Source organism: Ascaphus truei, chromosome 2 (genome assembly GCF_040206685.1).
Source record: "Ascaphus truei isolate aAscTru1 chromosome 2, aAscTru1.hap1, whole genome shotgun sequence".
NCBI lineage: Eukaryota > Metazoa > Chordata > Amphibia > Anura > Ascaphidae > Ascaphus > Ascaphus truei.
The window spans coordinates 356,055,559-356,127,647 of NC_134484.1; the positions used below are offsets into that span (position 1 = coordinate 356,055,559).

Here is a 72,089-nt window from a genome sequence, read left to right on the forward strand (position 1 = left end):
GAGACAAACCGCTTGCTGAGAGAGGAGCAACAATGGTTCGCCCAGGGCTTACAGCAGGATTTCGAGATCCTGAGGGGGACTATCAGTAACCTTCCACTGGCAGAGGCAGCCCCAGTCCCGAAAATGACCAGGGCAAGCCACTACCTCCAGAAGATGGGGCCCTCGGATGATGTGGAAACCTATCTTCTTACGTTTGAACGCACGGCACAGAGAGAGGGATGGCCAGAAGCTGAGTGGGCCAGTCTAATCGCACCCTTCCTTAGCAGCGAATCCCAGAAGGCTTACTTTGATCCAGAGCCAGCCGAAGCTAACGTCTATGCAAAATTGAAGCTCGAGATCCTCGCCCGCCTCGGCGTAACCACAGCTCTTCGTGCCCAAAGATTCCACGCATGGTCCTTCACGTCGGATAAAGACACCCGAAGCCAGATGTATGACCTCATCCACCTCGCTCGGAAGTGGCTACAACCCGAGATCAACTCAGAAAGCCACATCGTGGAACGGTTGGTCATGGACCAGTTCTTGAGGAAACTTCCCTCTGCCCTACGCCGTTGGGTCAGTCAGAGTGACCCCCACAATGCAGAAAAGCTGGTGGCCCTCGTAGAAAGGTACAATGCAGCAGAAGAGCACCCGCAACCCATAGTCGTGGAGCAACCCCACTGCCCAAGGTTCCAGGACTCTTCCAGAGATGGTAAAAGGGTACCAGGGTTAAGGGGGGCTGAAGAGCGACGACCGCCTTCACACAGCACCAGTAACAATGGCTCGCACACTAAGGGCAACAGCCAACATGGTGAGCCGAAAAAGGGCTCTAAATGGGACACAGACTATGTACCTAAATGTGTAAATTGTTATGAGAGGGGCCACACCGCGAAAGTCTGCCCACTAAATGCTGAACCCATGCAATGCAACAGCGTTGAACCTTATTCGCTGTAGTCCCAATGTATGGGCCCTAGCCCAGAGGACACCTTGAATAACCATCTGTGGGCATTTGTAAAGGTTAATGGTAAGAGGGTTCGGGCACTTCTTGACTCTGGGAGCATGGTCACACTAGTGTCCGAATACCTGTTGTCCATTAAGAAGAAACATGTAAACAGTTCACAAAGAGTGGCAATTTGTTGTATACATGGGGATAATCACGAATATTCCACTGTTGATGTTTTTTTTTAAACAGACTTTGGTTCTTTAGATTTCAAAGTGGGTATAGTACCCAAACTGGCACATGATGTGTTAATAGGGACCGACTTTCCCCATTTTCTAAAAATGTGGTCCTCCTCTCAGAATAGCACCCAGAGTTCGATAGCGGACTATAACGAAGTAACAGAAGAAACAAATACTTCCCTTTTTCAGAAATAGAGGTTGACGAGTGCCCAAATAAGAAGGGGAAAAAGGAGGAGTGCTGTAAAATTCCCTTCCCCATGGCTACCTTGGTAGGGAATATCCCAAATCAAGATGTTGAACAGGCACTTACCACCCCAGAACAGGATAAGACCCTGGGAGTTTTAAGAAGGCCCAGTGGGAAGACCCCACATTAGCAGCAGCAAGCGGGAATATACGGGACCAGAATAGTACTCCTGGCCAACCAGATAGGTCACTTGCCTACCCCTACTTCGAGGTAGAGAATGACCTAGTATATCGGGTTGATAAAAGGAAATCAGTTACAACTAAACAATTGTTGGTACCACGGACATTCCGTAATCTAGTATTACACCTCGCACATAGTCACCCATTGGGGGGACACCTAGGGGTGGAAAAGACAAAAGAAAAGGTTCTCCGAAGCTTCTATTGGCCTGGGGTTCTGGCAGAAATTACAAATGATTGCTCCTCATGCCCAGAATGTCAGATCACCGCCCCGTTCAAAGCGTACCGTAGCCCATTGGTACCCCTTCCCATAATAGAGGTGCCATTTGACCGGATTACCATGGATCTAGTAGGACCCCTAATAAATTCCGCTAGGGGACATCAGCATATATTGGTAATATTAGATTATGCCACCCGATATCCGGAGGCAGTTTCCCTACGTAGCACCTCTGCTAAAAACATAGCAAAAGAGTTAATAGTTCTGTTTTCCCGGGTCGGAATTCCTAAAGAGATCTTATCTGACCAAGGAACACCATTTATGTCCCAAGTAACAAAAGAGTTATGTAAACTCCTAAAAATCAAGCATCTCAGAACCTCAGTCTATCATCCACAAACAGATGGTTTAGTGGAACGGTTCAATAAAACCTTAAAGAGCATGTTACGGCGGGCGGTTGATAAGGATGGGAAAAACTGGGATTGTTTGTTACCATACCTGTTATTTGCCATTAGGGAAGATCCCCAATCATCCACAGGCTTCTCCCCGTTTCAACTATTGTATGGCCGACACCCAATGGGCTTACTGGATATAGCCAAAGAGACTTGGGAACATGAGGTTACCCCTTACAGAAGTGTAATAGAGCATGTTGCCCAGATGCAGGACTGCATAGCTGCAGTCCTACCTATAGTGAGGGAACACATAAAAAAAAGCTCAAGAAGCACAGAGGAATATGTATAATAAGGGTGCTAGGGTCAGAATTTTTTTTCCAGGCGATAGGGTGTTAGTTCTGGTTCCCACCGTAGAGAGTAAATTCCTTGCTAAGTGGCATGGGCCATATGAGGTCTTGGAAAGAGTGGGAGAAGTAAATTATAAGGTGAGACAGCCAGGTAGGAGGAAACCTGAGCAAATTTAATATATAAACCTACTTAAGCCCTGGAAAGATAGAGAGGTCTTGTTAACCCTAGTACCCCCAGGTCAGTCAGAGAATCGAGAAACTGACCCAGAGGTTAGCATAGCTGAAACCCTGTCCGTTCATCAGAAACGAGAGGTTCAGAATTTAGTGAGAAGAAACAAAGAAGTCCGAGTTAACCTTAAACCGTACCGAATCCCAGAGGCCAAAAGAGAGGCTATAAGTTTAGAGGTTAAAAAAATGCTAACACTAGGCGTAATGGAGGAATCCCAAAGTGGGTGTAACAGCCCTATAGTCTTAGTCCCAAAGCCAGATGGTACAACAAGGTATTGTAATGACTTCCGGAAACTAAACGCGGTGTCAAAATTTGATACTTATCCTATGCCCAGGGTAGATGAACTTGTAGAGAGACTGGGCAAAGCCCGATATCTCACAACCCTAGACCTAACAAAAGGGTACTGGCAGGTCCCCCTCACAGAAAGGGCAAAAGAAAAGACAGCCTTCTCAACTCCAGACGGCCTCTTTCAGTATAAGGTGCTGCCTTTTGGCTTACATGGAGCTCCCGCCACATTCCAAAGAATGATGGATAAAATTTTAAAACCACATGCTCGGTATGCTGCCGCCTACCTGGATGATGTGGTAATCCATAGTGAAGATTGGCAATCCCACCTTCAAAAAGTCCAAGCTGTGCTCGACGCAGTTCGGTCTGCTGGACTAACTGCTAACCCCGCTAAATGCACTATTGGTCTGGAGGAGGCCAAGTATCTGGGGTATTCTATTGGCAGAGGTTTACTCAAACCCCAAACACTCAGAGTAGAGGTGATACAAAATTGGCCAAGGCCAGTTACATAAAAACAAGTAAGGACCTTTTTGGGGTTAATTGGGTAATATAGAAGGTTTATTCCCAATTTTGCAACTAAGGCAACCCCACTAACCGACCTCACAAAAGCAAGAGGACCGCTAATGGTAAAGTGGTCCCCCGAAACCGAACAGGCCTTTAGAAGCCTGAAAGAAGCTCTCTGTGCCCAACCAGTGTTGGTCACACCTGACTTCTCTAAAGAGTTCGTAGTCCAAACCGACGCATCTGAGGTAGGGTTGGGGGCGGTACTCTCCCAGGAGTCTCAAGGTGAGGAGCACCCCATTCTTTATTTAAGTAGGAAAAAAAATCCCCAGGAGAAAAATTACTCCATAGTCGAGAAAGAGTGTCTCGCAAAAAAGTGGACTGTAGAGACGCTCAAATACTACCTGTTGAGGAGAAAATTCCGGTTGGTCACAGATCATGCACCCCTTACCTGGATGTGTCAAAACAGAGAAAAGAATGCTAGAGTGACCAGGTGGTTCCTAAGCCTACAACCCTTTAAATTTTATGTGGAACACAGGTCAGGGCACAAACATGGCAATGCTGACGGGTTGTCAAGGATGCACTCCCTAATATCCATGGTCGCTCATCCCTCGAGGTCTGAGCTGGGGGGGAGGATATGTGACAGAAACGAGGGGATGGTAATAAATTCCATATATAGGGCTCCCAGGATACTGAACAGTTTCTAACCTGTTTGGCCTGGGAGTGCAGCCTTATAATACATGCACTCCATCCCACAGTTTGGCAAGCGCTAGAACTGAGGGATGAGAGATCCAGACCAGAGTTTGTCTGCTGCCTGATTTCTGTCACCTGTCATGCTAATTAGAAATCAGGTATGTAAGACTGATTTCCTGTTTGCTCTCCCCTCTCCACAAGAGCCTGGAGACAGGAAGGCTGCTGGAAGCAGACAGGGGAAAAGCCTCTCCCCAAACAGGTTAAATGTTTCTGTTCCTTTTTGTCTAAAACTGAAAAGTACCTTGTTTTGTTGTTGGAAGTGGAAAAGCCACTTCCACCCTGAGTTAGGGAAATCTAAGTTAAGTTATCGCTCAGGTGAGCAGCGTTTTGTTTTGATGTGTTTCTGTTGTATGCACTGTGGCAGTCTCAGTGCCTGGGACTGAATAAACCAGGCATAGCTGTTTAAAGGAACAGTACGTGACGCCTCATCATTTAACCTACCCTAAAAGACCGTGTTCTAACAGTCCCGGACAAACGGCGGAGCCCCGAAGTAAGCTGTTTGTCACAGTATATAGTGTAAGGTGATTTGTCTAAAACATGGAATGATGAATAGCTTATTGATTCCATGCACTAATATATTCCCCAGTATTTGAACTGGATTTTAACAATCTTAAAAATAATATGAGCAAGTTGTTTTAACTCTCGGGCACAGATAAAAGACAAGGACGTATTTTATAGCCGCATAATTTGTCCCTATACGATCACCATATAGGCGTGGAGCTGGAGTTGATGTGAAATGCTGTTACCAATGACTAGACGTGTGCCTCAGTATCAAAGCCAATAAAAGGAAAGAGGCATATAATCCAACAGATATCTCTCCCTATAAATCTAATGACACATGAAAAACGTCAAATAGCCAGATGAATATGCCACTCTCTGAGAGACTTCTACTGGTTTTGAGGTGCCTGGAATCGGGCTGTTGTTTGTCGGTGGCTCCCGCTATGGCTCCTGGGTCGCGCTGATACAAATGAGCACGAGTATTGACTTATGTGAGAGACGCCATCTACCTATGTGGTCACAGTGAGTCTTGGTGTGCCCCCACGTTCCATCTTACCAGCTGATATCTCTGGCTCCCAAAGACACCTCTATGTGAATGTTATATATGTTAATCTTGTAAGTGTGCATTGCCTTCCACTTCATTATCAAATATACATTTATCTTCTTTACTGTGAAGATAATGCACTAGGGGGTGCACTTTTTCTTGTCTTTTTTATTTCAGTATCTGTGGAAGTGATTCTTCCTTTGGATTCGTCTGCCCCCCGTCATTTGACTTTGGTTCTAAGGTTCTCCCCCGTTTGAAGACTGGATTAAGTACTTTCTGGACTATTTTATTTTGCATATTTGTTTTATTTTGCATTTTGGTGGTACATATTTTTTATGGTTGAGGACGTATGTTTATGTGACTGCGCTGTTGTGTTGTTTTATATATATATATATATTTTGAGGATTAGATGCTTGAGCCTATACAATCCCATAATAACAATTTGCCATAGCTCCTGATATGTGGTAACTATTTGGTAATATATAGGGATACATGCAGGTGTGCCCTAGATTAATTACCAACATATACTTGATAGAATGGGTTGATATAAGTTATAACAATAACAATATATATATGGTATATGGATTCTAACTAGCTATATATATCAATGCTAGATCAATTTGCCAATAGCATTGATTTGTTACATCTTTGCATCCTTTGTTTTAGCTACTATATTTTCCAGTGTATTATTAACTAATAAATAAAGAAATATTTTGCTATACCAATAAAGATACCTATCACCCATACTTGACCTATACTACTAATACTATTTGGACTAACAGATATGGTCAGTATTTTTTATTTGTCATCTGGGATTTTAATTACCACTGTATATAAATCACGAGCATCGTTGTTGATGACAAATAAAACTTTATTATTTTCATATTTTTCTTTTAAGTCAGTGGTACATATAAGGTGTATTTAATGCCTTGTTCTATAGGAATAATGAGATTCCTGATGATTCCATCATATTAATGATACTAATATGTACTTTGAGTGCAATACACAGGGACCTGATGTGGGAGCTGTTCAAGTTATCGATTATCTCTCTCTTTTTGCCTGACTATGAAGATTTCTTGTAAGTGTTGACCATCAAAGTGGGAATTGCCCCTTTCCATTACATATTACACTATGTTTTTTGTTTTTCCCCTTGCGCTATAGGTTTGTTTTTCTGGACGTCTGCCAAATTACAGTTGAGTACAATGGAGTATAATAAAGAAAAACCTGGCGCCCAATAGTCAGTGGAATGTCCTGTACTCCTCAAGGGATCCGCACACTTGTTCGACAGACCATGCAAAGAAAAGAACACAAACAAACAAAAATCATAGCGCAACACTGTAGGGTAAGCAGTACTGCACTAATACACACAAACAGTTAAGAATCCTAGCGATTATTAAAATATTATTTATTAAAAAGAACTATGCCAAGACCGACAATGGCAAATACAAGGAACCGCAGGTCATCCGGAGCACAAAAATTGGAGCCCTACTTACATACAGCAAGGTTTAAGCTCGCATGGTAGGAACAAGTCCTAGGTAGAGATGATCTCCCTGGCGGGTGATGCCTCTGCTCCACTGCGGCTCAGACACCAGTCAGTCCTTACGATGGTAACCGGAACAGCTCCGGCCGTGGGGGCTGGTGTGCGGGGTCCACAGCTCTGCACCGCGTGTAGACACACGCCTCACTTCCTCCTACGGAGCAACAGGAAGTCTCTGCGCGCCCGCGCGCGATAGTGCCCGTTGCCTTAAAGGAACAGCTGGCAGGCTGAAGGGAAAGTTGGGCTCCAAGGCCAAATGTCCTTAAACGTCCAAAGTCAGTCAAATAGTGACTGACTTTGGACGTTTAAGGACATTTGGCTTTGGAGCCCAACTTTCCCTTCAGCCTGCCAGCTGTTCCTTTAAGGCAACGGGCACTATCGCGCGCGGGCGCGCAGAGACTTCCTGTTGCTCCGTAGGAGGAAGTGAGGCGTGTGTCTACACGCGGTGCAGAGCTGTGGACCCCGCACACCAGCCCCCACGGCCGGAGCTGTTCCGGTTACCATCGTAAGGACTGACTGGTGTCTGAGCCGCAGTGGAGCAGAGGCATCACCCGCCAGGGAGATCATCTCTACCTAGGACTTGTTCCTACCATGCGAGCTTAAACCTTGCTGTATGTAAGTAGGGCTCCAATTTTTGTGCTCCGGATGACCTGCGGTTCCTTGTATTTGCCATTGTCGGTCTTGGCATAGTTCTTTTTAATAAATAATATTTTAATAATCGCTAGGATTCTTAACTGTTTGTGTGTATTAGTGCAGTACTGCTTACCCTACAGTGTTGCGCTATGATTTTTGTTTGTTTGTGTTCTTTTCTTTGCATGGTCTGTCGAACAAGTGTGCGGATCCCTTGAGGAGTACAGGACATTCCACTGACTATTTGGCGCCAGGTTTTTCTTTATTTTGGTTTATTCTGTTAGTACTGGCAGTATCACCGGGCAGCCATCCTTTATTATAAGTTTTTTAATATCACACTGTGTATTACACTTTAGCGCTAGTTCACATTTTTTTCTTCACAATGGAGTATAAGCTACATATACAGATGCAGAGGCCGTTATTTGAACAAATCACGGAGCCGTTTTTGTGTGCTCTGCTGTATTCCATGCGGCATTAACGCTTCCAATCGCCCCAGGCACACATGTTTATCGCGGTTGATTTTTTTGAATTTCATGGATTTTGTTTCTTTGTGTGCAATGAAATTAATGAATTGTAATGTGTACAGAAGTACTGTGCTACTGTGCTACAGTGTCAATTTCATGTGTTTAAAAACCAGAACACTAAAATGCCATTTTCTGCACTCGTGTCTTAAGGCGGTACGGTTGGAGGAAATCACGTTCTATGACATGGGTATTCCGAGGTATACAACGCGTGATGTGTTCGAATAACATCCGCTGCATCTGTATTGAGACGAGACTAGCAGATATTTGATTTGAAAGAGGCTCTTTAGATATTCACAAATGTTTTTTCTAGAAGCAAATGGGATTGTCCTTTCAGACAAAGCTCTGTCAAACTATCACAAGTCTGTTCCTATTAAAATCTGTTTGGACTTGACATTTGTCACAGTTGTTCAGAGTGTAGAGGAGGTCAGGGAAGAACAGATTATTCAATGATCTGAGCTTGCACTAAACTGCTTAAACACGATGCTTAATGAATATGATTTGCATCCTTAGTAACAAAACGTAAACGCTGGCACTGCTAAAGGTTTGAAGTTGGTAAATATATTATTACTTTTTTCATTTCTCTATGACAATATGTTTTATGTAAATTTCAAACATTTTAATAATTGTGGAACAAAAGGTAGTTTAGACAACTGTGATCTAACATTTAGTCACAGGTGGTACATATTGTACGTTTTGCTCTTTTTTGCAAGGAAAGAATTAAAGCACTGAAACATTAATTCCCTTTTCATGCTCATTTAATCTTTGCCCTCTTTGAAACTGCCAACAAGGTTGCCAATTGTGACTGTTGTTTTATGATGTAAGCACCTGTTCACTGAGTTAGGTTGAGGCCGCAGACTAATTTAACCTAGACAACTATGCAGCTGTTACACTATAATTTAATTATAGCCAGTTCCTTAAAACAATTAATGGTAAGTATTTTTTTTGTATAACACAATATATCACTTATTTGGCCTCCTGTGCTATTTAGTTACTGCCCCGCCCTCAGGAAGTTGCTGGACATAGACTTTGCAATCCAAGTAACTGTGCTTGTCACAGACTCTGTTTGGCCTGCTAGGCCTCCTTGTGCCTTGTATCCTGCGCCTAGTCCCCTGCTGATTAGGGCTTCTTGCATAGTAGCCTCGGCGCTGCTTCCTTGTTCCTGGCAGACTTCGCCTTTGCCACGTTGAAGCGGCTACGCTGGTTTCCCCAGCGTTTCCTGTGGCGTGTCTGCACCTCTGGTTCATGCTTCCTTCAAATGGAGTTTACTCCTGGCCTTTACCTGACGCACTGCAGCACCTTCGCTGAAGCATCTTTGTTGCAGTGGCTTCTCTCAAGGTTCTAGCCTCCTATGCTGAAGTACCTTCACCCAAGATTTCCTGTTGATGACCTCGGCTTGTTTCCTCAACCACCGGTCCTGTGCCGCCTGCCTTGACCCCTGCCTGGATAACTTAAACCTACTTTCTCCAATCCTGACCTGGCTATGTCTGACTCTGGAATCCGCACTCCGGACCTGACTTCGTGGCCTAAGGTCGGTGCTTATACATCCCCACCTCAGTCCCGCGGTCCGGTACCAGTTTGTGGCAAGCACGTACGCGACAGTATGTCCAGCCCCACAAACTCGGACCCCGCTGAGGTGGGTTTAAGCCAGTCCCGGTCTAAAAACCTGTCCCTGTCTGAAATATTGGCCCAGTCTAAAAGATTCTGCCTCACCTTGGACCGGCTCAGGAAAAAGAATGACCAGTCCCTGGACTCCCTCTCTTCTACGAGGCAGTCCCTCTGTGCTTCACGTCCTGCTACAAGACCCCTTGGGGTACCCCGATTTTCTTGGGATCCCCAAACTGATGTTGCATGTCAGATGTCAAAGGAGGAATTTTTCAAGTCCCCTGTTTCAAACTCAAGTTTCCCTTCCTCTGACTCTAAAGCTATGCCTGCTTTAACCTCTGCTAATGAAACCTGTGAGCCTCCCTCTGTGTATCTTTGTAATTCCCAAGCCAAAGTTGCATCCCCAGAGCCAAAAGATGAACTTACTATGCCTCCAGTTTCAAAGTCAAACTCTCCTTTTCTGACTCTCATGCAGGGTCTGCTTTTACCCATGCTACTTCTCAACCTCTGTGTTTAAAGACAGACCTTGCATATTATGCTCCTCCTAAAGCTCAAGCTACCGAGCCTGTTGGGATTTACTGCTTTCACCGACCGCTCTGCCCCAACTAAAGTTCCCACTCCAGAGACCAGCGTCCCTGTCTCTAAAACCTTTGCAGCACCTAGTGTTACCCTCCAGTTTCTCAGAAAGTTGAAATCCCTGTCTGTGTCTCTAAATATCTTTCCTGCATTGACAGTTCAGGTTTCCAACTCAAAGTTTTCTTTCACTTCTACCACTGCAAGGTTTCAGCCCCCTGTTACTGTATCTCAGAATCAAGTTTCTAAGCCAAAGTTTCCTTTTACTCCTTTCCCTGCAAAGTGCCAAATTTCTGTTATTGCATCTAAGGATTATCCAGCACTTCCTGTGTTAACCTATGTTAAAACTCATGCTTTAAACAGTACCCTCTCTGATATGTCTGAGTTTTCTGCCATTGCATCTAAAGCTCCAGTTTCTGAGTCAATGTTAACTTTGTCAAAATTTCATGATCATGTTGTAGTACCTAGCAGTAACTTTCACACGCTCATTTCAGAGACCAGTGCACGTTTCTCTAAACCCTTTATAGGAGCAAGTGTAATCACTGCTGCCCCTCAGACATTTGAGATTTCTGCCTTTGACTCCAAGCCTGTTTCTTTAGATCTCCCCACAGCATTTTGCTCTCCTTTTGCTGTTTCTCAATCTACCACTTCAGAGATCAGCCTTTCTGTCTCTGATTCCTTTGCAAATTCCCAGTTCCCTGCTACTGCATCCCAGGATTTTCCAGCAGTTCCTAATTTAATTTGTGAAAGTTCCAAAGCTCCTGATGAAAAAACATGTTTTCCTCCCTCTGCCTCTCCTGTAGTAAGTGATTTGTCTGTCACTAAAACTCCTGCTGTAAGAGGTGTTTTTCCTGATGTACCCGCATGGTTAAATGCACCTAGCCCTGTTTCTAAGGTTCCTGCCATGAAGATACCCCCAGGTTCTGTTATGCCTATTGTTGTTCCTCAATTATTCCTTTCAGAGACTAGCGCAACTTCCTCTGATTCTACTGACGCATCTACTCTGGCCCTTGCTGTTTCACAGATATCCACTTCAGAGGCTAGCGCAATGCCTTCTGACTCAATCAAAATACCTAGTTTGGCTCTTGCTGCTTCTCAAATACTCAGTGACTGTTCTGCACGTCCTGTTATAACCATGGATGAGCCTAAAATCCTCACAGTAAAGCATCACCTTTCCCTCCCTATCTCCCCCACAGTACCTCATGTTACCTCTGAATCTGGGATTCCCACTCCTCAGGCAATACTGTTTCCCAGTGACTCCTCCACAGTATTTGAGGTACCCGCTACTGACTGCATGACTGCTACTGCGAATTTAGGATTATCCCTCATGGAACTTTCTGTACTACCTCATGTGTTCTCTCTGGATTTCACGTTGTCATCGTCAAAGACTGCAACGCTCCTATTGGACTTCCTTGGCTTGACTGAGGTGCCCGTCCCTACTTCTTGTGCTCTCACTCTGGGCACGGGCATGCTTCTCTGCTTTTTCCTTCGTGTCTACTGCGTTCTATGTGGATGTCCAGACTTCGGACCTGATGTTCTCTAAACCTCACCTACCTAGGTGTGCTGAGCCCCTATTGATTACAGTACCACTGCTTTTCCGTTTGAAAAAGCATTAATTGACAAACGCCCTCGGCGCAAATCTACAACTATACCCAGAGGGTTCAGAAATAAATCCATGTCGCCCAGACCTCTGTGGGATCCTATCTCTGCTCGTCGGAGGTCTTGCGTGAAGGGGGGGGTAATGTCAGGAATCTGCCCCTGTGTGTGCCTGGAGCCCATCCATCTGGAGTTTTGCAGGTCCCAGACAAACTATTCCCTGCTTCTGCAATCACCTGCCTCTTGCTGCCTCCTGTGCAGCTCTGGCCTGATTGGCCTCCTGTGCTCTTTAGTTACTGCCCCGCCCTCAGGAAGTTGCTGGAGATAGACTTTGCAATCCACGTTGCATGTAACTGTGCTTTGCACAGACTCTCTGTTTGGCCTGCAAGGCCTCATTGTATCTTGTATCCTGCGCCAAGTCCCCTGCTGCCTAGGGCTTCTTGCATAGTAGCCTCGGCGCTGCTTCCTTGTTCCTGCCAGACTTCGCCTTTGCTGCGCTGAAGCGGCTACGCTGGTTTCCCCAGCGTTTCCTGTGGCGTGTCTGGTTCCTGCTTCCTCCAAGTTGAGTTTACTCCTGGCCTTTACCTGACGCACTGCAGCACCTTCGCTGAAGCATCTCCGCTGCAGTGGCTTCTCTCAAGGTTCTAGCCTCCTATGCTGAAGTACCTTCACCCAAGATTTCCTGTTGATGACCTCGGCTTGTTTCCTCAACCACCGGTCCTGTGCCGCCTGCCTTGACCCCTGCCTGGATAATGCTAACCCTACTTTCTCCAATCCTGACCTGGCTATTTCTGACTATGGAATCCGCACTCCGGACCTGACTCCGGTGCCTAAGGTCGGTGCTTATACATCCCCACCTCAGCTCCGCGGTCCGGTACCAGTTTGTGGCAAGCACGTACGTTACAATTGTGAAGCGCATTGAGTCCCATTGGAAGAAAAGTGCTATATGAAATAAAAGGTATAAAGTTATTAGCCAAAATAACTAGTGCTCAATCAACTGTGCAACGGTATCGTTGAAAAAGGAAAGCGGAGAACAAATAAAGGATTAGAACTGCCACACTTGTGCTCTGGCAGTGCTAACTCCACTATTAGTGAGATATCTCATTTTAAATACTGTATGTTCTGGTCTCTGTCTCTAAACGTGTAACAAATGGGGTATCTCTATACTTGGCTGAAATTTTTTAGTGGGTTTTCCAGGAGTTGCCTAGGATTGGATTCAGGTACCTGACAATCAAACAATGCAGATTCTTCCTTTATCTTCATAACACAATGGCAAGTACACATTGGCAGTGTAAATGTAACCTACTACTCGAGTTACTTTTTATAAATTTTTCATTGAACATATAATAATAACATTCCAGTTTTCGGTACACATGAAAGTTTTGATCGATAAATTATATACTGTAATTACTCTTGTAAAGATTATTTTTTAAATACACTTTTGAGCACATTCACATACAGTATCTCAGACAGGTCCACAAACCTTTCCCCGTGATCACTCAGTATACTGTATAATACAATGCTTCAACTGCAGCTATGGATTCTGGGTATTGACATGTGAATGAGAACACAGTGGCACACTTTGCTGTACGGTGGAGGCGTTTTGTCACTTTTTTTACTAACGATAAATTACTTTGTGTTATTACTCTTGTTCAAATGTTGTAATTTTTTTTGGAATATTTTAGGTTTAATTTTAATATAACGTTATGTATGAGTTATTTTCCTAGTTGTTAATAATTGAAATATTAACAATGAAGCACTATGACAAAATTGGTAAAGCAAAGTGCTACATTTATATGACATGTCTAACATGTAAATATGAAAACAGTTTCTCAGAAATCTTAAAATGCTGCTGAGACTACTGCTGCGGCAGCTCTTATTTTAAAACTTCTCAGGGGCGTAGCGGTTGCATTTTCTAAATTCCACGCGCTTCACCGCATTGATGCTGCTTTCATGCCGCAGTCGGCTGATCCGCTGATCCGCGGTTGATCTGTTTAATTATAATGGTTTGGATTTAATTGGGGGAAATTCTTCGCGTATCCGCCAGGTGGCAGATATTCATGAATTGTAATGAATTCTAATGTGCTACAGTAATGTATCTACTTGCAGGTGTTTTAAAAAACCACAGTGGTCCATTGTGAATTGACGTTGGTACTGAAGAAGTTACAATACTGTATCAATTAAGGCGTTTCATAATAAAAACTCAATGCAGTTTCTATTTTACATAACTGTACTGGATTTCTCCTGTCCTGCAATGAGTAAACCGCCGCAGTCCGTGTGCAAAAAGCCCGACATAACGTACGCTTATTTAATATGGTCCGCAATTAATGCAGCAGATGATAATATGGCCACAGTTGGTCAAATGTATCAATATTTTATCAAAAATTATGACTTTTACAAATTTTCACCAGATGCTCGTGTGTGGAAGCGTGCAATATGGAAAAAATTATGTATCGATCTGTTGTTTTTTTTCGTATTGCTCCTGCACCCGGAGTTAGAGGAGGGTATTTTTCTGTTGCGTCAGATTTTTCCAGTATCTTTGATCATGGAGACTTCAAAAGGCGAAAGGTCATGGCAAAACCAACTAAGATTCGTCAGTCCCAGGCCAACATAGGAACAGCGCCGGGGCCGGCGCCAGCACCAGCTTACAATAACGGTCCGACCGTCAGTGAAAACCTGGTGACCGGCAACCCTTGCTATCTGTCCCCGCCTGGATACCTGCAGCCTAAGCAAGATTTCAGGTACAGATACCAGCAAGCTTGCATGTAGCAAAAATATTTCCAGCTTCATCAGCTCTCAACTAGGTGTAGCAGGCCCGCTGTCATACAGTATGTCAACTACATGTATAATCAAGAATATGGGACTGGTGGCAGTGGCTGCGCGCCAACCGATTGGCAAAGCCTATGGTGAGGGTACAGTACAGCTGCCGTATTTTATTCTTTTTTTTAAATATCAATACATTATGCACACAGTCAAGAGATTGTTACTGCAGATCGGTCCTGTTCATGTTTGCTCTGTGATTTGATTACATTGATTTGATTACATAGCAACATCGAATTGTTTTGGTTTCATTTCTTTATTTAGTGCGTCAAAGAAAGAAAGGGAATAGCATACATACAGATGCAGCGACCGTTATTCGAACATTTCTCGGAGCCGTTTTCGTAAAGTCTGCTGTATTCCACGCGTAATTCACTCGTTATTCTTGGCGAAAGCTAGCGTTAATGCGGCCAATCACACCAATCACACCTGTGTTTAGCGTTGTTGATTTCTTTGAATTACCTGGATTCTGATTTGTTTTGGTGCAGTTCTTCGCGTATTCACCAGGTGGCAAAATAAATCCCCTATCCAGTACATGGCACAGTTACTGTACTGTATGTGTCAATTTGCAGGTGTTTAAAAATCAGATAAAAAGTTCACCACAGTGATTCATTGTAAAATGACCTTGGTCGCTGAAGATGTTATCAAATTTAGGCGTTTTCATAATTTCAGTATCTAAATTCAATGTGGGATACATTATTGTCAATTGCTATACCCGCACAATTGTGGAATAGACCAAACCTATTCACTCAACATCATGCCAAGTCTTTATTCAAAAACGAACGTCAGTTACGCATATCTAATATTTTCTGCAATTAATGCTGGAACAGATAAGAAGGCAACTTTAGCAGAGATATATCATCATACAATTGAGAACAGCAATTATTTCAAATTTTCACCTAACATCGTGGGTGGAAGCATTCGATAAAGCAAATTTGAACTAATGAGGATTGTTTTTTTCACACTGCCCCTCCTGAGGGAGATAGCAGGGGTTATTGGTCTGTGGGCCCAGGTTTTGCCGGCATGTTTGCTGATGGCAACTTTAAAAGGAGAAAGGTTGGGTTTAATCCATTTAAGATTCATATTTCCTGTCCCTGCAATGTACCAACCCCGGCTTGCCAATACGATTGCAATAACATTCCGATTGTCACTGACGTCACTGAAAACCTAGTAAACCCGCCTGATTACAATCCTTGCTACCTGACCATATCTGTCAACAATGATTGCTACCTGGTCACGGCTGACTACCAGCTTCAGCAGTCAACTGTCAACTATAATTCAGACGACATGAGTGACCCCAGCTTCTACGCACAATACACCCGGCTTGCAATAGCAATAGCTGGCTGACCGTCACTGAAAACCTATTGAACCCGCCTGATTACAATCATTTCTACCTGACCCTGCCTGATTAGTACCATTGCTACCTGGCCATGTCTGATTACAATCATTGCTACCTTGCCCCATCTTACTACCAGCAGTCACCTGTCAACTATAATACAGACAACATGAGTGACCCCAGCTTCTACGCACAATACACCTCTGACATTGGCTCATCTCCACCCGGTTGGCAAAGTTTATAATGAAGGTAAATATAATGTAATGTACACTATACACTATTAGCTTTAATTCCCAATGACACTACTGCAGTAGTGTACAGTATGCTTGTAGGCATGCACCATATAGTGTCAGTTGACGCATGCGCAGTACCGGAAATAATAGCATTATTTTTTTTTCCAGAAAAGAAACTTTGAAATCAAGCAGCAAAAGATAAGGCTGAAGTTCGATGGAACTCTAATTTCACTTTTTTAAAACGTTGACTCTTTTACTTTGAAACAGTCCGTCAGTAATACCAGCTTCATGCTTTTAAAACTTTGCCACGCTAATATTTTTGATAACAAACTACAGTTTGCACTGTAGTACTGTACAGTATGTTATCGATTCAATTACTGCACATGTCATAGCCTGTACTAAAATTTCACAACAAGATGTTTTTTGCTTTTACAGTATTCCACTTCGGGGTTAATGGAAAACACTACTGTTATTATTATTATTATATGTTATTGTTTTCTTTTATCAGTGATGTTGCATTTTGCAGTATACAGTAATTAGACTTTGCATGTGTAATTAATTCTGATAAGAAACCCCAAAAATAAATATTAACAACTAATAAATAAATAAAGTCCTGCATTGTGATTTCTCAAGAATGACTTCACAGCCAATGTTAATTGCAAGTCAGAAAAAAAGAAAAGAAAAAAAAGGCATACTTTTTTTCATTTCTTGACATAGCTTAACAAATGAGTGATTTTAAGAAAACATAATGTGATGCATTTTTTAAATATTTTATCAATTTTTAAATTCATAAAATCATTTCCTTTTTATTTCTTTAGGAGGTGGCATACACTTTTTTTTAAGGAGGTGGAATACACTTCAAAACCTTCAAATTTGAGTAGGTTTGGTCTGATTTTCATACTGCTTTTGGAAATATAACACACAGAAAAATGTTCTCAAGGGAGTTTTAACTTTTATTACATTTTAAAACAGTTCAAATGATTTTCATTCTACTGTTATTACAGCTTTAGCCAAAGATGACTTAACTTCATTGCACCTTTCCCCACCCACTCACCCACCATAAGCCAAGGAAAAGGGCATTCAACAGAACAAAACTTGATCTCCACACCTCCCCTGGTCATAGTGTTTAGCTGAGTCACATCACTTGGCATAAATGAGCCTAGATTTCTTTTGTCATTGATAGATGGGGGATTAGGACAAACTATTGACTGTTATTATGCACACAGTATAATACAATTGGACTCCCCCCCCAACCCTTCCTGTAGCGCTTCATCGACTGTGAAAGAAAAAAATTGGCTGCAGGATTAGGGAATTGATGGCCTTGACTGTGTAACACCATTGACATGCACACAAGACGAATAAACTATACCTAACCATACCTGTAAACTATAATTAATTATTAGAAATAATAGGTCAAACACACATCTAATACAAATAATACACGTACTGTATAAAATATATTCTGTAGAATGTGGAGAGATTAAGCGCAGATATAAAATGGTTAAAGTTCAATTACAGTACCTTTAATATAAGGCTAACATTGAAACAGGTTATTGTAAATGCCATATTTACATGTACTATACTTACTGTACCTGTACTTACCTTGCTACAGTACAGTACCTTACTACATGCTGGTGGCCTGCCCATTATGCTCTAAAAGTACGGGCAAAATGCTGCCAATATGGTCAATACAATTGTTGCATTTTGTACGGTGAGTATGTCGTTCCAGAAACTCAGTATTCTTTTTCTTAATTACTCTTTTTTGCACAGCTTAACAACCTTTCTTATATGATCCTTCATCACCCGCCTTACCAATTCTATCGGGTTCAAATTCGGAGATTTAGAATGAAAGGGGGAAAAAATGGTGAATTAGTTGATCAGATAAAAACTGTTTAAAACAATGAAAAACAGTTACTATACACTGGAACACTTACTCCGGTGGCGTCTTAACACTGTTGATCTCACTGGCAAGAATATAGGTTGAAGAGGCGGTATGTTTAGGGTCATTGTCCTGGAAAAACCGGTGACCCACAGATGGGAAATCATGCTTAATGTATTGAGCAATACGAGTGACAATTTGCTCTTGAAAAAATACTTTGTTCATGATTCCTGGAACAAGAAAAGAAAAAACTATGAAAAAGATTAATACACTACAGTTGTACAGTGCATAAGGCTACTGCATGTGCCTTTCTGCATTATTTTACCCTCAAAGATGATTATGCATTCTGGTCCACATCTAGAGATCGCAACTCACACATGCATTTCAGTGGGTGCTTGGGCCGCGGCTTCAAAGATAGCCGTCCTTTTTTTCGGAATGCAAAAGTGGCAAATCTCTCAAGAGCTACCATTGTCTCATCAGACAAGATGACATCCTGAAAAGTTTCGCCATTTTCGATCCATGACAGTGCTTGGTCCACTTATTTTTTTAATCTTCTTGGCCTCCCTTATCATAGGATATGCTCTGTAATGATAAGGAAGAATATTACAGGGGCTGTACAGTCAAACCACACTTTTAACTAAAGTACAGTACTGTACAACACTTTAGCTGTACTGTCCTAAATACTGCACAGTAATTACAGTACAGTAACAACCCTGTTGTGTCACTCTGCATACTATTGCAATATACTGTACATTATTGCCGTAAGACACTTACTTTACATGTCCATATTTCCATCCCAATTGACATCTCATGAACCTGTTGCTAGTCTCAGATGCGGTGATATTGTGACTCTTCTCTAGAATAGTTTTGACTGTTTCTGCACAGCGCTCATCATTAGCCTCACTGATTTCATCCACCAGATGCTTTTCTGTCCAACAGTTGAAAGGAAATGAGAACAATTTGTTAGGCCCAAAAATAACTAAACAAAAATATGCATTTAATATGCAAGAAACTTTTAGAGTCATAAAATCAGCAGGAGAAATATAAAGGCAGGAGAAGAGATCCGACGTCACAGCCAGTGACTGAATCGGAGGCACTTCCGGTTTGAACAGTAATTCTTTATTAAATGCACAAAAGAACACAGACTACACCACAGTCTGCCCCTCAACGCGTTTCACGCTCAGAATAGCGCTTTTTCTTGGAGTGAGGAGCTGTGGCCTGAGCCTGCACACTTATAATAAAAAAGCCTGCGAAAAATGGGTTTAAAATATGTTAACCCATGCACTACCAATGCCATAACTGATTATAATAGTGCTGCATAACCACAATCCAATCCTTACTTGCTTAACTATAAATGCACATAAGCCCTAATTGTATTTGACATAGTAATGAGGAAAGATGCACTGCACTGGAAAATAATCACAGGAACAATGCTACACTGCACTGGTAAATTATCATAGGTACAATAATATAAAACACTGGATGCAACAAATCAAGTGAAAAAGAACACTAAGGACCATAAACAGATTTAACCCCTTGATAAAGACAGGATCTAATAGTTAGAACTTATCATTAAAACTCTTGTTGTTAGTAATACTGTAACAGTTTAAAGAGTATTAATTAAATTTATTAAATGGGTATAAAGGTCCCAAATGTCAAGAAAAAAAGAAAAGAAAGGGAAGAATGGAAGGAGTAAAGGAGAGGGAGAAAGGGAAGGGAAGGGAGTTGGGGGGGGAGGGGGGGAAGGGGAGGGGGGAGAGGTAGGGGGAGTAGGGGGAGGGGAAGAAGGGGGGAAGAAAGTGGGAGGGGAGACGAAAGAAAAGTAGACCAGTACATAAACTTCAAACGTCACCACAATTTCCTCATAGTGAATCACACAAAAAATCAAAAAATGCATCAAAGGAAACAACGCAGGTCCCATTCAATATTTAGCCCATTGGGTTGCAGTGTTTCAATATTGAATGGGACCTGCATTGTTTTCTTTGATGCATTTTTTTATTTTTTGTCGGATTCACTATGAGGAAATTGTTTTAACTAAAGTGGTGACGTTTTAAGTTTATGTACTAAGCTTTAGCCTGGTCTACTTTTCTTTCGTCTCCCCTCCCACTTCCTTCCCCCCTTCTTCCCCTCCCCCTACTTCCCCCTACCTCTCCCCCCCCCCTCCAACTCCCTTCCCTTTCTCCCCCTCCTTTACTCCTTCCATTCTTCCCTTTCTTTCCTTTTTTTCTTGACATTTGGGACCTTTATACCCTTTAATAAATTTAATTAATACTCTTTATACTGTTATTACTAACAACAAGAGTTTTAATGATAAGTTCTAACTATTAGATCCTGTCTTTATCAAGGGGTTAAATCTGTTTATGGTCCTTAGTGTTCTTTTTCACTTGATTTGTTGCATCCAGTGTTTTATATTAGTGTACCTATGATAATTTACCAGTGCAGTGTAGCATTGTTCCTGTGATTATTTACCAGTGCAGTGCATCTTTCCTCATTACTATGTCAAATACAATTCGGGCTTATGTGCATTTATTGTTAAGCAAGTAAGGATGGGATTGTGGTTATGCAGCACTATAATAATCAGTTATGGCATTGGTAGTGCATGGGTTAACATATTTTAAACCCATTTTTCGCGGGCTTTTTTTATTATAAATGTGCAGGCTCAGGCCACAGCTCCTCACTCCAAGAAAAAGCGCTATTCTGAGCGTGAAACGCGTTGAGGGGCAGACTGTGGTGTAGCCTGTGTTCTTTTTTGCGTTTAATAAAGAATTACTGTTCAAACCGGAAGTGCCTCCGATTCAGTCACTGGCTGTGACGCCGGATCTCTTCTCCTGCCTTTATATTTCTCCTGCTGATTTTATGACTCTAAAAGTATCTTGCATATTAAATGCATATTTTTGTTTAGTTATTTTTGGGCCTAACAAATTGTTCTCATTTCCTTTCAACTGTTGGACAGAAAAGCATCTGGTGGATGAAATCAGTAAGGCTAATGATGAGCGCTGTGCAGAAACAGTCAAAACTATTCTAGACAAGAGTCACAATATCACTGCATCTGAGACTAGCATAAGGTTCATGAGATGTCAATTGGGATGGAAATATGGACATGTAAAGTAAGTGTCTTACGGCAATAATGTACAGTATATTGCAATAGTATGCAGAGTGACACAACAGGGTTGTTACTGTACTGTAATTACTGTGCAGTATTTAGGACAGTACAGCTAAAGTGTTGTACAGTACTGTACTTTAGTTAAAAGTGTGGTTTGACTGTACAGCCTCTGTAAAATTCTTCCTTATCATTACAGAGCAGTTATGGCATTGGTAGTGCATGGGTTATAATATTTTAAACCAATTTTTCGCTGGCTTTTTTTATTATAAATGTGCAGGCTCAGGCTACAGCTCCTCACTCCAAGAAAAAGCGCTATTCTGAGCGTGAAACGCGTTGAGGGGGAGACTGTGGTGTAGCCTGTGTCCTTTTGTGCGTTTAATAAAGATTTAGGGCCTCATGCAGTAAGCGTTGATAAGGGAATTATCACCATTTTATAGCCAAAATTGGGTTTGAGATTCAGTAAGCGCCGATAAGTGCTTGATTTCGCCAGGTTTCGGAGCCGATTATTTTGTTATGGCCAGTCGGCTGCCGATAAGCCTGTTTTCGCCACTGATCGCCACTTTTTTAAATCGGCTGGATTCAACAAAAAAAACCAGCTTATCGGGGCTGATCGGCACTACGAAATTGAGATGTTATGGCCGATTTCTCCCGCCAACTAAAGTTGGCAGTTTGGACGGGAGAACAATCGCTAAGGCTGCCGGAACGGCACTTAGAAAAAAAAAATCTTCTGTACATCAATGGAGTCAATGGAGCGGGGACGTATAACAGTATAGTACTGTTTACGTTTCATTGCTCACAATACAAAGGGGATTTGCATTACAGTGTGGGGGCATTCCCTGCATTGTGTCACAGCTGACGTGTATTATTTGCATAACATTATACTTTTACATGTTTTCAGCATTTGCGGGTCACATTACTCATCATGTGATGATGTGTCAAGGGAAAATACTATACTCAACTCTTAAAGGAGAACCTCACATCATATCACACATTTTACTGAATTGAGCGACAATTGTTTACATGATGTCACACATGTCACACATGTCACACATACACAGTATATTCATGTTCCTTTACATTACACAATGCTTGTAATGTGTCACGCATCTTTAAACGTTCATGTACATCTAAATTCTCATGTTTACATCTAGGTTTGGTCCTCCCTATTTTCATGACGTCACTTATTGGACGCGCAATCACATTGCATGTTTACATTATAACCGTTGCATTACAAGCACTTCAACCTAACTTATACACACATGTACAGTAATTCATCATTGGGACACCTTGTAAACTCATTCTATAGCAACTATCCTCATTACAGAAATGCATGCATATGCACACGACTATTCATTGTTGGCAACATGTCACAATAACATGGCTAATTACACATGTTACACAAAACTTTTCCCACATCAATCTCAGCCTTTTTGTCTCATTACATGACTGACTCTTGCGTTCACAAGTTTTACATGCATTGCACATGCAACTATTTATTTGCAAGCAATGTTTGTACAAAGCATCACGTCACATCATTGGCAAATATCATCATTCCCTGCAGAATACACACAACAACTGCACACAGCTTGCCACACAAGTACTTTATTATGTTAATGTAAAACCTTGCATTTTACTATGTCACCTGACATCATCACATACCTATTTAAAGGACGCCCATTACCTGCTCATTCACAGCTACTCATTTCAAAATGTTGAGATTGTTTAGGAGACGGAGGAACATTCTTTTCTATGACATGCTTGCTGATGAAGAGAATGACTTAGGGCAAGGGAGGGACACACCGAGGGACAGTGACAGGGACAGTGACGCGGATACGACAGGGACAGGGAGAGGGACAGGCCGAGGGACAGGGAGAGGGACAGGAGATCAGAGGAGAAGACAGAGGAGACAAGTTGTGCCTCGTCCGCGTCTGTACAGGGAGAGAACCCTGTTAGATGGGATGAGTGAGGAGGAGATTGTAAGTCGCTATCGTTTGAGTTCAGCAGCAATCTTATCTCTTTATCAGGAGATAAGGGGAGATTTAGATTTTTTCACAGCCAGAGGTCGTGCAGTCCCTGGGCTTGTTAAAATGCTGTGCTCATTACATTATCTTGCTTCCGCGTCATACCAGACAACTGTGGGTATAGTGGGCGGGGTCTCGCAATCTACATTCTCGCGGGCCTTGACCCAGTTTCTCTATGCACTCAATAGACGCGCTAGGAATTATATTCATTTTCCTACAGAGGCGACAGAGTGGCTGGAAGTCAGGACTGCCTTTTATAATATAGCAGGGATACCATGTGTGCTGGGTGCAATCGATTGCACACATGTTGCTTTGATTGCACCTAGTCAGAGTGAGCATGTGTACCGCAATCGTAAGCACTACCATTCACTCAATATACAGGTGGTATGTGATGCGACGATGAGGATAATGCATGTGGTACCCAAATTCCCTGGTTCCAGTCACGATTCCTCTATCCTGAGGAACTCTTCAGTCTTCCATGCGTTCGAAGAGGGACATTTTGAACATGGTTGGCTGCTGGGTGAGTACACATTTACATGTTATAACACAAAACACATTTTTATTTAGGAATGTTGGCATTGTACAATTTGATCACTAATGTCAGCTTATGTGTGCTCCATTCATTATAGGTGACTCAGGATACGGAATTAGGCCGTGGCTCTTGACTCCGGTGCTAAACCCTCAAACTGAAGCAGAGGAGAGGTACAATGCAGCCCATATATCTACAAGATCTGTTATAGAGAGGACATTTGGCCTACTCAAGACCAGATTTAGGTGTCTGGACAGAACTGGTGGGGCTCTTCTATACAAGCCTCAAAAAGTGTCTGATATTATCCTTGCCTGTTGCATTTTGCACAATGTTGCACTCAGGCACAATGTACAATCAGACCTAGCTGAGCCTTTGGTAGACGAGCATCCCACCCATGTAGCTGCTGAAAATGAACAAACAGCCAGTGGTGGCCAGACACGCCAGAATCTCATCAATTCATTTTTTTCTTGTAAGTAAAAACAGATATGTTCCAAGTTCTACTTTTATACTTACATTATGTTATCTTAACAATAATGTTTTTTTATATAACCTTCTGTTAGGACACAGATGAATATGGGTTGCACACCTTTCTTCTCTCTGCTGTGTGCACAAAGGGATGTGGCACCGGTATGTTATTGTTGCACAGGTTATATAATCCCTCTTCAATTGTACTTTAGTTGTGTGTATGTGAATACAACTGGGGTAACAAAGCACTAATATTTTAGCATTGTGTTGTTCCTTATGCTAACACAATACACATATTATGCCCATACTCATTCATGCTTCTAGTATGCTTACATACAATGTTATTGGTGCAGTGTAACATGTACATCCATATGATGTGTACACCACGCACATTTACATTTTGAATGTGATTAAATATACATGGTGTTGCACATTTAACACCAAATACACACTTTGCTGTGTTGTTTACGGTACTGAAGATGGCATGTCAATGTTTGCAATTTATATATTGTTCCTTTGCATTATAGGTATATCTCCAGTATGACTGATCATGGTATGTATATTTGCTGACATCTCTCATAAGATGTGCCTACCTCAATCTTCCTATAATTATTTGAAGTAAAAACACAACATATTGGTTTAAAGACAAATGTAACATACATGTACTTTCTGTATCATGTATATGCATTTAGCTACTCTTGAGCTTTCATGTGCATTGTATTAGAAAATGATTACTCACATTTTATCACATTTTATGTATGTTTCCTTAAAAATTCCATTCATGTAATATAGAGGTGTTTGGAGAAAAGGGGATAACTGTACTTATTTGTTTACTTACGGGAGCTCATTCATCACGGATGAAATTGACTGATCATAACACTCCATGCATGAATGCCTGTAATCACAACAATGCGTACTACATCTTATATTTAGCAATGTAGGTGTTTTTTAATGCTAGGAATTAATAGTCAACATGAATTTAAATTTGTGACATGTGTATGTATAAGTCACACGTGTGTGGATGTGTCCTACATGTACCAAGTGTAAAACTGTGAACAGAAAACACTATTTTGTTGCAAATGTTACTGTCATTTAGCATTTCTAATTTACCTATATGACAATGTTGGTAATATTTTTGCAATATAATTCACGTCACTTCATCATTATCATGATGATAATTATCAAGTATTCTCACAATTGTAACGTCAATCACGTGCACATTAGCATAGACACAATTTTTAAGACAACTGTTTGTGTCTGTATCAATTTGTGTAGGATCCATGTATAACACCGACAAATGATAACACCAGCTTTATTATGGTAGCTTATATCATCATATTGACTATACGATGTATTTTTAGAAAGTTTAATAAACACAGTAAACTATAGTTAGTTAGGTTAAGGAAATATACACAGAAACGTACTTCATTACATGATGTTGATGTCATATTCAGAACATCATGCATTGTAGGGGACCACAACATCTGGCCAATAACATTAATTGCTACAGTCCCAAACCATTTTATCAACATACCCATGTAACAAGAGATTTTTAACAATAAAGGGCTAGTTGGTTGTAAGTGTCCTTTACATTGGGAGAAGGAGTGGCTCAGTGAGTAAAGACACACACTGGCACTGAGAGTTTGAAGCAGGGGAGTCTGGTTCAATTCCCGGTGTCGGCTCCTTGTGATCTTGGCCAAGTCACTTTATCTCCCTGTGCCTCAGGCGGCCAAAAATAAATTGTAAGTTCCACGGGCAAGGGACCTCAGCCTGAAAAATGTGTCTGTAAAGCGCTGTGTACAACTAGCAGCGCTATACATGAACATGCTCATATAATAATTATTATTCTTATTATTATTGTTACATAGTTTCGACAGTCATACGTTCCATTACACAATAGAATACACAAATGTGTTAGCAGAGTGGGAATGGTTGTTATATATAAAACACACCATGCCATAAAATGATAGTAGTCATTAAAGAACACTCAATAAAAATTCATGAGGCACTATTTTGCAACATCATTATGTTAATTAAGTGCTTATGCAATATAGGCATAAGTGTATCACATTTTTAATTGTTTGTTAATAAGCGCTGCAAGCAATATAAAATTAGTTCCATATGTAGTATAGTAGTCGGTGGCTCCTCCTCACAATCATCTCATATAAAGGTAGACTCTTCTGAAATCATACATTGATCCGATTGTATCTTCCCCGACATCTCTGAAATACAGCAAACACATGATGGTCAAAGATGGCACCTTACTATATATGTATCCGTGACAACGCGTTACACAGCTCTATATGATTGTGTACATACACACGTCACTCACTTATATGTTAGAAGTACAAGTGTACATCAGTATGTAATGTTTCTTTAAATTTGTAGCAGGCATAACTATGTATATGATGTGAACGTTGCCTGTATACTGAAAAATGTGCGCGCACATCTTAGTGTGCGCACGCACTTCAGGCTTGGCTGCACTAACTGTTTGCGCATGCGCAAAACAAAGCGTACGTTGTGCGTTCAATACAGGTTGAAAATATGATTAAACATACAATCTTTATTTAAAATACAATGAATACGAAACTACATTCGTTCTAAACGAGTACATCTGTATTCTTTTTAAACAGACGTGTTTGGACAGAAAGGACGGCCGATAACACAATGCGCAAATGCAATACGTGTGACGTCATGTTAAACCAGCGTGAAACGCACGCTAACACTCCTCCCACTCAATTAACATTCGGCTAACGCCCAGTGTACGCCCCCACTGTATGACACACTGCAGTTACCGTTACTATAACAAAACATGACAGCCAATAGGCTTTGAGGCGCGCACGTCGCTTGGGGGCGGGACTTACATCCGTAATCCTTTTTAAGGACGCCTTGGGCCATGACAAGGGTCCCACGTCATACGTGGTGGACCCGCTTTTAAATGTTGTAGATGTAGCATGATAACAAAACAGGTATGTGTTAGAGTTATGGTAAAATGTTGCTAATATGTTTAAAGTGATAGGAAAGTACGTATATTTATTCCGTCAGCAATGTGTACTACTCTTTCAGGTTCTACTATATTGTATTCGGAAACAATTTGTTTGTGATCGCTACATGTTATGCAGTCTGCTATGTTACGCTGTATCCACGCATTGAAAGGGAAAATGGTGGTTAGAAAAAAAAAAAAATGTAAACGCAGAGTCAACGCATAACGATTGTTATATTTACCATTCTTCTAGAATTAACTCTTCGTCTGCCTGCAACTGGTCACTCCAGAAATGCAAGGCATTTTCATCCACGCTTGACCCAAACGCTGAATCCAGTATGAAACACATCTCCTCCATGAAGCGCTCATAGGAATCGCCACTGCTTTCTTCAAACAATTGGTCGGGAGGTATGTTCATTTCTTCGGGTACCCATTCCAATGCATTTTCAGCTGAAAGGCTTGGTACAGAATCATAGTAGTTATGTTCATGTACAATGTGGGTTTCAGGAATGGAGGGTGCAGATATTGCAGCAGCTATCGATTCACAAGGAACAGTAGTAGCGGATCCATTGCTATTGGCATTAGGAATAAATATGCCTTTAACCACAATATATGTGCCTTCTTTCACGGTGAAATGTTTTTCTTTGGCAATCTTCCAGAAACCATAGTTGTGTTCTAGCTTATCCTGCACACGTTCAAAAAAGTCATTTGTTGATAAAGTGAATCTTATTGATGAATTAAAATTGCGCGCATGCCGACGGTTTTGGTAATAAGGATATTTTGCTCGAATCAAATCATAGATTTGGCGTGTGCTTGCTTGATGTCCGCAAGTTGATAAAATAGCTTCTGATATCATGTATTTATAACCTAAATTCGGATTCATAATTGTCACCAATTCATCAGCCATTGCAGAGTAGCACAAAAGATGTGTGCAGGTATCTGTTCTTTGCTCATCAAAATGAAACTGCTCAGTGGCTAACAAATTGCTGTGTTTCCTTTTCAAGGTCAACAAAAGTATAAACTGTAACTCCTTATTTCAAACGCCAATTGGATTTCTAGTTATAATTGCTTGAACATTTGTGGTTAGTGATAGCCGCATGTGGGACAAACATGTATCCTTTTTTTATCTCGTTTTTGAAAACATTAGTACACTTTTCATTCAGTAACATTGAGTTTTCTTGCAAAATAACAAAGAGCACTGTGTGAAAATAGTGCTTATACAGCCATATCAGTAAATACACACACCTGCAAAATGAAATGTTTTTTTCCCACATACATTTCTGTGTGTATTTGAAAGTCTGGTTAAGTCCCTGTCTGCATGAGTTTAAATACGTGTGTATCTATATATATATAAATATATCTATCTCATAAATATATATATATATAAAGTGTATATTGTACTATATGTATATTGTGTGTATGTGTATGTGTATGTGTATATGTATATATATATATATATATATATATATTATATATAAAAAAATATTATTTTTGTTTTTTTTGTTATATATATATTATATATATATATATATATAAAAAAGTAATTTTTTTTTTTTTTTTTAATATTGCTGGAGTACACACAACATATTGATGGCAGTAAGTAGGCCTTGTATGAAACCTATTTAAATGGTGATGAACATGAGTGAATTAAGTAATAAACATTTGTTTGCGCCCAATAATGTTAGAGGCTCACACTTAGTATAGTTGTCAAACATTAGGCCTGTATTATTAAAATACTGTGTTTTCACAAGGAAGCATGAAGTGTATGTTTTTTGTAAATACATCTATAGCAGTTTAGATAGCACTATATATACACACACACACACACACACACACACACACACACACACACACACACACACACACAGTGTGTGTCTGTGTGTGTGTGTGTGCATATATCAATACATACTACATATATATTAGTATCAATTCAGAGATGTTCTTGAAACAAGAACACATAAATGATTAAAGGACAACATTACAATGGGCAGCAAAGGTAAGTAATATTTAACACAAAATCCTGCTGTACACGTACAAGAAAGATGTTTGCAGTTAAATAGGTGCTTTTATAATTGCATGAAAATAATATGCACATGCAATGATTACATCAATTAACACACCCAAATGCAATGTTTTGCTGCAAAGTCAATGGCAGCTTCTCTAAACTTAGCAACTGGCTCCTGATGGACCATTACTGAACAGACGATTAAAACATAAATATTTATAACACTATTCATTAATTAGGAGTGTTAACATTTCCAAAACTTCACGTGTACAAGAACATACTTGAAAGTTTGGAAACAACACAGTCTTCAGCATACATACAATAGTAATTAGATAATCTGAAGTCAACAAAACAAGGCCAAAGACATATTTTCTGAATTATAACATTTATTTTTTTTGTTCCTTTTGCGAGCGAGTAACAGGCCTGCTTGTTGTCTCTTGAATTTTCCTTTTTCTTTTGCCACCAACTTTAGGCACAACAGAGCCACTTTGAGTGGCCTCTGGCACTTCACGGGCAGGGCTTGTGGCCAGTGACTCACCTACAGGGCTTTTGGGCAGTGACTGTTCACCTACGGGGCTTGTGGCCAGTGACTCACCTACAGGGCTTGTGGCCAGTGACTCACCTACAGGGCTTGTGGGCAGTGATTCACCTACAGGGCTTTTGGGCAGTGATTCACCTACAGGGCTTTTGGGCAGCGATTCACCTACAGGGCTTTTGGCCAGTGACTCACCTACATGGCTTTTGGGTAGTGACTGTTCACGGACAGGGCTTGTGCCCACTGACACATGTGAGCTAGTTGGTAGACACTGCACAAGTGATGGTTGGTCTGTTTCATGTGTGTCTTTTGTTGTTTTTGACCAAAAACTGGTCAGTAGTAACTGCTTGTGTTTTGTTTTTGTGGGCTCCTTTGTAGGTGTCTGCTGCTGAATTTGTACAGATGGCAGCGGTAGGATGTCATCAGGAACCTGCACAGCAATGTCTGCTACTTGACCGGTGACATTTGGGCCTGGTGAATGAATATCAGATGAATGTGGTGAAAACTGACCTGCATGAACAGATCCTGGCTGGGAGGTGTTGAATTGTGGTACATTAGTCATTCTCCAGTAATTAGCTTGTGTTTGCTGAACAACTAATGCTTCGAATGAGGTGTTGATTTTTTGCAACTGTTTCGGCACTTCAATGAAGACTCTGTGGAGATGTGCCAATTGTGAAACTGTTTCTTCCTGCAGTGCAATCATCCTTTCCAGCACTGTCATGAAGTCAGAATGGCGACGATTTTCTGCTTCCACAATTTTTCCCTCAGAAGCTACAATTGCATCGTATGTCGTATTTGCTGGACGATTTGCCGGTAAAACAGTTTCAATTGGAACGTCTTCATGGTCACTTGCTTCTATTTGTGTGTCTATGGCGGTGGCGTCATCATCATCATCATAATCCTCTTCATCATGTTCTACAAATAAATGTACACATTATTAAATGTCATGTTAATCTCTGCTGTGTTACTATGTAATTGTACTGTGTCATAAGTAACAACTAACATGTTTCCATACGTTTTATAACCTCACATTAAAAACTACCTTGACTTAAGAATAATGTTTGGACTCAGTATGAAATATGAGTGAATGAAAACTTGCTGTAAACTCACAACTTCTACATGATAGTTAACATCACTAACACAATACAAGTTGCCTTACACTTCATTTTCACTGACACTAAGTAATCCTATTTAAAGAAGATGTGCAAAACAAATAATGAACATGACAACATAACATATAGAAGAGCACATATTATATGGCCACCAACTGATACACTCACCTTCTAGGTGTGTTGAGCTGGCTGACCCAGGTGAAGACACTTGTTCAGTCTCAGGTGACACATGTCCTTCAGGGGCAACTATATATAACAATAACATAAGTTTTACATTTACATGTGTAAATATTGAACAAACAGTTATTGTATGTTCTGTATTTATGAGTACCTAACAGCATCATTTCCTTAACCCAAAATGTGTGTGTGAAAGTGAACATAAATAGTTGTAATAACAATGTACATGCCTGTGTACTTAGAACTTTTGAGTTCCCTAACATAAAACATACTATGTTCCTGCAGTAATGCGTGAGGATAAATAGAAAAAATTTGTACATAAAAATCATATGTTGTGTAGTGATATCAGTATCATAATGTACATAACTATCATGAGATGACCATTCACAATGGTTATCATGAAGGTGGTCATATTGCAAAAAGTGTTGTTTTTGGTAGAGGATATGTGTGGTACATTAATATAAGATGTGGCACACCTGAATGTGGCTGTGACTCAACAAGACAAGACATGCAGTGTGTGATAATGTGTCGTTGATAGTAGTTCAACTATAGATATGAGTGAACTAATGTGTGACGTACGCTTTGATAAGTAATGAGTTGTTGGGGCATTTAGTAGCTAAAGTGAAGCTTTCAAATGAGTGTGATTAACTTCAGTTGTGCTAGTGAGGTTGTAAGAACGGTATTCCCTTCCCCAAAAAGCTTAATGAGCCACACCTTTCAATTACTTGAAACAGGTGAAAATGGTGTGAACTAAGTTGCCCCTAAAATGAGGCTGTAATTAGTGTGTGTGCTGAACCCCACCCCCTCTGTTGAAGTGTATGCTGTGATGAGATATTAATTGCAGCTGCTTTAACACAATGGTAGATGAGCTAAATAGTCATGTGCAGTTTTTAAGTTATGAAAACAATGACATAAAATATGATACGTGTGCCTCATTATGCTGTCTGTATATGAGTTAAAGCAAAAATGGACCTTTTCATAAACAACTATAGATGTGTTAGTGCAAGTGATGTTTGTAGGCCGTTGCATGCAATATATTTGATGCATGCTTAAAATAGGCAGTAATGTCATGTTTGTCGGAGTAAAATAAATAAAATACACAATAATATTCTACATATTTCTGTTCTGTACCTGTAGCTAGTAATAATTTCTCATTAACATGTGTTACACATGTGTACTACCCTGTTGTTCCCCATCTTCGCCCACCATCAATTGCTTCCACTGCAGCAATGCATTTTGGGAATTCACATGTAAATGAGCACGCAATGGCACGTGCTATATTAGTTACTGCTTTTAGTAGGACTACAACATATATGTCTATTTTGAGATATATATATATATATACAGAATCAGACATATACATATATAGATGCAGGTATGCTTATATTGTGAAGACAGTATAAAAAGCAGTGTAACTATGCAAAATAACTGTAAGCAACGACACGCCTAGTACAGTAATATTTCTCACCTGGTGGAAATTGTGAGGGGTAAATTCCTATATCACGGTCACCAGGTAAGCCTTCCACGACGACGGGAAGTAATTTTGCCCGAAGCAGCTCCTCCAATGGACTTAATATGAGACGTTGTGGTGTGGGCCCACCTCCAGTGCCAGTAGCATGCACGCGTTGGTGTTGTATTTTCTTTTTCAATTTGGACCTAATATCATCAAATCTCTTGTGACAATTCCGCTTGTCCCTCACATGATTCCCACACGCATTGACACCAATGACTATTGTGTCCCACATTTCTTTTCTGCTTGCTGAACTTGTCCGCCCTTGAAAAACATATAAAATATATAAGGTAAATTAATAATAATATAAGCACCAGTTTCCTACACTGCTAGCTGTTCCAAGAGATAGCAAACATGCTGTTTTAGGTGTAATATGTGAAGCACATGAGCATTCACTACTAAAACTATACATGTAAGCAAGGTTGCATTAATATTGTATGCAGTTAACGCAAATTGTACGTCCTTGTAACGCATGATAAAAAGCTGTTTTTCCACACTAATTAACATAGAAAGATCTTCTGTACCCATATTTGCATATGAACAAAACTCAGATGACCTAGGATCACATGTATTTGAATAATAAATGTAAATGTACACTTACCTAGTAAATGTCCATAGATACTGTCATAGTGCTCCAGAATGCCAGTGACAAGAGCTGTATTTTCCTGGTCATTGAAGCGAGGATTACGTGGCTTCTCCACACGTTTCTTCCGAGCAGGTTTAGGGTCAGAGCTTGGCTGGTGCTGACTGGACTCTCCTTCTTCCAATGGAAGAGCCTCCAAAAGCTGCCCACCAGCAAGCACGCCACCACCATCCACCCCATCAGCAACTGCGCCACCAGCAGCACTCCCAGCACCAGCACTCCCACTCCTAGCACCAGCACTCACACTCCTAGCACCAGCACTCACACTCCTAGCAACAGCACTCACACTCCTAGCACCAGCACTCCCAGCACCAGCACTCCCACTCCCAGCACCAGCACTCCCACTCCCAGCAACAGCACTCCCACTCCCAGCAACAGCACTCCCACTCCCAGCAACAGCACTCCCACTCCCAGCAACAGCACTCCCACTCCCAGCAACACCACTCGCAGCACCAGCACTCCCACTCCCTGCAACACCACTCTCACTCTCAGCAACATCACTCCCCTGAACAGTACGTTCACTCCGACGCGTACTCGCACGAGTAGCACTCCCACTCCCACCAGCATCACTCTTCCCACGCTTTGCGGGCATACTTCCAGCACTCACAAAAAACAGACAAGAAATGTACAGGCAATCACACGAAACACTTCCACATATAAAACAAGACAAAGATGTAAACAAAACAACAATGGACAAAGCTCACCCAATACACAACAAGTCTCTCAGTCAATATGCAAATGTTCAAACAGCCAGCTCTGTGCGTCTCTCTCTCTCTCACTCCCAACAACACAGAGAATGAATAGCAGTACACGTTGCCTTTAAATATGGCGCGCAATCCAAAACATGCTTGTTTCGCCTGATTCAGCAAGATTTGTGATTGGGCAACCTATCAGCACCCCGCCACGCACGCCGATACACCTGTGTGTGATCGGCTAATCATCGTGAGAGTGGGCGGATTTGTTTTCGGGTTGATTTTGAATGTATTCGGCACTTACTGCATACGGAGAGGAAAAAACGCCAATAACATGACTAATCGGTAAGATTGCCAATTTCACATAATCGACGCTTACTGCATGAGGCCCTTACTGTTCAAACCGGAAGTGCTTCCGATTCAGTCACTGGCTGTGACGCCGGATCTCTTCTCCTGCCTGTTACATTAACTGAAGGCTGTACGCCCAGATCAGAGCACAGAGGAAACTAGGACCGAGGTCTGAAGTGAGCTTTTCATGGGTAAGTACACTCTTATCAAGCTCTGACCTCCATTCTGGTCCATTAGAATTCCCTGTATCTTTTCATGTGACTCACACAGTGTTGGATGACGGCTTGAGCGCAGGACAGTTTTCTTCTTTTTAGGAGAAAAATAAACCCTTTCATATTTTTGTCTAAAAGTAGTACAGTAATTTTTAGGCTTGAATCTAATTGCAAAGATAACAAGTAAAGAAAAAATGCATTTGGAAATGCAACAAGCATATGCAAGTACTGTAATATAGTAATTACAGAATGAAAACAAAAATACTTACTGTGTTGTGACTGGGGGACTCCGCTTTACACTTTTTGACTTACCATGGGCATGATAGCTGACAGTGCTTTTTGCAAAACCGAGGCCCGCGTAACTAGCCAGCGTTGGATCTGTAAAATTCTGTGTCCTTTGTTGTACATATCATGTATTCTCATGCTGAGATCATTTAAAATCCTTTTCCTTGGCATTGCTGCTTTAGAAAATAAATCAAGCATAGAGGAATGTATTTTCGATATGTATTCGATGTATATTCAATATGCATTGAATCAACAGAAGTGATGGTGTATTTATAATGTAATGGACCTCTCTCGACAGGTTTAGTATATAGTACGCACAGGTTTAACACCTGCAGCTCATGGCCATGCCCGCCAAACAATTCAAATAGGGACACAGTGCATAAAAGGTGACAAAAATTGCATAGCCTCCTACACGCTGATCTCTATCTAAACGAGCTCTCGCACAGATACTGTATTGTGCATTTTTCCATCTGCATCCATGGATCAACCCCGATTCTATGGACACAGGAACCTGCTTTTTTCTGCTGTGCCGATCACGAGAAAGCGAAAGTCGGAAGCTGTCTACAAGCCATATGTAAAGCAGTTACAGACCAGATTAAAATGTGAGACAGCTTTAGTTATGTAATAACTTAAACTGGTGGTGGCTGTGAGAGTCTCCAGTAGGTTGTTCCAGTTTTGGGGTGCATGGTAACAGAAGGAGGAGTAGCCAGCTTCTTTGTTGAGCCTTAGGAACATGAACAGTCTTTTGGAGTCAGATCTCTGCATGTGGTAGGGGTGAGGAGCTTGTTCAGATAGATGGGTACAGTGGCGGCCGCACCTAGTCTAAAGCGGCCGCCACCGCAGCTATTTTTAAACCGCGTGCAGACGCGGGCTTTTTTTTTTCCAGCGCAAAATGCGGCTGGCGCGCGGCCAATTTCGGCGCCAAAAAAAAAAAGGCTAAGAAAATTGCGGTTAAGCTTTAGATTAAGCTTGGCCGCAACAGTAGTTTGCCCAGAAGGTATTTGAAGGCAAGACACGAAAGATGAACTTTGCGCCTAGACTCAAGTGATGACCAATCTAGTTCTTTGAGCATTCGCAGTGATGTGTGTTGTCATTGCATTGGAGAACAAACGGCATATAGAAATGTAGAGGGTGTCAAGTTTGCTAAGGTGGGTTTGGGGTGACGAGCCATATACTATGTCCCCATAGTCGATAATTGGCATTAGCATCTGCTGTGCAATACGTTTTCTGACCAGCAGACTTAGGGAGTATTTGTTCCTGTAAGGTAAACCTAGTTTGGCATAGTTTTTGGATGTCAGGGTATCAAAGTGCATCCCAAATATTAAGTGGGCATCAAACCATATGCCTAAGTATTTAAAACTAGTAACAGGAGTTAGGGTGCTGTTAGAGTGGGTTCTGACCTGGAGCTCAGTCACTGGAAGCTTACATTTTTTTAGCCTTTGTCCCAAATACCATTCTTACAGTCTTGTCAGTGTTTGTTTTGGGAAATCCAATTTTCGAGTCTCAAAAAGTCAGATTGAAGTATGTGTTCAAGGTATGGGTGTGTGCATATAAGATTGTGTCATCTGCATACTGTACATGTGTATTGAGGCTCCATTACAAGCTGTAGGGGCCCCAGAACAGAGCCTTGCGGGACACCAAGGTGATATCCAAGGGGTTTGGAGTTAGAGCCTGAGATGGACACATGTTGGGATCTGCCTGATATGTAGGAATGAAACCAGTTTGAAGCATGTTTCCCTATTCCAGAGCTCTGGAGTTTGTTAAGCAGGATAGCATGATCAACAGTATCAAAAGCCTTTGCAAAATCTAGTAATATTGCACCAGTGAGTTGTCTCTGTTCCATTCCATACAGGATTTCATTGCAATCTTTTAGCAGGGTAGTTACGGTGGAGTATTTGGGGCGAAAGCCAGATTGGAATTGGCTAGGGAAATTTGACTTGGTATAGTAATCGCTTAATTGGAAGTGAACTTATTTTTGTAACGGATCAGGGGACTCACGCTCCCCAGCGTGTCCCCGTCACCTCTGTTCCCACAACTTCTAGCTCTCCCTCTTCCCTGCGTCCTCGCTCTCTCCCTTCCTTTCCTCAATGCCGTTCCTCTGCGGCGCGGTTGACATACACTGAAGCGCGTTCAGGTCACGTGCGCGGCCCCCGCAAGTCACTCGCTCCCCTCCGTGGCACCCCGCATCCCTCGGCGTGCCTCTATTTCCCCAGCCTCTACATTACCTTGCTCCTCTGCCTCTCCTTCCCTCTCACCTTCGGTGCCGAGCATTCCCGCAGTGGTGCGTTCCTCGCGCTCTGTGACATGTGCGGTGCACGCGCATAGTACTCTTACAGAGGGCACGCGCACCAACTCCAGTTATCTGCCGCCCCTAAACTCTACCTCCGCCCCCCGTGGCTTACAAGCCACCTCTCTTGATTATTTTCCTGTCTCCTCCCCTGCTCTCTCAGACCTATCCCTGCAAACTCTCACTCAAGCCTCTGCTCCTCCTCTCTTCCCTATTGGTTCTCCTTCCTTTATAACCCCACTCTGTCCTCTTACTCATTGCTCTGAATAGCTTTCCTGTAGCTCCAGTTTGTGCAGTGTCTATGCCTAGCTCCCTTGTTTGTTTCAGCGCTGGTTCCTGTCCCTGCCCGTTTGGATTCCCCTGGCTTGAACTTGTGTACTGCTTTGGATTTTACTACTCTGCTTTCTCCTGCCCTTGAACCTTGGCTTACGGACTTCACTACGCTGCTTTCTCCAACCCTTGAACACTGGCTTACGGACATCACTACGCTGCTCTCTCCAATCCTTGAACTCTGGCACACGGACATTACTATCCGATCTCTGGCACCCTGGACTCTGCAAGTATACTTTAACCCTATCTTACCAGGCCCAGCAATGCATTACCACACTCCGGGCATGCCCTCACTACTGTGGGTGCATGTTATACCCAAACCCACCTCAGTACTGGGGACTGTCCAGGTCTGCGGGCATACAGGCGTTACAATTTTTCCATGACTTTGGATAGTATTGGGAGACAACAGATTGTCCTGCAGTTTGAGACAGTATTTTTGTCCACACTTTTGAAGATTGGGACAAGTCTGGCAGTTTTCCAGTTCTTAGGGATATGGCCTGCAGACAGAATAGAGTTGACTATGGAAGCAATTGGTTTAGCAATGGCTGGGGCACCAAGTCTTAGGAACTTAGATTGTAGTAAGTCAGGTCCACATTGGCTGCTTAGTTTTAATTTGAGGAGCGCTTGTGTAATCTCCTCTTCGTTTACTGGGACAAATTGAAAATTGTGGGCAGTGTTGGGAGGGGGTGGGGCTACGGTGTTACTCCCAGGATGAGATTCATGTTTGTGGTTTGTTTTTCGCTAATAAGTTAGTAGCACACCCCACAAAGTAGTCATTGAATGTACAGCTTAACTCCGTTATAGCGCTATCCTCGTTTTTTTTTTTTTTGTGGTGGTACCGTGTTTGCCGGAGGGGGAAAGCTGAGAACTCTCCCAGCATTCCCAGACCCGGTGGGGCAGCGGCAACAGCACACAGCACTTACCCAGCATCTGGCAGCTCTTCTCCCTGTCTCTGCTTCCTGCTTCTGCTTCCGTCTTGCGAGAGCAAGCTCCCTTAAAGAGACAGTGTGTCTCTGTGTATGTGTGTGTGTGTATTTGACTGTGTGAGACTCTGTGTGTCTGTGTGTGTGTGTGTGTGTGTGTGTGTTTCAGTGTGTGTTTGCAGTGTGCTGTGAGTGTGTGCCATGTGTGTGCAGTGTGCTGTGAGTGTGTGCAATGTGCTGTGAATGTATGCAGTGTGCTGTGAGTGTGTGCTATGAGTGTATGCAGTGTGGTGTGCAGTGTGCTGTGTGTGTGTCAGTGTGTGTTTGTGCAGTGTGCTGTGAGTGTGTGTGTATGCAGTGTGCTGTGAGTGTATGCAGTGTGCTGTGAGTGTATGCAGTGTGCTGTGAGTGTATGCAGTGTGCAGTGTACTGTGAGATTTTGCCAACTAGGATTTCAAAAGAGGGTGGGCTTGGGGGGCAATTTAGCAGTGCAAATTGTAAGGTGTCTACAATATAAAATAACACCCATCCTCCTCTCTTTGACCTATCTCTCCTAGAAATGGAGTATCCCTAAATGGCAATATTTGTATCAGGAATTTTAAGGGTTAGCCATGTTTCTGTAAGAATGATGGCTTTGGGTTTATAAATAAGGCACCATGCTCTTAGTTCATCCAGTTTGGGCAGCAGGCTCCGGATATTTATATGGGCGACACATAGACCTATTTGGAATTTAAAGGGGGAATTCACAGGGGTATGGGACAGAGTTGAAAAGGGAGGGTCTGGGTTAGGTTCAATATCACCTGCAAAATAGAGTAATAGTAAGACTAGAAATTTGAGTAGTTGTTTGCAAGTTGTTAATTTGTGATGTTTGCCATTAGAGTGAGTGGTGGTTGGTGTGTTTGTTTTTAGAGTTCTCCACCAACATTCAGTAGACAGTGCAAAGCTTTTGAGAAATCCAGGGTGTATGGTGATGTTGGATATGGCCATGAGGGAGGAGTTTGTAGTGGATAGAGAGAGTAATATTTCCGTGAGGTCACGAGAAAGAACAAAGAGGAGGTACATAGCAGTTCATTATCACATAGGTAGGTAATGCTGCATGGACCTGTTGTAAGCCAAGTGAGTGTGTGCAGACTAAACAGAAGGTGTGTGCCTTTTCTTTGTCAAAATGTTTTTCAGCATTGCAATGCTAGGTTTTTTTAGCACTGAAATTGCCGAATTCAAAAAGGTGTAATAAAATCTTAGTACATACTGTAGACCCCGTTATCTTTTTAATTTTAATGTCATCGACACTTCATTTGGAAGAGGAAAAAGACACTGTCATTTTTTTTTTACTGACCACAATCTCGTGCCCAGAACTAATACAACCAAAGAGTGTAAAACCTGGCCTTGGATGCTGCCTGAAAAAAAAATGCATTCAAAAATATCTTGAGACTCCATGCTATTAGAACATAATAAACACCTTCAGGGAGTTCCATAATAATTACGGCAAGAAAAATAATTTCAATTTTGTTGCTTACTATTTTGAATTTGAAGCCAGAGCTTTGATTATTCTTGAATACCTTTTACTTCTGGGTATTCTAAGTCTATCCTTTTGTGACATCATATTTGGCAATTGCCAGTTGAAAATTCTTAATATTGTTATTTAAGCATCCACACATTTGAGCACTAATAACACAGGACTACTAATGCAAGACTGCAGAGTGCAGACGTACCAGCATGGCTTCTGTTTCAAGAAAATATAGTAAATTAAATATTATCAGATGAGAATATAATACTGTACTGTAACACACACACACACACACACACACACACACACACACACACACACACACACACACACACACACACACACACACACACATATATATATATTATTTTTTTTATTTATTTGTATACGCCATGGGGAAACTAAGACATAACCTGCTCTGCCAATCACAGTGTCAAGTGTATTAATGGACATTCCCACTGGCCAATGGCTGGGAGCAGAAGAAAGGACTAAGACTATAGGACACTGAGAGGTAATGACATCACATAAAGAATAGTGAGGATACACATACTGTAGGCTGGGAGGAGCAAGAGATAGATAGAGAGAGAGAGAGAGAGAGAGAGAGGCCAATGATGAGAGAGAGAGAGAATACCTGTCCAGAGGAGCACAGATGCAGAGCAGAACAATTTAAAAAACATGACTCTACATGAGCTCCAATATTGTTCCGGCACCATCAGTGGCCCCTTTTGTTAGCACATGGGCACTGGCACTAATTAAGTGACTCTTTGGAACATTGGTGCTGCGAGGTATGTCATTGTACTAAACAGAGAAAATACTGTGCGCTACTATCTAACCCAGAATTTAGAATATAAATATAGTGCAGTGACTAAACCACATAAATAAGTGACCAAGAAATAAATCACAATAACCACAGTGAGGGTGTATATATGAAGAAATATCATATAACCGTGTATTTGTAGAGGCGTCTGCTGCTATAAACACAGGGGGTGGCTCAGCACCCCCCACACTGTAAGAAATGGAAACAAAAGAGGCAGCGCACAACGCCAAATAGGAAGCAAGTAATGCTATATATTAGTAATTACAGGGTAATAAATCTGCGTACATCAAAACAGTGGAATAGGTGCATTTAGTGTGTTTCACACAAGTTACCACTCAGCAACTGTTGTCAGAAGAGTCTGCAGCTTGCTTCTCTCAGCGGGGGCGCTACGTTGGTTCAGGAGCAGGATTAATGTCCAAAACCCCTCATCCAGCAGTACATCGCTCCCAAGGGGATTTCCCTTTACAGCAACCACGCTCCGTTGCAGGTATTGGTGCTTGGTGGGACCGCTCGCGCTTCCAAGCCGTCTGGTGCAGCTCGTGTGGCTCAGCGAGCAGATCCACTGTACGGGGGTAAGACCTCAGCTCTGCAAGGGTACACTCGGCGTGCCACGTTGTCGCTCCGTCACGGGATACTGCGTGATGACGTCACAGTCTCCGCAGCAGCGAGGGAACCGGCAGGGAGGCAGTAAAAAGTCTCTCAAAGTCTCTCAAAGTCTCTCATATGCCCAAAATTACCACCGGGAGTAATACTAGCAGGGTGAAGCCAAAGGAGGCAATGGCAATATTAAGGCACTAGATAAAAATCAACCAACATGTTTCGTAGAATAAACTACTTCTTCAGGGAATAATTTAGCCATTACCCAGAGGTCTTAAGTACCTAACAAAGATGTCTCATTGGTCAAACAATTAAAAATGGACCAATCATCTAGACTAGGTAATGGTTAAAGTGATAGGGAAGATGAAATCATTACTTTTAAAACACCAACTTTATTAACTACATACATAATAAAAAGATTTTATAAACATAAACTAAACCTAGCATAAATAATTAAAAGCATGCTGGAATAAAAGAAACACAATATTAGTACTAAAATAGATAATATCATATAAAAGATGCAACTAAAAGTAACAATATAAATACGTATAGACAATAGAACAGAGCAGGGAAAACAGAGATACATAGATCAGTGATATCCCTTTGGTTTAAGTGTAGAAGGGGGCTAGAATTTTTATTTTATTTTTTATTTATTTTTTAATAAAAATTCCTCTTAATAAAGTGCCCAGATGTCAACATCCTCATTTAACCCCTTAGGGGACATAGTATCTAACATGTGTATCCAATATGTCTCCTTAGATGATAGTGTTTTAACTCTGTCCCCACCTCTTCTATTTACAGGAATAAACGGAATCCCCTTAAAAGTGAGACTGGACGGATCTTTGTTGTGGTGTAATAAAAAGTGTCTGGAAACACTGTTTTTCAAAACCGTTTTTTATATTTCTGACGTGTTCCTGGATACGAACTTTAAGGCTGCGTTTGGTTCTGCCTACATACTGATATCCACACGCACATTCCAATAAGTAAACAATGTGTGTAGATGTACATAAAATAAAGTCATCAATATTAAAAACTTCTTGTGTGTTTTTAGAATTAAATGTATTTTTGTCAGGATGTTGGTACTTACAAATACTACACTTACCACAAATATAATTGCCTTTTGGTTTAGGCCCTAACCAGTTCTTTTGTACTGTAGTGTTATTACTTAAAAAAAACATCACTAGGTGCTAGCAAATTTTTAATGTTTTTGGCTCTCCTATTATCTAACCGTGGTTTAGTGTCTAGATGTGATCCCATTATGGGATCATTGCACAAAATACCCCAGTGTTTATAAAAAACCTTTTCGATGTCCCTATGTACAGAATTATAATCCGTAATGAAGGCCACATTTAAAATTTCATTTTTCATTATTGGGCCTATTTTATTTCTTGTCTGGTTCTATTTTGAATTAACATATCTTTACGATCCATGTTACGTACCCTTATAATCTCTCTTTCGAGAAGTTCCTTAGGGTATCCCCTCTCTCTGAATCTCAAAAATAGTTTATTAGCCTGCTTGTCAAAAACCTCTAAACTACTGCAGTTACGTCTGAGTCTGACAAATTGCCCTCCTGGTATATTTTTTATCCATGTACTTTTGTGATTACTATTCGCCATCAGCAAATTGTTAGTATCCACCTCCTTAAAGAAGGTTTCAGTCTCCACAGTGCCATCCGCTCTGGAAGTAAGTCTTAAATCCAGAAAATCTATCTGGGTGGCATCCACCTTATGTGTAAACTCAAGGTTGAAATCATTCCTATTCAGGTTATCTACAAATGCACTGTCCGATGCATAATCACCGTCCCACACGCACAGGATGTCGTCTATGTAGCGTTTCCACACAACGACATTCCTGTGGTAGGGTTCCTCGGGCACAATGAACTGAGACTCCCACTTACCCACATACAGGTTTGCGAAACTGGGGGCAAACCTAGTACCCATTGCAGTTCTGCAAACCTTCAGGTAGAAAGTGGAAAGAAATAGAAAATAATTATGTTTCAATATGAAACTAATAGACTCGAGAATAAATTTCCTATTTAATGGGTGCATTGTGGGGTCTACTTCCAAAAAGGAGTTGACTGCATCCAACCCTTTCTGATGGGGTATATTTGTATAGAGGGATTTTATGTCACATGTAATCCATACATATGAACTCTTCCTTTTGAAATCTTTAAATAATTTTTTTTAAATTTATTTGTATACGCCATGGGGAAACTAAGACATAACCTGCTCTGCCAATCACAGTGTCAAGTGTATTAATGGACATTCCCACTGGCCAATGGCTGGGAGCAGAAGAAAGGACTAAGACTATAGGACACTGAGAGGTAATGACATCACATAAAGAATAGTGAGGATACACATACTGTAGGCTGGGAGGAGCAAGAGATAGATAGATAGAGAGAGAGAGAGAGAGAGAGGCCAATGATGAGAGAGAGAGAGAGAGAATACCTGTCCAGAGGAGCACAGATGCAGAGCAGAACAATTTAAAAAACATGACTCTACATGAGCTCCAATATTGTTCCGGCACCATCAGTGGCCCCTTTTGTTAGCACATGGGCCACTGGCACTAATTAAGTGACTCTTTGGAACATTGGTGCTGCGAGGTATGTTATTGTACTATATGGGTGGTTGCATAATTATTATCTATGGTCTCCTGCTTTGAGGGCCACTGCTTGTGATTCCCTTCCCCACTTATAAGGTATTGTTATTCATAAGATACGTGTCCCGCTATGTTGTCCGACTCAAGCCTAGTTCATTTGCAGACTGAATAGTCTCTCAGAATTGCAAGGGAGGTGGACTCAGGCCCCTGTTCTAGTCTACATACTATAACATGTAGGGATTTAAAGATGGGTTACACTAGTATACAAGGTGTTTAATATTAAACATTGGTTCAGTTTTGTATTTTACAGATCATTGGGAGCAATACAAGTTTGAGTATTATAGTGCGACATGTAAAATGATGTTTATCATGAAAGTCACAGTTATGAGTTACCAGTATTTTGTGGTTAAGTAGATTTATTTATTTGAGACTCTGGCTGCTCAAATTTCTTCTCATGCATTAGGGTAATACAACTAATTTAGTGCGCTTGCATTGGACAATTTGTTTTATCCATACTGTTTATGTGTATATCACTATACAGTTCCACTTACCAAGTTGGTTGTTTGATTATCTATCTATCCATGCACTACCTTTCTCCAAAGGACCTTTAAAAAATTACAGATCACAAAATGGAATACAAAGAAACAAGTTATAATGAAGTATCCAATATATACAGGCATGTAATAAAAAGATAACCAGTTACTTGGTACTGGAGAAAACAAATGTACACAGATGTAGCAAAACCTACTGTGCCCAGCGCTGCGGGCGAAAAAGCAAACGGCCGCAGAATTGGCGACAGTGTCTGCCATGATCACGCTGCGGCGGGTCCATGGTTTCAGATCGGATCCGCCATAGCGTTAATCCGTCACGTAATTGCAAGTGGTCATGGCAACACAAATAGTAAGTCGTGCTACATCTGTAATAACCGAGTGCTGAGAGAGAGAGAGAGAGAGAGAGAGAGAGAGAGAGAGAGAGAGAGAGAGAGAGGGACCCTATTTGTATGCACTCAATATTATAGGCAGTGTTGAGAAGTGACAAATATTAAAATATAACTTTTATTATAAAGTTATAATGTGCGAATAATAAAACAAACAAACAAAGGCGCATGAATAAAAACAGTAACGAGGGCCGCTACAGAAGGGACTTATGCTAAGTAGCTATGCAAATCCTATACTATTATTGGATCAAATAAACCTGTGAACAGCTCTGATTTTAACTCACATTGTAATGGATACTGATAGGGAGGAGGGCAGTACCTGTAATGATCCTATGACAAATCAATGACCACCAATAACCCTAGTTTAGCACCACAGTGGATGTTACTTTGAAAGGACAGTAACTAGCAATATGGAGGTGCTCGTAGTATAATTGATAACAACCATGTGGGCGACAGAGTCAAAGCGCCAGACTAAAGGACCAGTGGGGGATCCCCACCCTGCAATAGGATTCGTGTGGGCACTGCAAGTTGGTAAACCAGAGCTTTGGTTTCTAATCCAGGGCAAAACAGTTTAGTTTCAAGATAGCCCGACATCCCCAAGAGCCGTCTCAACTGAGCAGCCGTGTGATCTGCTGCGCAGATCGTGCCAAACTATACTGGGTCAGAAAGACAGCTGATATGTCAGTAGGTAGGTGGAGTTGAAATTAGTGCCGGATCGGTTCATCTAGAGACTCGAAGTGACCGACACACCCACCTCCTCCAGAGAAATCTCGGCTGAAGATTAGTATGTCTAAATCCTTAGTGCACAGATAGCGCCCTAATGTATAGATAGCGGACCTGCTATCAAGGACATGCTAAAATTAAACATAGTTAAAATAAATGGCTTAGAATGATGATCAGAAGATCTATATAGTTAGCGATGGTAATTTAGGTGCAGAATGGGGTGCAGCATCACTGGGAAGCCATTCTGGTTGCTAACCAACGATCACTGATGTCATAACTGGTCGACCCGATGTACGTTTCGCAATGTTAGCTTTATCAAGGGGCCCTTGAGTGCATATAAATAGGGTCTCTCTCATCTCTTGGTTTCCACACATTTCCCTTAGTGAACGTTTTTATTAATCTTATTACTCCTATAGGTTGAGCGAGTACATGTTTTTTGTTACATATTTAATAAACATTAATGTTTACAGATAGTTAAGGCATCAGTAAAACTCTATAATTAAAAGTTATGTTTTAAAGCAGCAGTCCAAGCAGCCTTTTTTTAAATTTTATTTTATTTATTTTTCCAGTTAATATGTGCATCAATACAATCCACACAATGATAAGTAATTAGTTAAGTTGCTGATCGATCCATTCTCCTGTGATCGATGGGCAAAGATTTGACTCAAGGGTTCACTAAATGGCTATCAGTGTAGCAGAAGAGGACCAAAGATGCAAAGTTCTGTGGGGAAGATCATGTGACCAAGCAGTGACTAGATATAATTAGTGCACTGCTAGAGAGAGGTCAGGGCTCAAAAAAGGGTGCACCAGAGCCTGTTTCAGAAGAGGATGTGACTTTGTAAATGGTTGCTATAGAAACAAAAAAATGTTTGTTCCATTATAATGCATTAAAAATTTAATTTAGAGTTGATTTAAAAAATGCTACAAGTATGGTCTGATAGTACAGAACTGATTTATTTAAAAAAAAAACACACATGTAGGATATTACTTGGTCTGCAGTTTTATTATCTGTCAGTTGTCAACAATACCTATAATATTGCTTGCATACAAATAAGGTCTCACTCTCAGCTCATGGGTTTCCACACAAATTCCTTAGTGCAACTTATTATTAATCCTATTACTCGAATAGGTTGAGCGAATACATATCTTTTGTTACATCTGTAATAAACATTAACATTTAAAGATAGTTAAGGTATCAGCCAAAATCAATCCCAATGGCATGTCATTCCATAATTTGAGACCTAGCAAGGAATTACATACAATCTTAATAGGTGAACAGATGCATAAGGAAAAACTAAGTACTTATTGCTTCTAAGTGGATGAGATGGTACATGTTTATGACTAACTGACTACAAATAAAGTGGTCTTACTTGATTAACGACAAAAAATACTATAGTTAACAACTTAAATTGAATCTGAGCTGCTGCTGATAACTAATAAAGTTGTTGTTATAACACAGTAGTTGATGAACATGTAGACCGATCGGACAAATAAAGCATGTTGGAGAATATTAAGTACATATAATTATTTTTACATTTTAAACAAGTGTCTAATATTTGTTTTAGAAGTGATGACAATTCAGACGAATCATTTATCTTTGAGGCACACAATAAGGAAACAATTATGAGTCCAGATGCAGACTTTAATACAAATGATAATAAGTACTTGACAACGATGGTTCTCTCAACACAGTAGGACAAATGGAGATGAGATTATTAAAAAAAAAATGGAAAGAAAAAAAATGATAATGTGATATGTTTAAAAATACAGTATAGAAGAGAATCTTGACATATCTATGAATCGTGTACTCATAATATATGTATCTTGATACTTGTGCGAGATGCCTGCAGAGGTTTAGAATAGGAGACGATTTAGGGGGTAAATAATATATAAGCTTTTTATTAGGTGAGGTTTTTAACAACAAAAATAAAGCTGGTATGTCAGCAAACAAAAAGAAGCAGCCAAAAGAAACATACTTGCTCCATGTGAAGCTCTGAATAACACAAGACCTAAGTCCCTATCTGTAGGTTGGAGAGCTAAGCCCCTTTCCAACAACAAAGCAAAGTTCGGTGCGGGTCAAGGTTTACCTTCAGGTCTCCTGTTTACTCCTGCTGGTATAGGGATTGGAAAATCCAAGAGCAGGGTATCATCCACAGCGGCCCAGGGATTCTGATTGTCTTGTGCAGTGTGGTCCCTCTGGTGCAGTCTAGGTGAAGAAAACAAGAAAAGAATGGGGGAGCACGTCAACTCAAGGGTTTCAATTACCCCTTGAGAAGGTAGTATCTATCCTTTTATACATCCTTAGGATATAGTGAGAGAGTGACCAGATACTCTTTTTTGTATCGCGGTCTAGGTGAAGTAAGCTTCTTGGATCAGATAGATCCCTTCAGTCCCTACTGCAGGGTTTGTAAAGGCCTTTAATGAGTCAGCTGAGTAGCCAATTAAGACAGGTCTCTGGCTTTAACCTGCTCAGTGCTTCATACAGACTGAAAGTTTGTGTCCTGTGTATGAGTACTTGACAGGGAATCCGCCCTGTTACAATACTGTATCAAGCTTCTGTCAGTAAATACTGCTTACAGGAATTGGCTGACAAGTGCTGTATATGATTCTCTCTCTGGATTGCCATAGAAGACAAGAACAGAAAAAGGACAAACATAGCGTAAAATATGTCTATTCAAGGATTGGAAACCTGTGGCTCTTTCAGCCACTACTGGTGGCTCAGTTCGACCAGCTTGCACTTCTACCCTCTGCTATGCCTCTCTGTATAAAAACAGCTTCCGAGTGTCTCCTTTAATGGCTATGGACCTACTGCCCCATCACAGGCCGAGTGAAGATGAAGGGATGAGAGATGGGTGGAAGTCACGCACTGAAGCAGTCACCGGCTGTTTTTTCTGCCCTTCCCTAGGTTGTTTCAGCATCGGTAGACTGAGTGAAAGTTGGGAGAGGAGTCCGAGGCCAGTGCAGTGACACAGAGAAAGTACACAGGACACATCAGACATGCACAGTGAAGCCGAGCGGCTCACAAGATGGGTGCTGAGGGGAGGGCTGAGTGACCGGGCTCCAGCTCTCAAAAAGAGATTGTGTATAATCAGCTTCTGCCCTTTGTGGAGCAGCTTGACTGGGAGTCCACAAGCTCCTGGCACAGGTCAAAGGCAACCTGGGCCAGGCTGTGCAGCTGCTGGAGCTGTGGTCCGGGGTGCTCTTCTGGAGCAGGAAACTCTCCATGTAAGTGAGGCCGGGCCCAGCACCGGTCACTATATTGTGTGTGTGTATGTGTGTCACTTTATTGGGGGGCAACATCTAACAGTGTGACAAACACTTTTTCTGTGTGTGTATATTACAATGCATGCATCTGCATCCTGCTCAATGTGAATGGAGGTGTGTGTCATGCTTTGTGTGTGTTACTTGCATGAATGGGTGTACAGATGCAACTGTCGGTTGTAGACTGCTTGCCCAGGAAAATCTGTGACCATCTCGCAGTAACTTGTGAGATGGTCCAAGCAGGCTGTAATGGCCCATAAGATTAACACAGCAGGGGTCCCTGCTGTGTGAGTTCTACCAGGGTCTGCCTGTCCGTAAGAGACACGCAGTAAGATGGCTGAATCAGTCACTCTAACTGCGCGCCTCTCACAGGCAATCGCAGGGTTTTATTTAATTTTAAACATTACAGTAATGTAGCAGGGTGTCTCCGGAGCTGAACCGCATTGATTTCAGGTCTGGGAACCCCCTACTTCCCGATATGCAGGACCCGTTATGGGGTGCCGGTATCTCTTATGCATGTCACGTGACACGGGACATTTACATTCATAGGAGATACCGGCACCCCATAATGGGGCTGGTATCTCGAGGAGAAGGGGGTCCCCGGACCTGAAACCAATGCGGTTCTGCTCCAGAGACCCCTAGATCATCTACAATAGTCATACATTTAAATTTAAATATGTAAATATAAACCAATATTTATTTTTATAGACACAAGATTAATACCACAGGCAGTCAGGGGTCCCGGGTGGTCCCCATGGGTGACCAGAGGCCCCACAGTGCACCCCGGGGGGTTCCCATGGGTGTCTGTGGGCCCTCGGGTGGTACCCTCTAGGCTCTGTGGGCCTCCAGGTGGTCCCTGCGGGTGCCTGTGGGCCCCAATGGGGTCCATGGGTAGTCCCCACGGGTGTCTGGGGGTCCCCAGGTCATCCCCACCGTGGTTCCCACGGGTGTATGGGGGCCCTCGGGTGGTCTCCGTGGGTCCCCTGGGCCCCCACAGCTGTAGGGCCCCTGGTTCCTCCCTGCAGGTGTCTGTGAGTCCTCAGGTGGACCCCGTGGTTGTCCGTGGGTCCTCAGGTGGTCCCCATGCTTGTCTAGGGGTGCTCAGGTGGTACCCACGGGTCTCCATGGCCCCCACAGTTGTGGGGCCCCGGTTCCTCCTCACAGGTGTCCATGTGTCCTCAGGTGGTCCCCTTGGGCGTCCGTGGATCCTCAGGTTTTCCCGTGGGTCCCCGCTGGCCTTCAGTACCATTCCTGTATTTAAAAAAAATAAACATGGCCTACATTTCAATAAATACACCCCCCACCACCAAACACATACAGTAGAGTAACAGGCAAAATAACTATTATTCAGATATGATAATAGATCATTTACCCATTATTTAACACAACATAATCCAGGCAGCATTAATAAAGTAAATAAAAAACGTTCTACTTACCCCTGCCAATGTGAAGGGTGTCCCCTTCAGCATACTGCAGGGCCATGTCTTCCATTGCCAGAAAGTTTAGTTGCCATAAAGCATACATAATAAATACAATCTAATATCCCCTAACCCCTTAATCACCATAGCGGTTAATAACCGCTATAGTAATTAAAGGGTTAACCCACCCTGCCCCACTACTCACCTGGGAGGCCTAACCACTCACCCCTGACCCACTATACCCACCCTGTACCCATTGATTGTTTTAGTAGTACATCATACCCATATAATATGGGCATAAGCTACTATAGCAGTCAATGTTCACCCTTATACTAAAGCCTGAATGTCCAAAATACACAATAATAAAACCTTTACAACCTATACAACAAGCACCTACAGTAAACCCTCAAACTGTAAAATTAAAAGCAATAGGCAATCAATCAATTACCTAAATAAAACCACTAGCCAACCAATCAATTAAAGAAATAAAACCACTAGTCAATCAATTACCTTCAGTAAATAATGTGCATGATCTTCTATTATATTGGGTATATCGTAGTCTGCGTACGTATGTGAGTGTGACCTAGAGTATATGTGACAATCAGACTTCTGTGTGACCTCCGCCATGTCTATTCCCTGTCACTTTGTGTGACTTGCACAGTGTGTGTGTCTGTATAATTATGTAATATTTTGCATCTGCTTATAAAAATGTAATTGGAACCAAAACTTTCAATGAAATAACACCCACATGTAATGTAGTGCAGGTGTGTTCACTATGTTTAGTTTGGTGAGACAGATTTATAATGCTGGCTATATTTATTAAGTGGTTCAGTGCTTTGTGACTACGGAGGCTGAGTGTGGACCAGTTGTCATCATGCTAACCAGCCTGAAGGCCTCATATGCTGCCTAATGCTGATCCTTGCAGACTGTGAGGGAGAAGCAGAGCCCAACAGATTTGTATTCATTTATTTATAAAATGTTTTACCATGAAGTAATACATTGAGAATTACCCTTGTTTTCAAGTATGTCCTAGGCACAGAGTTAAGATGACAAATAATACATGGTTACAATACATAATTACATAAGTGAACAGGGTATACATTATATACAAGACATTGCATGCACAGTAAGAGATAATATATATTATAGGCATATGTAACAGTTACAGACCAGATTAAAATGTGAGACAGCTTTAGTTTTGAAAGAACTTATACTGGTGGCGGCTGTGAGAGTCTCAGTAGATTGTTACAGTTTGGGGTGCACAGTAAGAGAAGGAGAAGCGGTCGGATACTTTGCTGAACTTGGTAGGGGAGAGGAGGGTCATTGAGTGAGAGTGGGGGGATTTAATGAGAGGAGGAAGGGGGAGAGTGAGAAAGGAAGGGGGGAAGTAAATAAATAAATAGGACAAGGCATATTTTGTGTTTTTTTACCCAAGGATGGAAATGACAAATGACAAATTGTTTTTCACAAAATAATAATGAAATAGCAAAATAAAGGGATGCATTTTATTCCCCCACATATTTTTTTATTTTCCCTAATTCTGATTGAAGTAAGTTTATTGTACGTTAATGCTTATATATACCAATATACCTACATAGTGTGGGTTTGTACAGTACAGTATATGTATGTATGTATCACATATATTTATTCATGTGTTGCAGCTCTTGAAATATTTTGGTCAAACGAAATGTTTTAAAAAGGGTCTTCTTCCTTGAAGGGTTGCAGACCCCTGGTCTATTCTCCAATGTGACTTCTATTTGTAATCTCCTGAGTGTGCATTCACAATTTGTCTATCTTGATTTCCAGTATATAGAGAACCATCATTGCCAAGTACTTAACTTTGGTTTTGAGAGAATCTGTAGGTTCTATGGGCAACAAGCGCGATTAGAGACTCTTTCACCAATTTTCAAATACCATTTGGACGCAACATTCAATTGATCCGTTTTGTTATTACAATTGTATAATATTCATTGCCACTGGCTGATTTACGCTTATCAATATATTATAGCAGGAATAGAACTGTTTGTATGTTATTTTCTTGTTCTAAATCACAATAAGTGTCTTGAATAACTCCTTAACTCCCTGTTATCTACTGTACCTATATTACAAGTTCACATACGTCTATCAAACTATGCAAACTGTATCTTTTTGTTCTCTTACTTACTTAATGAATTATTTAATTACATCAGCATCAAATGTCAGATACTTCTCTCTTTTTACAATAAGGTTTATTCAACCTACCGTTTGTCATAGCTGATTCTGCTCATTATAGCTAAACTGAAAAAAAAAGTGACTGTTCCATATGCAAAACATTATACAATATTCTCACAGCATGGATGCTTTGTAACTCATCGTTATGCCTAGATCCTCTTATTTATCTTCTTAACACCTCCATAAATCTAGAGAACAAAAGTAAAGAAAGATAGGGGCAAAATAGCATGATATTTTGATGCCATAGACCAGTGATTCCCAACCATGGTTCCTTGAAGCAGTCTCAGGGGTTCCTCCTATGGACCACATACCTCCCCCTTTTGGTATGTATTTTGTAGGGTGGATTGAGAGAGAGTGGGGTAATTGACAGAAGGTAGGGGCCCCTTTTGGTATGTATTTTGTAGGGTGGATTGAGAGAGAGTGGGGTAATTGACAGAAGGTAGGGGCGAGTGAGAGAAGAGAGGGAGGCAGGAGGGAGTGAGTGAGGAAAGAGGGACTAAGAGTGAGACGCAAGGGATAAATACATGTGAGGCGGGAGGGGGGAGAGTTAGTGAGACGGATGGGAGAGAAATACAAGGGGAAAGGGTGGGAAATAGAGGTGGCTCGTGAGGTGTGAAATGTTGTGACTGACCCCTGTCGAACCTAACATGTGTCGGCCAGATAGGGGTTCCCCGAGATTTTTCGAAAAACTTCAAGGGTTCCTCCAAACAAAAAAGGTTGGAAATCACTGCCATAGACACATGGATGTGTACCTCTTAGAATGACATTTAAAGCAAAATTGGCTGGTAGAACCTTTTTAGTCTATAACAGTTATTCCCTGCTTCCTACAGTATGGTGACTTTTATCTGGGCCATGTATACCATGTGACAGAGGCTTGGGGGAGAAAGGATGTGACGTCATTGAAAGCCTGACACATGGTACTAGAGCCAATAAGAGTAGGGATGGAGTTCCCACCCTCTGATTGGCTACCGTACCATGTGTGGATGGCCATGTTTCTTTTAATGACGTCATCTTAAAGGCAATTGAAGCAAAGCCATTCTGATTGGCTGTGCTTTCATTGCCTTTAAGTGATGTCATCATTTTTATTTTTATCGGCCAAAACACATGGTTTTCACGGCCCAATCAGGGCCGTGGGAACCATATGACGAAAATGTGACGTCATAGGCCTTTAAAAGCCTATGTCGTCTCATTTTTAAGCCAGAAGCCGAGTAGCAAGGACCTCCGGAGAAGAAAGAAGACCAGGGCGTGGCCGAAGACGGGAAGAAAACCCCGGAAGAAGGTAAAAGAAAGAAGAATACAGATGAAGATGTATTACAAGTAGAAGACCCGTGGATTGATTTGGATTTTTATATAAATGTTTATTTTTTTATGGTTTGTTATTTTATTGGTTCCTGTGCCTGGTGGTTTTGTACGTGAGTAACCAGTTCAACGGGAGTCGGTGGGGCCAAGTAATGGTAAGTGAAGTAAAGAAATGTATTTAATTCAACTAGTTAATTTTTTTTAATTCTGTTCTTTACATGTTTATTTAATTATCTGTGGTATATCATTTTGTTACGCCGGTGCTGCCCGCAGACCAGACCCGTTCCTTTCACTGAGGTGAGGAACGTATAGAAGCACGCACCCGCAGCAAAGGGAGCGTGTCCGGAGTGTGGTGATATTGGCGTTGCCAGGCCAGGTGTATTTCGCTAGCAATACTTGCCGGTACCGGTGTAGAAATGCCGTTATCGTTGCCGTTAACCAAGGTCTGGGATTGGAGAATACGGGAAGGTCGTTTGTCCAAGCAGGGGTCTAGAGCCAGAGAGAGACGTCCGCCAAGCCAAGTCGTAACCTGAGTGAATGAGAGAGAAAACGCCAGAGTAGTAATCCAAGTGAAAACTATGTCGAGCAATGAATGATAGGAAGGACTGGCATTATAAAGTGTGGCTGACCAATCAGAAGTGAAGGCAGACCTGGAGGACTGCGTGGAGCCATCCTGGATAGGTTCCCTTGATTGGCAGACAGGTGAGGACTCTTGTCTTGACAGGAGATCATATTACTGTGTTGGAGGCGGGTCTTCACTGCCAGAGCAGTGAATAAATTAACTTCGCCCGGCGCGCGCTGTTCAGGCGCGCGCCCGAGCAACATGGCGGCTGCGTGAGGTACTGCAGGAAACCGGGGACGCCGAGGACGACGGGGAGCCCCCAGAACCGACGGAGGTGAGTAGCGCTGGCGAGGGGTGCGCGCCACGGCAGTGGGAGGGAATCTATCAGCAGAGGAACCAGGGCGCGGGCGCCGCGATCCCTGATTCCTCACAGTACCCCCCCCTTCAGGATCGGCCTCAGGACGATCCTTCCATGGTTTTGATGGAAACTTCTTACGAAAGCGTTTGAGGAGTCCTGGAGCATGAATATCTTTCAGGGGTACCCATGACCTCTCTTCGGGTCCAAAACCTCTCCAGTGGACCAAGAAGTGGACTTTACCTTTAGAAAGACGGGAATCCAGTAGAGCCTGTATTTCATACTCTTCGTTACCCTGTACCATCACAGGATCTGGTTTCGAAGTGTGATCCGGAAAGAGGCTACTGGAGATAAAAGGTTTGAGAAGTGAGGTGTGAAAGACATTCGGAATTCTCATGCTTTGAGGAAGTTGGAGTCGAAAAGAAACCGGATTAACCTGCTCCAAAATAGAAAAGGGACCCAGGAACCTAGGAGCCAATTTGAGGGAAGGCGTTTTGAGACGGATGTTCTTGGATGATAGCCAAACCTTGTCCCCGGGTTTGTATTCGGGTGCTGGACGACGGTGACGATCAGCCTGATTTTTAGATGTCAAGGATGCTTTTTGTAATGCAGATTGTATTCTGGACCAAGAGTCTTGTAGAAGAGCAATATGTTCGTCCACGGCTGGTACCCCAGAGGATCTTTTAGTAATAGGTAGGCGAGCCGGATGGAATCCGTAGTTGATAAAGAAGGGAGTCTCGTGGGTGGACTCATTCCTGGAAGAATTGAATGCGTACTCAGCCCAGATAAGTAATTCTGCCCAGTCATCCTGAGAATTAGAGACGAAGCACCTTAAGTATTTCTCGAGGGATTGATTAACCCTCTCGGTCTGTCCGTTGGATTGAGGGTGATATCCAGAAGAAAAGGAAGACGAGATACCTAGTCTCTTGGTGAAATTTCTCCAGAACTTGGAGACGAACTGGGAACCCCGATCGGACACGATGGATGTGGGAATCCCATGGATCCGGAAAATCTCTTTGGCAAAAATATCCGCAAGGGCGGGTGAGGAGGGTAATCCTTTGAGAGGGATAAAGTGTGCCATCTTGGAAAACCGATCTACTACCACAAGAATGGTATTCATGCCATTCGACCTAGGTAACTCCACAATAAAATCCATCGAAATGTGGGACCAGGGACGCTCCGGAATAGGTAAAGGTAAGAGAAGACCCTGAGGTTTCTGACGAGGAATCTTGTTACGCGCACATACCGGACAGGACCGTGTAAATTCCAGAATGGTTTTAGCCATATTGGGCCACCAAAAGGTACGACGGATGAGATCCAAGGTTTTCTTGAATCCAGGATGCCCTGCCGAACGGACGCGTGTCCCCAGTCCAGTATTTCAGGGATAAATTTGGGTTCCACATACAAAGAGTCTTTAGGAACCACAAGACCGGACGGGAGGTTCTCTTGAGACTTGATGATCCTCTCCAGATTCTTGAATGCCACAGCTGCTAAGATTCTTTGTTTAGGGAGGATGGACTCAGTGGTTTTCTCTGATCTCTCTTCAGAAGAGTATTGCCGGGAGAGAGCATCCGCCTTGACGTTCTTAGTGCCGGGAATGTATGAGAGAACAAAATTGAATCTAGAGAAAAATAACGACCAGCGAGCTTGGCGAGGACCTAAGCGACGGGCATTCTCAATGTACAATAAGTTCTTATGGTCCGTAAGGATGGTGAAAGGCTCTTTTGACCCTTCCAAAAGATGTCTCCATTCTTGAAGAGCCATTTTGACGGCCAAAAGTTCCCTATTGCCCACGTCATAATTCCTCTCTGCCGATGAAAATCTTTTGGAGAAAAACCCGAAAAGATGAAGTTTATCCTGGGAAGAAAATTTCTGCGACAGAACCGCCCCAGCCCCACAGTCCGAAGCGTCAACCTCTAAGGTGAAGGGGAAATTCGTGTTAGGGTGTCGAAGGATGGGAGCAGAGACAAAAGTTTGTTTCAGTGTCTCGAATGCCGTGACAGCTTCTGGAGACCAAGATGAAGGGTCTGCACCTTTTTTGGTCAGTGCCGTGATAGGAGCGACAATGGTGGAAAAGTTGCGGATAAACTTCCGGTAATAATTAGAAAAACCCAAAAACCGTTGAACAGCTTTGAGGGAATTGGGTTGTGGCCAATCCACGACGGCCTTTAGCTTTTCTGGGTCCATGGCCAAACCTTTGTTGGAGATGATGTATCCGAGAAAAGAAGTGGTAGACTGATGAAAAATGCACTTCTCCATTTTAGCAAACAACCGGTTCTCGCGGAGGCGTGAAAGCACAAACTTCGTATGGATGATATGATCCTGTAAGTTTTGAGAAAAAATAAGGATGTCATCCAGGTATACAATGACAAATATATTTAGAACGTCACGAAAGATGTCATTGATGAAGTCCTGAAAAACTGCCGGTGCGTTGCATAACCCGAAGGGCATCACTAGATATTCGTAGTGTCCGCTACGGGTGTTGAAGGCAGTCTTCCATTCATCGCCCTCCCGGATGCGGATGAGGTTGTATGCCCCACGGAGATCCAGTTTAGTAAAGAGATTGGCCCCCTGAAGTCTATCAAAGAGTTCGGAGATGAGTGGGAGTGGATAACGATTCTTCACCGTGATATGGTTCAGACCCCGGTAATCAATACATGGTCTGAGAGTACCATCTTTCTTTTTGACAAAGAAGAATCCAGCCCCCGCAGGAGAATTGGAATGACGTATGAAGCCCCGCTTAAGATTCTCACGAATATATTCGTCCATAGCTTTGGTCTCGGGCAACGAGAGAGGATAAGATTTGGCTTTCGGCAAGGTATAACCAGGTACCAGATCAATCGGACAATCGTAGGAACGATGAGGAGGTAGAAGTTCAGACTGAGCCTTGCTGAAAACGTCCAAGAATTCGGCGTATGGAGAAGGCAACTCCCTCAGAGAATTTGATGTATTGGCTAATAGAAAAGATGGTTGCTTGATAGAGGACAAAGGTTTTTCTGACCTTGACCTCCAGTTAATAGGGTTAGGAGACACCCAATCGATGAGTGGATTATGCTTCTGTAACCAGGGCAAGCCAAGCGTGATAGGTGTTCCTGGGGCATGAATAACGTCAAAACCCAGAGTCTCTTTGTGAGAAGGAGTAGAAAGGGTGATAGGTCCGGTCTCTAAGGAGATATAAGCCGGGGTGAGAGGTCGATTATCAATCCCGACCAAGGCAACGGGAGAGTCCTTCCTGGAAAGCGGAATTTGATTTTGCTCAGAAAAGGTTTGATCTATGAAATTCCCTCCTGCGCCGGAATCGATAAATGCAGCAGTGGAGGTGCGGAAAGTCGGTCCTGAAAGAGAGACGGGAATAGTCAATCTTCTGGGAAGTTCCCTTCTGGGAGGGGGACAAGGAGATTCAGTACCCAGAGAGCGCCCCTTCGTACTCACTGGGCTTAGTCGTTTCCCGGAGATGGAGGATGATTACGGGTACGCTGCTCAGAAGCTCCGCAATGATGGCACGATTCCCCAGTAGAGCGAAGTTGTCGTGACGGTACCCGAGGTTGCTGAACTCCAAGTTGCATCGGCTCTGGAGCCTCCAGCGCCGGTAACGGGGATACGACGGGTCTCTGGTTAGTAGAGAACCTGGAAAAGGAAGCACGGGAAGGCGTAGCCCGGGGAAGCTGACGCTGAGCGCGGCGTACCTGAAGGCGCTGATCCATACGAGTAGCCAGGTTGATGAGATCCTCCAGTAACTCTGGCCTGGTGTGGGAAGCAAGTTCATCCTTCAGAGACTCCGATAGACCTCTCCAGAAGGCGGCGACTAAAGCCTCCTGACCCCAATGAGTCTCAGCTGCTACGGTTCTGAATTCCAAGGCGTATTGACCCACAGGCCGACGTCCCTGTGTAAGCTCTAGCAGGGTATCAGAAGCAGTCTCTTGACGTGCGGGGATATCAAAAACCTGTCGAAAGTCCCGTCTGAAGGCCGCGTAATCGCGGGTAATATCAGGGCGTAGTTCCCAGATCGGAGAGGCCCATGCCAGTGCATTACCTGTGAGCAGACTATATACGTAGGCTACCTTTTTCCGGCCAGTAGCATACAGCTGGGGAGCCATCTCGAACTGGATCTCGCACTGGTTGAGAAAACCACGACAGGTGTGTGGATCCCCTGCGTAGGGCCTTGGAGCCGGAATCTTCGGAACTGAAAATGAAGTGGAAGATAAGTCAGACTGCGCCGGGGGTGCAGCCGCAGGCGGAGCCTGTAAAGGGCGGTCCGATACCTGTTGGGAGAGGAGAGCCACTTGATCCGTTAAGGCCTGTATTTGTTGGTACATGGCCGTCATCATAGAGTCCACAGTCTGGTCTGCGTCTTGTGGGCTCGACATAATGTTACGCCGGTGCTGCCCGCAGACCAGACCCGTTCCTTTCACTGAGGTGAGGAACGTATAGAAGCACGCACCCGCAGCAAAGGGAGCGTGTCCGGAGTGTGGTGATATTGGCGTTGCCAGGCCAGGTGTATTTCGCTAGCAATACTTGCCGGTACCGGTGTAGAAATGCCGTTATCGTTGCCGTTAACCAAGGTCTGGGATTGGAGAATACGGGAAGGTCGTTTGTCCAAGCAGGGGTCTAGAGCCAGAGAGAGACGTCCGCCAAGCCAAGTCGTAACCTGAGTGAATGAGAGAGAAAACGCCAGAGTAGTAATCCAAGTGAAAACTATGTCGAGCAATGAATGATAGGAAGGACTGGCATTATAAAGTGTGGCTGACCAATCAGAAGTGAAGGCAGACCTGGAGGACTGCGTGGAGCCATCCTGGATAGGTTCCCTTGATTGGCAGACAGGTGAGGACTCTTGTCTTGACAGGAGATCATATTACTGTGTTGGAGGCGGGTCTTCACTGCCAGAGCAGTGAATAAATTAACTTCGCCCGGCGCGCGCTGTTCAGGCGCGCGCCCGAGCAACATGGCGGCTGCGTGAGGTACTGCAGGAAACCGGGGACGCCGAGGACGACGGGGAGCCCCCAGAACCGACGGAGGTGAGTAGCGCTGGCGAGGGGTGCGCGCCACGGCAGTGGGAGGGAATCTATCAGCAGAGGAACCAGGGCGCGGGCGCCGCGATCCCTGATTCCTCACACATTTCTTGCCACTGTATGTATGTATGTATGTATGTCTAGAGAGATATATACATACAGGGTAAGAAATGATAGTGTTTTAAAAGCTTGATTTGCTGTGTTTTTAATTATTTTGACTATGCATGTATGCTTAAATGTGTGTTTAAAGTCTTTCAAAATTAGATAGATGTAATCGTTGCTATAGTATGTTGTTTTAGAGGTCAGGGGTAGCCTTCGTTGTTAATTTTTTATGCTTCTTGGTACTTATATATTTTCACAGCCTACATTGCTGAGTTGCAGGTTTGAATTAGTTAATTGTTTAATTGTTAGGGATTGAATGTAAATTGTTTAGGGATGCAATGTTAATTGTTTAGGGATGTCATTATTGAATGGTAATTGATTTATGTTTACCGGATTGGTTACAATAGTATATTTGTTTGGAGTTATCTGTATTTGGATTGAAATGTTATTGTTAACATTCATTAGCAGAATGTACTGTATATGGTGCATAGATTGTATGCATCATATATTCAATGTTAATGCAATGTGTTGATTGAGATTAGAGGTTTTTGATTGGCATTTTATCTTTTTGATTGTAATATCAGTTAGGATTATGACAGGAAATTACTTGTATTGTAGTGTGCATTAATGGAGAACTGTTATTTGTTTATTGGTTCATCATGTGTGTGTATATATATATATATATACATGTAGAGGTATCAGTACCGTGTTAGCCGAGCTTCAATAATCAAAAAATAAATAGATGATACCGTTCTGTGGCTAACGAAATGCTTTTATTTGTGCGAGCTTTCGAGATACACTGATCTCTTCTTCCGGCGATGTTACAATGAATGAAGCAAGGATTACTTAAAAACAGTGTCTCTTGCACAGATAACATTCCAAGAGACACTGTTTTTAAGTAATCCTTGCTTCATTCATTGTAACATCACCGGAAGAAGAGATCAGTGTATCTCGAAAGCTCGCACAAACAAAAGTATTTAGTTAGCCACAAACGGTATCATCTATTTATTTTTTGATTATTATATATATATATATATATATATGTATATATATATATATATATATATATATATATATATATATATATATATATATATATACATATATATATATATATATATTTGCATGTCATGGAACAAGAATCACATTCCTGCCCGACCCCCCTTCTGCTTGTCAGCTCCTTAAGTTCAGCTGCAGGCATTGGCTCCACATACACACACTGTGCCTGTGTAACATGCAACAATGTTGCATTTTTTGCCTCTGAGCACATAATCAGTGAACTGCTACTGCAGCTTCTCCAGTCCTCCCAGTTAATGGACTTTCCCATGTTCTCCCCTGTCTTTTGCTGACAGTTAGTGCAGTCCCACTCAACCTTTAGTGTGACCCCTGCCCCTCACTTTCTTTTCCACCCTAGATTACAGTGAGTACAGACCTGTCTGCATCCACCCCTGGTAAGGCCTTTCTCTCTTACCATAGTCTAACCCCATAGAAGCATCCCACATAGAGAAGCACTCTCTACCTACATTACACCCACAAGTTCCTGTGTTTTCTAATCCAGCAATAAAATTAAGAAAGACATTAAGGACTTGTCATGCTTTGGAAGAGGGAGGACATGAGTTGAGCTTACTGGAATCATTCACACATCATTCGTGACCCTGGTTCCAGGAAAGTAAGAGAGAGACCGTGTATTAGAGGTCTACGCAGAAGCTATCACTCACAGCCTTCGTGCTACAAAAGTGCAGCTCTACACAGCTATACAGCAAACTGCTACAGCTTTCTGCAAAACAAGCAGCAGTTTAAACAGAACAGTAAAACAAAGACCTGTGTTAGGGAATCACACAGGAGCTACTACTCAAAGACTTTATGCTAAACAGAATAGTCTCTGCACCCCAGGACAAGCAGCAGCTTCACTCTGCCAGACAGGGCAGCAAGCTTTATACAGCAAACTGCACACAGCCTGCAACCTTACAGAGAAGCAAGCAGCTTACACTGCACGAGCAACCCTGCACACAAGGCAGCAGCTTTGCAAACAGACTGTACACACAAACCTAATTGCCTTTTTCTCTGTCTGAGTCCACCCGCTGCTCGGCCCCACAGTGAGGAGCCAACGGACACCTGTAAGTACAGCTACCCCAACGCTGCACGCTGCAGGACACCGCTCGGCACCATCTGAGACAGACGCCCTACGCTGATAAGGTAAAAGACCGCACGCCACACGCACTGGCAAAAGGCCTACACACACCAACAGCATGGCAGAACTCAGAGCCTCACCAGACATCACGCAGGAAAGCGATCTCTCAGATACAGAGAACGCTGCGCAACTGCAACAGGCGCAGGCAGGCGCAAGGCCTAAACGGACAGTCACACTGACACAAAAGGCCCGCGAAAAATATGAGAGCGACATTGAAGCACACCGCGAAAGGTTAGAGAAAGCCTGGGAGGACACTGGTCGTGAAATATGTAACGTTGCAAGCACTAGTGATCAGGAGAAACAAATTAGGCAAGCTATAGCCCAATTGAGGTCAAGTCACAAACGTTACCAAATGCTGTCACAAACATATCTCGCCTACCTAAAAAGAATTAACACAGAGGAAAGCCTCAGCGAACGCGACCAGCAGGAGGCAACTGACCTGGAGCGTGACGGCTTCGTGCAGACCACTATTACTGAGGCCGAAGACCAGAGAAAAGACCTTTTGCTGGAAACTGCATCGCAGCGCTCAAGCATATCCAGACACTCATCAAGGTCAGCAAGATCAGTGCAATCTCACGCGTCTAGCGCAAGCGCGAGCGCTACCAAGGCGCGAGCCACCGCAGAGGCCGCACGTGCCAGGGCCGAATATGGTCGAAGAGAGGCAGCCGTAAGGGCAGAAAGAGCCAAATTAGACGCGGATCTAGAGGCACTCAATCAAGAGAAGGAAGCCGCTGCCGCCATAGCCCAAGCCGAAGTCCTGGAAGCAGCTGCGAGACAGGACGGCGGGGAGCTACCGTACAGACGGATAGCCTCAGAGGATCCAGCCCAACGCACTGAAGACTACGTAAGGAGCCTCTTCAGTGTAAACACCAGCGCACCATCTCAACACGGAGGGAGCGACACCACAGACAACGAAGACTCGCTAGGACCACGAGGAGAAGACGTTGCTCCGTCAATGGCACACGCTGCCTGGGATAGCCACAGCCGCAACAGTGATCCACACGCCAGAGCGCACACGGATGCACCACAACAGGCTCGTAATCCAGGTACACCCACGCGGGAGAAAACAGCCCCTCACACTGGCCAGCAGCCATCACGCGTCCACGCCAAGGAAGAGGCGACCGCACAGACCGTCCCAGCAACTACCTCAGAACGGGGCAAACGCGCCGACGTCTCAGGTCTAACAGACATAGCCAAGTACATGATCCGGCGCGACTTGGTGCACGCAGGACTCATCAGCTTCGACGACCGCCCTGAGAACTACCGGACGTGGAAGTTCACGTTCAAAGACGCAATCGACAGCTTGGACTTCTCAGCAAGGGAAGAGCTCAACCTGTTAGTCAAGTTCCTGGGGAACGTATCCAGGGAGCAAGCGCAGAGACTTCGGACGGCAAACGCGCATCAACCCCAAGTAGGTCTTGACCTAGTGTGGGAAAGGCTAGAAGAGACCTATGGCAGCCCTGAAGCAGTCGAGGATTCGCTCTTCAAAAGAATCGAGAGCTTCCCCAAGATCACAAGTAAAGACTACTCGAAGTTACGAGATCTTGGAGACCTGCTGCAAGAACTGGAGTCCGCAAGGAAAGACCATTCCTTAATAGGTCTCAACGCCCTAGATTCAGCTCGTGGAGTGAGACCCATCCTGGAGAAGCTACCCTTCAACCTCCAAGAAAGGTGGCTTTCACAAGGTTCCAAATACAAAAGGGAGAAGCAGGTTGTCTTCCCCCCATTCTCATTCTTCGTGAGCTTCATCTGCGAAGCGGCAAAGACAAGAAACGATCCCAGTTTCATCTTAGGTGCGCAAACCACATACAGTGCAAGCAGCCCGAAGAACGAGAGACCAGCGACGAGATATGGTAACCCCCAAACACCCATCTCGGCCCGCAGGACGGACGTGCCTCCCACGGCCCAAACTACTCCCGATCAGTCGGTCGCCGGAGACAAGGAACCAAGGGACCCAAACAGGGAATGTCCCATACACAAGAAGCCACACCCACTCAACAAGTGCTTTGGGTTCAGGATGAAGTCCCTAGAGGAACGCAAGAGGTTACTTGGAGAATTCGGAGTTTGCTTCAAGTGCTGCGGTTCCACGACCCATCTAGCCAGGGACTGTAAGGAAGAGATCAAATGCACAGTGTGCGAGAGTGACAAGCACGTGACAGCGTTACACCCAGAGGCGATGACACTCCACCAACTCAAGAACCCATCCTCCATAGCGGAGCATGGCGGGGAGAAAGAAGAAGGAGAGTCAACATCCGTCACATCTCAGCGCACTGAAGTTTGCGGAAAAGAAGGTGACAAAATGTCCTGCTCCAAAATATGCCTTGTCGCAGTGCACCCCCAGGGACAACCTGAGAAGGCTATTCGGATGTACGCAATCCTCGACGACCAGAGCAACCGATCACTGGTCAGGTCAGAGTTCTTCGACATGTTTAACATACAAGATGGTGCTTCTCCTTACACTCTCAGAACGTGCGCAGGGCAAATGGAGACCACAGGGAGAAGAGTGAATGGCTACACCATATGCTCAATAGACGGCAAAGTGAACATGCCCCTTCCCACACTCATCGAGTGCAACCACATGGCCACAAACAGGGACGAGATACCCACACCAGACGTGGCACTCCATTACCCCCACCTCAAAGGAATAGCCAACCACATCCGGCCGGTGGAACAAGACGCCAAGATCCTGCTGCTGCTCGGTAGGGACATCATGAGGGTACATAAAGTCCGTAAACAGCACAACGGACCCCACAACGCGCCATACGCCCAAAGACTCGACCTAGGATGGGTGATAGTGGGCAACTCGTACACTAACAGAGAGCACGGGCAAGACTACGTTGATGCCCGCAGAACGGAGGTGACAGAATGTGGACACACATCTCTCTCTGAACCATGTCTTGGCCATCTCCAAGTGACCGAAGGGCCAAGTGAAGAGGAAAGACAAGGTCATACCCCTGAGACCAACAAAGACATCCTCACGCCGATGGGATGCGACAATGGCTTAGGATGCTCAGCAGTCCAGACAGCCAAGGATGATGAGTCGACTCCACCGAAGGAAGAGAGGAACCTCCCAAAGGTGACCGACAAAGGGATCGTCCTAAAAACAACAAACAATCAGACAATACTCCCGCGAGCAAGGGCACAATTAAGACGTACAGTTGTTCCTCTCCACAGAGTATCAAGCAACAGAGCAACCAATTGCCACGGCTGGCATAGCCGCAAAAGATTGCGCCCCACAGGCGAAGCCACAGTGTCAAAAGGACTGTTCGTTCAAACACGTAAGAGGGGACAATTGCAGAGACATTTCCCAAAAGGATTTACAAGGACAAAAGAGACTGTTCTTCGTCATGTCCAGGGAGAAAACAACCTCCCGATGGCAGTCAACGAAGAAACACAAAAGCGTTTCACCAAACTACGCGGAGATGTTCTCGTGCAAGAGAAATGTACCGATGAACTACGGTGCACAGCGTTCCAGACAACAAGGAACGATGACAAACAAACACCCTCGAGGGAAGATAGAGGATTCCCGAGGTTAACTGTCAAGGAGCTCTCTAAAGACGGACTAAGCAGTCGGGTGACTCCGCTACCATTCCGTTCACCAAGGAGGCGCTTCCCAAACAATGGAGAACATGCCATCTCTAGGTTCACCTCGCACCTCTGCGGCCCACAAAGGGAACCAGAGACCAAAAACAACTTTGTGGTCTTCATCCAGAAGATATTCTTTACCGGCCACGCAAAGCCAGCACCTCTAATGGAGGAAGGCAAAGAATGTCGGTACCTCCAATCACCTGGGGCCTACCACCCTCCGGTACCCGATCAAATCCGGGTAATGTTCAACCCCAGCGCTCAGCTTCAGGGAGTCTCCCTGAACGACGCCCCCTTTATTGGATTACATTCGACAACCAGTTTTCCAGGGACAGTAATCCGCTCCCACAAGGAGCCAAAAGCCCTCTCCTTCTGCCAAACGCCAGGTGATAGAGCAACAGGCTGCCACGGCTGGTATACCTACAAGGGGATACACTCTGTGGGTGAAACTACAGAGACAAAAGGACTGTTCTCTCACAAGACTAAAAGGAAACAGTGCCAGAGACTTTTATACAAAGACATTGTGGTGCAACCAGCAAACCTGGAGCTGTGCATCCACCCTGCATCCTTTGCCAAAGAACCTTGGCCAAGGGACCTTGATACCAGTGATACCGGCCGGTGTCACATCGCTATGTGGACATGGACTCTTGCATTGTTTGAGAATGTGATGTTATCTTTGTTATGCATTGCACATATGTTCCACATATTCCAGTTATATAGTGGTATCTCCAGATACCAGACGGGGAGTGTCATGGAACAAGAATCACATTCCTGCCCGACCCCCCTTCTGCTTGTCAGCTCCTTAAGTTCAGCTGCAGGCATTGGCTCCACATACACACACTGTGCCTGTGTAACATGCAACAATGTTGCATTTTTTGCCTCTGAGCACATAATCAGTGAACTGCTACTGCAGCTTCTCCAGTCCTCCCAGTTAATGGACTTTCCCATGTTCTCCCCTGTCTTTTGCTGACAGTTAGTGCAGTCCCACTCAACCTTTAGTGTGACCCCTGCCCCTCACTTTCTTTTCCACCCTAGATTACAGTGAGTACAGACCTGTCTGCATCCACCCCTGGTAAGGCCTTTCTCTCTTACCATAGTCTAACCCCATAGAAGCATCCCACATAGAGAAGCACTCTCTACCTACATTACACCCACAAGTTCCTGTGTTTTCTAATCCAGCAATAAAATTAAGAAAGACATTAAGGACTTGTCATGCTTTGGAAGAGGGAGGACATGAGTTGAGCTTACTGGAATCATTCACACATCATTCGTGACCCTGGTTCCAGGAAATTGCATGATGAAGCCAATGTACAAATTCATGGGTGAAGGGTGGGTATCGGGCCAGTGTGGCTTAACCCCTTAATTACCTTTGAGGTTATTATCCGATATGGTATTTAAGGGGTTCATTGATATCTCAATGTAATTGCAATGTATTGGCATTGTATTGGCTATGTTTTTTTCCGGCCAAGACAAGGATGTTGCTGGCGATTGAGACTTTTGTTGATAAGGTCAGTAGTACTTAATTTATTTGAATATGCTAGTTAATGTTTTTAATAATGGCCAAATAATCTATTATCCCTATCTGGATAATAGTTATTTTGGACATTATTGTACTGTAGGTGTTGGGGGGGGTGTTCCCCAACGGTATGTGGGTAGGCCTCCCATGTGGGTAGTGGGTGAGGGTGGTTAGGCCTCACGGGCTAGGGGGTTACTGTGGGAAGGTATGTAGGTGTCCCGAGTGGTGAGTGAGGGTGGGTTAACCCCTTAATGACTGTAGCGGTTAATAACCGCTATGGTGATTAAGGGGTTAGGGGACATTACTTTGGATGTTTTCATTGTTGTGTATGTTTTGCAGCAGCGGAGGGGGCATGGCCAGGATGAAGATGAGGATAGCCTTCATCGTTGCAGCCAGACATGGGTGAGTACTATATGTATTTAATGTATTTATTGCTGTTAATGTATTTAAAATGGGCACATTCACTATTATCCCTTTGTGGATAATAGTAATTGTGGCCATAACTATACTTCTATGTGTTGGGGGGGGGGGGGTTATTTCTTTAAAAGTATGTATGTGTTTATTCATTAATTTGGGGGGGGCACATAATTGGTACTGCAGGCCGGCGGGTAACACCCGAGGGCCCCTGCCGGTCTATAGTATCATTGATGTGCATATATGTGTATGTTAGGGGTTATAGGTGTTGTTGTTTTATATATATATATATATATATATATATATATATATATATATGTTGCAGACCTGTCTAAGACATGCAAATGAACATACAGTAATATTTACAGTTGCTTTATATATATATATATATATTCATTTATTTATTTATTCTTTTACATTTATTTATTTAGTGTGGGGCTGCTGTGTGTGATTATTTTTCATTGTGGGTAGTGGGGGTGGGTGAAGGGGGTATTAGCCCCAACGGTGGTTGTTTAGGGCTTGCGGGGGGGGGGGTAGTGGGAGGGGTTAACCCCTTCATGACCGTAGCGGTATTAACTGCTACGGTCCTGAAGGAGTTAAGTGCACCCGCAACCCCCCCACAAGCCCTAAACTCACACCATGGGCCACATACCCCCTTCACCCACACGCGCTACCCACAATAAAGCTGGCACGGTGGGTTAACCCCTTCATTGCCTTAGCGGTTACCCGCTAAGGTAATGAAGTGGGCTGTACATGCATTTTTCCTGCCTCGGATGCATGCCGGGGGCCTTCGGTGCTGATATTCCTGGGTATCAGCTCTGGAGCCCCCCGGCATCAATCCGAGTCAGGAAAGGGGATGATTTATTTTTTATGGTCCTTCTCGCCGCTCAGCTCCAGCTTCTTGCCAACTTTTGTTGGCGGAGCTATTTGGAGAACATCTCTCCATTTTAATGGCGCGATCAGCGGCGAGATTGTGATCGGGGCTTCCTGCATACGGCCCTTTTTAAAACTGGCAAGATATTGCTTCTCGCCACCCGCGCGGCGAGTTTTTAAAACAAAAAAAAAATTGGCGCTTTTTACTCATCTCGCCAGTTTCTCGCCATTTGCTAAATTGCTATAGGCAACACAAACCGGGTGGGAGATGGTGTCTGAGGAAGTTGTCTAGTACGACAAAACGCGTAGAGCTACTTTCATTGCTGCAGCTGCTCTTTCTACTGAAGGCTTCAGAGTTGCTGAGTTCCCCCACCGTTTGCCTCCAAGACCGGATGCCGTCACCCCAACAGCGGATGTGACGTCAGACGCCATCTCCCACCCGGTCTGTTGTGAGTCTAAGGAGAAGATCCCCGGTGAGCTGCTCCACACTGAACCAGCACTCCATTTACCTCAAGTCTCTGATCCACTCACATCTACTGACGTCTGAGCTGAGGTGCTGATTTCTTATGCTGTAAACCTGGGCTGTTGTTCCTGAAGATCCTGACACCTTTCTACCTGCTGTGTAGATCAATGCTTTTTACCTTTTGACCTGCTGTAAGTAGGCATTGCTATAGAGCCAAGACATACATGTTTTATCCAGATTGAAAAGAACTTATTACACTATTGTATGCATTTATTTTTTATTTTTCATGGTGTATCCCTGCTATCTTCGCTCCCTTCCCATCCCGGACAAGCTATCACAGGAGTAGGGCATCACATAGGAAGTATGAAGGGTAATCTCAGTTCTGAGAGATCAGACCCGCGCTGGGGCTGTCTCTGTTCACTCTCCTGTCCTCCACGTGTGGTAGCGTGGTGCGGAGTGTAGCGCGCATGCGCAGGAACCGGGGCCTTCAATAGGTGTCCTTAGGATGCCTGTCCATTTTTGATAGCATAGAAACGATTGGAAATAAGCAGGAACGGTACACTTGAGTGTGTACTGGTGGTGGGTAGTAAAACCGCCAGCCACAACAGTCGCAACGCGTTTCGTTTACCAAAGTAAACTTCTTCAGGCGATATCTGGGACACCTGTTTAGGGGTCCTTTATAGGTCTAATTCTGTGCGTCATTGGTTAATACCTAATGGCTGCATGGCCAATCAGGCTCATATACTGATAGGGGCGGGCCACAATAGGAAGACCTCCCTGTTAGTGCATTTGATCCAGTAATGAATTACACTAATAAAGTATATATATAAGTGTAAATAGAAAGGTAAACAGACCTTAAAGGGGAGCCAAAATCATGTGTCCCAAATAGTCAAGTGCAATAAAATATGCATAGTAGTAGCATAAAAAACGAAGTATATGTGCATACTGGATAACAAGATTAATAACATTAAATGACATATAAATAACTTTTAAAATATGGGAAATAGAACAAATGGAAAGGTGGGTGGGGGGAGGGGAAGAATTGAAGAAAAAGTGGGAAAAAAAGGCTTATAAAATGAATAAAAACCACTGTAATGATAAAGTAGCTAAAAAAAATCAGATAAAAAACAGATAAAAAAGGTATTAGACCAATGTTTGTATCACAGAAGCAGCAAGAGAACTGAGAGGGACCAACACTCCAAGTTTAAAGAGCCAGAGCGCGGACTGAACTTTTCATATATTGAAAACATTGTTATGTGGCTAAGGTATATCGATGATGTGCTGTTACTGTGGCACGGAGATGAAAAAACCCTTCAAGAGTTCATCGGAATTCTGAACAAAAATCAGATCAATCTTAGACTTACGTTTGAATACAATTTAAATGAGATCAATTTCCTGGATTTGAAGATCCTTAGAGGTCCAAAGAATGAGTTACAGACCTCTATCCACCGAAAAGAAACAGCTACTAATAGCCTCCTTTTGGCGAGCAGTCATCATTCAAAAAATCTAATCCGAGGAATACAAGTGGGACAGTTCCTGCGGTTACGCAGAAACTGTTCATCCATAGAGTCTTTTGAACTAGAAGCCAAAAAAATGAAAGATCGGTTTCTACAAAGGGGCTATTCTAACAAAACAGTGAGACGAGCCTATAGACAGGCCCAATCCACACCAAGACATCAGCTCCTACAGCATAAAGTTCAAAGTGACCAGGGTAAATTAATACGGGTTATCGGTACGTATAATTCCCAGTGGCAGAACATTACTTCCATTTTTAGGAAACACTGGCATATTTTCACTGCAGACCCGGTCCTTCAACAAGTCTTAAAACCTTACCCCAGCATTACTAGCAGGCGTCCAGAAACCCTAAGGGACATTTTGACACACAGTCATTATGAAGAACATACTAGTGCCACATGGCTACCTGCGAGACCAGCAGGTACATACAGGTGTTCACAATGCCGAGCCTGTAATCAAGTAAAAATTACCAAGAATTTTAAAAATTGAAATGATTCAAAAACTTTCACAATAAGAACATTTATAAATTGTAAAACCTCCGGTGTGATCTACCAAATTGAATGCTCCTGTAAGAAAAAGTACATAGGTAAAACCAAAAGGCAATTCAAAAAGCGGATTTTAGAACATCTGGGAGATATTAGAAATAAACTTGACAAACCAGTCGCACGCCACGTACATGAGCATCATTATGGAGATGATAATGTTCTTAAATTTCTTGGTATTGACCATCCCATTCTGGGCATCAGAGGGGGTGACTGGGATCAAATACTTTTGCGCCGGGAGGCAAGGTGAATCTATAATTTAGGAACTTCATCCCCACAAGGACTAAATGAGGGTTTACTTTTCAACTCCTTCATCTAATTATGTTTCTTACTTACCTGCTAGCTACAGCGTGTAGATGTCACATTATAAGCAATTTGTTATCTACATAGCTACAATGTATGCTCAATATAGCCTATGCACTGAGTAGCAATAGATACTGTTATACACAGTTTTTGCCAATGTACAATGTTACATACTGAACATGGCTAACTCAAGCAGTGTGACGTCACGCCACATTAACATGAACAATGCATCAACCTATCACAGCCATCCTTCTACTAAGTGAAACAACCAATCGGTGTTACCCACAGTGTATAAATGGATCCTATAGGGTCGTACTTACCCATTAGCCCAAGTGTCTTGAAAAAGTGGAAAAAGCAAAACGATCGTCGACAGGGCTTTTTTTAAATTGTGGCAGTGTCAGCTTTCTTTCTATTTACAAGCAGTGGTTGTATAGATACTCTAAGGCTGCGATTTTTAGGTGAATGGCTCTGAACGCCATCGATATAGTTTCATAGCTATTATAGCACAAACCTCTAACACTGACTGAGGAGATTAGCAGCGCAGATGCAGGATTCACTTCCGCATACAACTCTGTCTAACAGGGAAATACAGCTGGTCCATCGGTGGTGAGAGGCTTTCGCTATATACCACTGTTCGCTATATACCACTGTTCGCATAACAGCAAAAGTATATAGACCTTCTTAAGCATGCTGCTAATACAGCACAAATCTCTCACATTGACTAAGGAGATTAGCAGCGCATACAGGATTCACCTCCGTGTACAACTTTGTCTAACAGGGATATACAGCTGGTACATCGGGAGTGATAGGCTTCTGCTATCACCTACTATTCGCATATCAGTAAGAGCATATATGCCCTCTTTAGCACACTGCTATTAGAGTATACTATTCACTCTAGCTGTGACCACGGAGATTCATAGCTCTATATGCTAAGGCTTGAGCACTGCTGTTAACACAGCAAGCTTCAGCCACGCTGTGTAACTCTGATCTGGAGGTTGATACAATTACCTATCACCACAGCATCTACTGCACCGACACACTTTATTCGAGCAAATACCCAGTATGT

The 72,089-nt window shown here is 42.9% G+C and overlaps 1 protein-coding gene across 1 annotated transcript; it reads right to left on the reverse strand.

Annotated features, from left to right (window-relative positions):
* Positions 1–18,116: 18,116 nt before the first annotated feature.
* LOC142488251 (uncharacterized) lies at positions 18,117–50,710 on the reverse strand. The gene is made up of 8 exons (XM_075588623.1): positions 50,594–50,710; positions 50,481–50,494; positions 47,492–47,610; positions 32,464–32,769; positions 30,987–31,064; positions 29,902–30,621; positions 18,889–18,993; positions 18,117–18,295 (listed from the first exon to the last, which is right to left on the reverse strand). Exons 1-8 carry the CDS (start codon positions 50,708–50,710, stop codon positions 18,117–18,119), a joined length of 1,638 nt encoding a protein of 545 aa, XP_075444738.1.
* Positions 50,711–72,089: the final 21,379 nt, after the last annotated feature.

Excerpts from the sequence above, each read along its gene's own strand:
- LOC142488251 (XM_075588623.1), bottom strand. The coding sequence starts at position 50,710 with ATGGCGGAGGTCACACAGAAGTCTGATTGTCACATATACTCTAGGTCA. Across the intron at positions 18,994-29,901 it reads ACTACCCAAAAGCCATGTAG|AAAAGCATCTGGTGGATGAA; the intron begins GTGAGTCACTGG and ends ACTGTTGGACAG. Across the intron at positions 18,296-18,888 it reads TATCACCGCATCTGAGACTA|GAATCATGAACAAAGTATTT; the intron begins GCAACAGGTTCA and ends TTCTTGTTCCAG.